The sequence below is a fragment of the Pleurodeles waltl genome, chromosome 3_1, assembly GCF_031143425.1.
Source record: "Pleurodeles waltl isolate 20211129_DDA chromosome 3_1, aPleWal1.hap1.20221129, whole genome shotgun sequence".
NCBI lineage: Eukaryota > Metazoa > Chordata > Amphibia > Caudata > Salamandridae > Pleurodeles > Pleurodeles waltl.
In genome coordinates, this window is record NC_090440.1 from 64,779,213 (window position 1) to 64,851,301 (window position 72,089).

The window sequence follows — 72,089 nt, forward strand, 5'->3', positions numbered from 1 at the left end:
CGCTGTGTGCGAGTCCGCAGATTGCGAGGTCGCTGTTTGCGAGTGTGCAAAAAACGAACTCGCAATTAGCGAGTTGGTGTCGCAAATTGCGAGTTCCCTCAAAATTGCTTGCAGGTGCAGCAGAACACTCCAGAAAGCACACCAAAACACTCTGGAAACACTTCCTGGCACATGATGATGACATCACAGCCAGGAAGTTAACAAATACACCTGGGAGGAGGCTGGACCACACCCTTTTACAACTGCCAGTCTACACACTGAGCTAGCTGCAGCAGCCATGGAGGGAACCCCCCGAAAAAGGAAAATTAAATTCTCAGAGAGGGAGCTTGAGGTGCTGACCGAAGAATGTTGTCAGCACCATGATGAGCTCTTTGGGAGAGCTGCCCTCACTGTTCCAGAGGCCACCCAAAAAAAAATCTGGCAGGAAATGCAGGAGAAAATCAATGCCCTGGGGGTGAGCCACAGGACAATTGAGGACATAAGGAAGAGGTGGTATGACCTCCGCTCCTGGACCAAGGAGAGGGTGGCAGAAAGGCTCCGGGAGATGAGAGGCACTGGAGGGGGACCATCATCTGTGCCACCACCCACACCCCTTGAAGACAGGATTGAGCAAACCTTTGAGCCGGAGGCAGTGTGTGGATTTGGGGACCTGGACACTTCAGAGCCCAGCACATCAACCGGTGAGTACCATGTGATAAGCCTGTACCCCTATCAATGTCATACCCCACCCACCATGTACACATGTGCATGCACAACCAAATTAGCTCCATTTCAGGGTAGAAAAAGCCAGAATGATGCATTATGGGAAATGTAGTCCAATAGGCAGTGCATAGGCAAATGTTTATTAGGAATTGTGCAAAAGATACTAGACACTGACAGTGTGTTCCCCATGTCCCACAGGTCTCCAGCAAGACACCCCCTACACCCCAAGCAACCAGGCCCAGGAGGACACCCCAGGACCCTCCAGCACCCCCACATGCACAGTCAGCAGCATTCCTGCAGTTGTAACGCCTGCTGCAACAGCAACGCCAGGAGCTGCCCCAGCAACAGCCAGGGAGGATACAGGTGCGAGGACAGGGCAGCCACCACTGAGCAGGCGTCGCAGGGCAAGAGCGTCTGATTTCCGGATTCATCCTCCAACCAGCAGTGAGGCACATCTGCTGCGGGGTCAGCGCCTGCAGAACACAACATTGGGCAGGATCAGTGGGGTGCTGCACCGCATTGAAAGACAAAACCAGGCAAGCATGCGGCACCTCAACAGGCGGATGGACCTGATGTGCCAGAACACTGGGGACATTGCCTCTGCCATCAGGGAACTGGCGGCCGGACTGCTGGGTCAGGCAGAGGCTGGGCGGCGCAGGGATAGGCAAATAATGTTAAGACTGGACAGGATGGCCACATCAATCGGCAGGCTAGCCATCAACACAACAGGCCTGTCGAGGAGGACAGTTGGCCTGCAAATTGAGATGGGCCATTTTGCTGGGGATGTTGCCAGGGGCCTGGGACGTCTCACACATATCATTGAACTAATGGAGACACGTGAGATGTCGAGGGCCACCGGGGAAACACCCCAAGATAGTGAAGAGGGCTCCACAGTGAGCAGTGTATCTGCCACTGACAGTAGGGTGCTAAGGAGTGGGAGGCAGAGCACCATAGATGCGGCTGGGACCAGCCAGGCTGGCAGGAGGGGCAGGAGAAGTTAGTCAACAGCCCGGACAAACAAATGTGGCACATGGCTTTAATGTGCCACATGAGTGGTTGGCATTTCCCTGCCCATGGACAATTGAATCTTGTATATAGTTCATCCATTACATTATTAAAACAGTTATTTTTCTTCCACTTAACAAAAGGAGTGTCTGGTTAATGGGTGAGTATGGTGGGAGTTTACACGTACCGTCCAAAATATTGCGTTGCAATGTGTCTCAGTCTGCCTTGATTAGCTAGACTCCTATCCCCATGATGGCGGTGTGGTTGTTCTTGCTCTTTCTCATCAGGATCTGGGTCTGCAGGGGTGAGAGGTAGCCCACGTCTGGTGGCTATGTTGTGGAGGATGGCGCATGCGACCACAATTTTGAAGGCGGTAATGGGGGTGTATTGGAGGGCGCCTCCGCTGCGGTGGAGGCATCGGAATCTTGCCTTCAGGAGTCCGAAGGTGCGCTCGATCAGGTTCCTGGTCCTCTTATGCGCACTGTTGTATTGCCTCTCTGAATCATTGCTGGGTGTTAAAAATGGAGTCATGATCCATGGCCTTAGAGCATATGCACTGTCACCTGTTGGGCACAAAAGTACACTGTTAGTAAGTCCAGATAGTCGTGCACAGTGACCTGTGTGTATGTCTGCAAGGTGTATGCAGCTCTACCTAGGAGGTATCCGTCTCCAAACTCCCCACGTTCCAGGCGTTGATGTATCCCACTATGTCTAAAAATGTATGAGTCATGGGTACTGCCTGGAAACTTAGCTACGATGTCCGTGATGACGTAATGGGCATCACAAACAACCTGTATGTTGAGTGAGTGGGTACACTTTCTGTTGCGGAAAATATGTTCCAGATTAGCGGGGGGCATATTTGAATGTGTGTCCCATCTACACATCCAATGACCTGGGGGAAGTGGGCAATGTGGTAAAAGTCCAGCTTCGTGCTGTTAATTTCTGCCTCATTCCTTGGTAAGTATATCAACTGAGACCTGTGCGCTACTAAGGCATCTAGGAATGCCCTGAGGAACCTTGACACTGCACTTTGGGATACCCCACCTGCCACGGCAATGACCCCCTGATAGCTCCCTGATGCCAAGAGGTGCAGTGCGCATAGTACTTGCACATGCGTAGGGATGGCGCAGCCACGCAGAGTCTTGTGTTCTAGCTGTGGTTTTAGTAAATCTATTAATTCTAGAATGGCAGCGCTGCTAAGGCGGTATTTATCATAGATCTCCTCTTCAGTTTGCTGGAAAAGGGTCTGCCTTGTTCTATATATCTTCTCCTGTCTGTGGCCCCTCCTCCTCCTCTGCTGGGCTGCGTAGACTCTCCTCCTCACTGCTATCAGGTATATGTCCGCCATCTTGAGTGACCCAGATGCCTTCTGGGTCTCCTTTTATACTTTGGTAATGGTTACCACCTGCTCTGAGTTAGTGGTAAATGCGACTCGCAAACTGGGTTTTTTGCGACTAGTCGCAATTTGCGAGTTGCAATTGCATATGGGTTGCGACTCGCAAATTGCGACACGCACATTGCGGGTCGCAAAAGGGGGTCGCAACGGGTGCGACTCGCAAACGGGGCACATCGCTTTTTGCGAGTCGGAAATGGGCTTTTTGCATCCCATTTCCGATTTTGCACTGTCCCAAATTGCGATTCGGCCCGTTTGCGAGTCGCAAACGTTTGCTACATCTGGCCCTTAGTTCTGATTGTTAAATTGCAAAATGTTAATTATGCCAGCGTATTTCGCTTAGTTTTGGGAATCTCACTTTAAGACTCTTGAGCAAAATTCCAGAAATTTCTCCATTACATCACTTTGTGAGTCATTTGTGGTAAAAATGTGCAGCAAACGTAAGGCAACAGCAGAATGCGAGCATCTAGAGTTTTAGGTACTTTTTTTGCACTATTATTTTAGCATGAAATACTTTCTTGCGTCACAAAGTTATGCTTTGATAGATTTCACTCGAAAATACAGTGGTAAATGGCAGGTTTGTATGTTGTTTAATTATGCATAACTTTGTATAATTTTGCCAAACTTTTGCACAATTACTCGAAAGCAAATTCCTTAAATTCTACACACCCCCAACGTAAATCTACTTGAACTTCCCATTCAGTTTGTAATTCAGTCTAACCGAGACATTCTTATTCTAGAAAATACAATAGTGTCAGTTGCTCAACACCATCAGTCCGTAAATTCATATGTTCAGTTTGTCTGGAATATTGTTTTGTAGTGGTCCGTAAATTCATATGTTCATATGTTCAGTTTGTCTGGAATATTGTTCTGTAGTGGTTTTAAGCTGATGGAATTTAGGTAGTTTCAAAGTTCCACAAAACATAAACAACATGTTATCAAGGGTTTCGACAAAATAATATGATTTTCTAGAACAATATGAGACACCCAATAGCAAGATGTGTTTCTCTTTGATAGGCACGGTATGTAAAAATAAATTAACTATTGGAGAGTTTCTGAACTTCAAGGCTTTATTCCCCCGGTTGCTCTTTTCTTGTATTTGTTTCTGTTGCACAAATTTAATTTTTATTTTGTCCCAATGGTGTGTTCTTCATCAATATTGATGGCTATATGGGGATTATATGGTGGTACAAGAGAACATTAGCTTTTGTTAACTTGTGTGTCTTGGTTAAACTACTCATACATATAAAAATATATGTTTATGTGTGTGTGAGACACACACACACATAGCTTTACATTAAAAAAAATCCCTAGAAATTCACTGAAAAAGGTTAAAGTTGTGTTATAGTTTGGCGTGTTAATAAGATTTTACCTTACTTTTAAAAAAACTCAGGAATTCACTGAAGAAAACAAAGGTTAAAGTGACTTACAGTTAGATAAGGTAATAAGATTTCAGCTTACATTTCAAAAAGCTCTAGTAATTCACTGAAAAATCCAAGGGATTGGAACATTTCGGGGACGTGTGGGGGTTCTTCTCAATTTCCATCCAGATATGTTAGGGTTTCCCTACATTTCCTCTTTATATCTTTTTTTCAAATTCAACTTCAGAACAACTTCAGAGCGCTATGCCAAGTTAGGGCGGTTCAGATGAAGCTTGCAGCTGTGCAGCAACGCTTTGAAGGGCTTTGCACTGGATTTGATGGAACCTTCAGTTCAGCAAAGAGGAGTTCTGTCTGATACCTTGAAAGGGTCCAGGACATGGGGAGGCACCTCTTGGGAATTAGGGACTCACTCCAGCAGAGGCCGACTGGGCTCAGGCAGGTCTAGGTTTTAGGCTGGTCCAGTGCAGCAGGACGGCTGGGCAGTTGCAGGAATGCCTCTGGAGCTGCCAGCTTCATCGCAACTACTGAAACTTGGCAGAACGCAACGCAATGCAGGACCTCGTATCTCAGCCCAAGTACAACCAGGTACACTGTCCAGCAGACCGAACTTAGGGGAATGTTGAAAAAGCCCCTACCTCCACCTTGCTCCGCTCTAGCATAATTTTTTTTTAACGCTAAGGAGGCATTAAGGAGGCCTTTCTCCCTCACCATATTTATAAAGTGGCGCAATGCTTGCATTGTACCACTTTGTAAACACTTGCGCCACATTATGCCTGCGCAGGGTATAATGTATGCAAGTGGGGCGTTCCGACGCAGGGAGGCCTGAAAATATGGCGCAGTGAAATTTACAACATTTCACTGCACCATTTTTTTCAAGATTTTTAACACCTGCTCAGAGCAGGCGTTATAATGACGCACCCATTTAATCAATGGCCTCCCTGTGCTTTGCTGCACTAGTGTCAAAATTAGGTTGGCCAGGGGTGATGGAAGACTAGTGGTGCACTGGGCCCGATTAACCACTTTCTTGTAAATATAACCCTATGTCCTGTACCTGGTGAGTGAACCTTGCAGTTTTTTGGTGCTGCTTTTAAGTAAGACTTTGAAATTGCACATCTCCAATTATACTGACTAGATTTTTGTAATTCGGGTATCAGTTTATTTCCTAAAATATGCTCTATATTTCTAGATTGGTGTGGGATTTTTCTTGTGTTGTGTTTCACTTTATTATTGTTTGTGTGCTGCATAAATACTTTTCACATTGCCTCTAAATTAAGCCTGACTGCTTTTGTGCCTAGGCTACCAGAGGTTTAAGCACAGGTTAATTTGATGACTTTTATGCTTCTCCTTGACAAGGATATTGGTTGTTGCTTAAGTAGAGTTCTCAATCAATTTCTCACAAGTGTCATTCACAGATCAGTCATCCACCACTGGCAACCATTTCCATGCTTGTTTTTTGCAGGGGCGTCTCATCCGCTAAGGAGAAGGCACGTTGTCCCACTGGACTGTGAGGAAAGGAAAAATAAAATGATAATAATGTTATGTTACATTTTATTTTTTCTGGGGGAAGGGGGGGGAAGGAATGGGCTGGAGGGAGGGGGCAGGAGGAGGGCTATGTGCACACAAAGTGTGCATGTCTGTTTGGTCGGACATGTTGGGTCGACCAAAAAGACATGCACATTTTGCATGTTCTCTACCCGGCTCTATAGCACAGTCGAGTGGAGAGCATGCCCAGACTTCCATTCCTAGTCTGAGCAGCGAAGCAGGCCGCTCAAACCAATCACTATGCTGCTGTTGCTGATAACAGCAGCATTGTGATTGGCTGGGAGCCTGCGAACAGGAAGAGGAGGAGGATGGAGGGGAGATAAACGTGTCTCCCCCACAGGTAAGCTTTTTAAAAAAACATTTTTCACCCCGTTTCCCCTCTCCCCCCTGTCCCACCACCCCTGTTGAGTGGCAGCCACCATTGGTCACTTGTCTGTAACCCTCTGCATGAAGAACAATTCTCTTATGTGAAACAGATATCCTGCTGCAGAGAAAACTGCACACAGCACAACCTTTGCACAAAAGACTATGGTGATCGCACACGGTCTCTTGCTACAAAAGGTTCAGACGGCCCACTATTCTTCTTCATCATTTTTTGTTGACTAGGGCTGTAGTGTTATCTTTTACACAATTTCCTGCTATGCAACTTAATGGTAACATGTTCTCTTTGCATATGGTTTCGAAACAAAGACGCTGACTGTCTATTTGGCCTGCACTAAACCTTTTGTTAACCAGTTTAATAGTAACATGGCCTTAGTGACTATTTATAGCTGAGGGTTCCCTATTGCACCTAACCTTTTGCTACAGCTAGCCCTGGTGCCCAGCTTTTCCAACATGTCATCTGCACAGTCTGGGTGATATGGTCTTCTTGCATATGTTTTGTTTCCTGGTGGTTTGCTGAGGCTGTATATAGGATAGGATTCCGGCTAATTGTGATCCTGATGAGGGAAACTCCTAATGAGAAGTCCCAAAGCGAGGAGTTTGACTTGGAGCTACAGTTTGGTTTTTGATCTAATTTCTGGAATTGTATATGAACAGGACTAGTGAGAAGATTATGAGGGCACTAATACTCCAGCACTTAGATAGCCTTTAGGCGTTTATTTCTGCAATGCATTGTATTACATTTACAAGCTGTGAGATTTTATCGGGTTTCTACTTTATTAAAGTGTCAGTGACACTTTTAATGGATACGTATTGCTTAATAAAGATGTTTTATTTTATTATTTTGTAATATTGTTTGTTATAGTTTTTCATCTGCTTGCTCAACTAATATGAGTACAGAAATTCATAGGCTGGGCCATCAATCAATTAAGCATATGATCAGCAAAACATGAAGAACTAAGCAACGTTCCATAGAAAACCCTGGCATAGATTTGACTTCTAAGAAAAGAAAAAGGTGAACCATACAAGAGAGTGAAGCAGATCCTTTTATAGAACTTTATCCAAAGGATTTCATACACTTACTATACAAGTACATGGTTTAAAGGATATGCACAGTGGGGGAAAAACAAAAAGAAACATCTTACTGCAAAAAACTTTTAAGATTCTCTCATAATTCTACAATATTAGACTTGGGCATTGCCTGAGCCTGTTCATGTGACATGACTAGTCACATAGCATGTTGTTTTCTCTGAGACAGTTAGGCTGTTCTTGCTTAGGTACATTACATTAATTGTTACTCGGAAGATCTCAGTTGTTTCTCAGTGTAGAGCCAACAATTCTGTATTGCAGCAAGAAACAACAACAGCAGTGGTCATGTGATATGTTGCGATGTCACATCCAAAATGGAAGGGAAGTGGAAAGTTGCTACATGTTAAACACTACAGTTCAGAAAAACAGATCCCACACTGCCATGGTAATTCACTAGAATTTGTAGAAGCGTTGAATTTATAGAATATGATCTCACTAAGGTGAGGGTAATTATGGCAGTTATTTGTGGGAAATGGACAACCCATATTAGGCCGGCTGATACATGCAGTTTCAGATAGATTAATCCACCTGGGGATTCATCTCCTTTTGAATACACCCAATGTGCCAGCATTCAATGGAAATCACTTCTTTCTAGTTCTCCCCGTCACCGAGGACGTCACAATGGAACAGCTCTGCACGCAACTCCGTCTGACATCATTGGAGCCATAAGAAGTCCTCTCCGGCGTGCTGACGTCAGTTCTCTTTTTTCTGCGCCCCGACGCTAACGGTTTTCTACCTCTCCATGTGGTTACACTGTCTCGAGGAAACTTCATTTGTTTGTGCGACAATGTCTCCACCCAATAAGTCTAGCTTCAAACCTTGTTGAGAGTGTGGAGGTCACATGTAGGTCACTGACCCGCACAAAAACTGCCTCTGTTGCCTACGTTCGGATCATGACATCGGGGATGCTCTTCATATCAGAGCATGAACCCAAAGGCACTAAAAGAAAGGGAGGCAAAGTTGTTCCTGGTGAAAGCTAAAAAGGAAAAGCGGGGCCATTGTAGATCTAGGCCTCAAGAGGAGTCGTCATCCCACAGGTCTTCAAAGTCACACAAGAAGCAGCGTCATGATAGTTCATGGCATAGTTCGTTTCGAGATGCCACCCCTCAGTCTTTTTCAATAAAGCTATGGCCCCATCTGGTGTGCCTTCAGGCCCGTGGGGTACATTGGCCTTCTCCATGGGAGGTTTCCAAGAGCCATATAGGCAAGATCCTTTCCTGCCTTTCTTGCCAATGGCCCCATATGCTTGGTCGGTAATGGCACTGAGAAAAACACCGTCGCCATCGTAAGAGATGATGGTGCCACCAGCACCAATCCCGACGTTGGATAGATCTTGTCCGGCTTCGAGTCATTCTACCCCTGCAAGTCCCAGCACTGACTCCGGCTTCGCCGGTGCAGCAACAGGCTTCATTGACGCCAGCACATTCTTTTTCAAAGCCACGGCTGGAATCCAGGCTGAGATCCAAGAGGGACCCCTTGAGGCGCTGGTCCTCCTCAACAGTATTTGGAGGAACAGCGATATCAGAACCTCAAAGAAGGGGAGATTCCGATGCCATCTCAGGAGTTTTAAGGCATAGAGTTGGCGAGTGGGCCGGACACGTCCCCTGAATGGGATTTATTACCCTCTAGGGGTAGAGCCCCTTGGGAAGCTACTTCATATCATGTGGTAATCAGGAAGGCAGCAGAACTTCTGGACTTACCACTGCACACTACAGAATTAAAAACGAACATTTTAACAGAGGTTCTCCATTCTTCCTCTGAGGCATCAGAACCCCTGCTGCAATTCAATGAGGTTTTGTCGGAACCAGTTCTAGATCTCTGGCAGAAACCTGTTTCAACTCCTGCAGTTTCAAAGTTTCGAAATCCATTGCTAGGAGATATAGGGCAGCACCAGGGATCCTCAGTTCCTGAGCCAACATCAAGTACCTGAAAGCCTGGTGGTACAAGCTTCACATTCTTCGCGGTCTGCACCTGGTTCCTTTCCCACAGCTCCTGCTGACAGGGAATCAAAGTGGATGGAGTAGTCGGTGAAAACAATCTTTTCGTCTGGAAGTATGGCGTTGAAGTCAGCCAATGGCACTTGTCTATTAGGTAGGTACATCCATGCTCTGATGGATTTGGCCAAAGAGTTCATCCCCAAACTGCTGCAGGATGTACAGAGTCATTTTACAGAACTCTTGCAGGAGAGTCTTGCGGCTGCAAAGCAGGTTATACAATCAGGCCTGGATACAATGGGCTCTGTTGCCATAGCCATGGGGAATTCAGTTGCCAACAGAAGGCATGCATGGCTGAGAGGATCGGGGATCTCTCCTGATGTGCAATCCACATTAATGGATCTTCAATTTTGATGGATCCATGTTGTTTAGAGCCAAGGCAGATTCAGCCTTACAGAGATTTAAGAAGAACAAGGCCACCACTAAGTCCTTGGGCCTTCAGACACTCTCCATGATCTACAGACCTTTGCGTAGGTTTAAGGGGTTAGGATGCAGCTCCTCCTTTCGTGGGAGGTGGCATTTTCAACAACAGCAGTCTAACAACTCCCTCTGGATGAAGAACAATTCTCATCTCTATCTCTTCTCATCTCTATCATCTCTATCTCTATAGATCCTAAAGAGGTCGTGGGAGAGCTAAGCAGCGTGGTGCACTCCACCAGCCTTCCTCCTCATCCACTACATCCTCCTCTGTTATCCTTTCGGGGAAGCAGCCCTTGTTCTCCTACTCTTCAAGATCATGAGTTACCAGCAGGGGGAAGGTTAGTTCATTTCCTTCAAGAGTGGGAGACCATAACAACAGACAGTCGGGTGTTAGGCACTGTAGGAAATGGGTATCCCCTTCGCTTTCAGGAGTTTCCCCTTCTCTTCCCTCCTCAGCACACTTTTTGTTCAGAAGAACATCTGCTGCTGCTTTAGCAGGAGGTACAAATTCTGCTTTTAAAGGGTGCAGTGGAGTTGGATCCAGAGCAGGAAAGGGGTCAGCGATGTTACTCAAGGTATTTTCTAATCCCCAAAAAGGATGGTCGTTTACTGCTAAACCTAGACCTGAGGATTTTGAATTGGTTTCTCAAACAGGAACAATTAAAAATGCTGACCCTAGCACAGGTGCTTCTGGTGCTGGATGAAGAAGACTGGATGGTTTCCATAGACTTGCAGGATGCGTATTTTCATATTCCCATCCTCCAGTAACACAGAAGTATCTCCAGTTGATGGTACGGTCGGGGCATTACCAGTTTGCAGTCCCTCCATTCTCAAAAGGAGGGGAATATCAGTATTCCCTTACCTGGATGTTTGACTGCTAAAAACCAAGTATCCAGAGTTAGAGCGGCACCATTTGCAGGTGACAATCCAGTTGTTGTGCAACCTGGGCCTTTCGTTAAACGTGCCAAAATCTCACCTGGAGTCCTCTCATACCCTCCTGTTCATAGGGGCAGTACTGGACACAACTTTGAATCATGCGTTCCCCCCCCCTTCTCAGAGGATCAGGGACATTCAAGCTATGATTCCAATGTTTCAGGATGGAGCGGTTGTTTCGGTCCTAAAGGTCCTATGCCTGCTCAGTCTGTTCACTTCCTGTGTTCTGTTGATCACTCACACACATTGGCACATGAGGGCTCTCCAGTGGTGCCTCCACAAGCTGTGGTTTCAGCACAAAGGAGATCTCAAGGAGTCAATAAGAGTCTCCAGCGACATTGCAGTGCATATTCAACAGTGGAGTGGAGACGCAACTAATCGCAGGGGAGGCCATTTTGTCTTCCACCTCCGGTGACCATAGTCATAAAGGATGCTTCCACTTTATGGTGCGGATCTCATCTGGAAGGACTTTGATCTTCAGTGGAACAGATGTTTCACATTCATCTGTTGGAGTTATGGGTGATACGCCTGGCTCTCAAAGCCTTCCTCCCTTTCATTTGCGATCAGTCGGTTCAAGTCTTAACAGACAACATTACCGCAATGTGGTACATCAACAAACAGGGAGGGGTAGGGTTGTATCTTCTCTGAAGAGAGGCTCTATGACTCTGGTCCTGGGCTCAGGACCATCGGATTTGCATAGTAGCAAACCATTTAACCGGAGTTCTCAATGTACGTGTGGACAGTCTCGGCTGGCACTTTTCAGCCGATCAAGAGTGTCATCTCCATCTGGAAGTGGTTCTTCATGTCTTCCAGCTGTGGAGGACGCATCAGATAGACCTCTTTGCCACTCACGAGAATGAATACTGCCCATCGTTCTGCAACCTCCAGTATCTCATGAAGGGAGCATTGGGGGATGGGTTTCACTTGAGCTGGGGCAACCAGCTGCTTTATGCATTTCCTCGCATTCCCTTGATTCCTCAGATTCTGAGGAAGATTCGCCAAGGCCAGGCCCAAGTTATTTCGATAGCCTCGAATTGACCAAGAAGGGTCTTGTACACAGACCTCCTTTACATCTTGCTGTGCCGTCTGCTCTGTCTCCTTCAGAGGGCAGACCTCTTCTTGCAGGGGCAGGGTCTAAACCTCCACCTCCAGAGCCTGCACATACATGCCTGGAGATTGAATGGGGCCATCTAAATTCTTTTTCTCTTCCCCCAGAAGTGGTGGATGTTATATTATCGGCCAGGCGACACAGCAACAAAACTGTCTATGCTGATAGATGGGCCAAGTTTGTTAAAGGGTGCGAGGAGATACACATTAAACCATTGCTTAGTTGCCGGTTGAGGCTCCTTATGCTTAAAACTGTCTTTCTTATAGCGATCACATCGGTAAGCATGTTAGTGAGCTGCAAGCTCTGAGTGTAAAACCCCCACTTACCACTTTCCATGCAAACAAGGTCGTTTTGAGAATCAGGGTGGCTTTCCTACCAAAGCTGGTGATTCCTTTCCATTTAGGGCAGTCCATAACCCTTCCATCCTTTTACCCTCCTCCCCATCCCTCTAAGGTGGAGGAAAACCTGCACCGTCTGAATCCAAAGAGAGCACTGACCTACTATTTGAACAGATGAGAGACTTCAGGACGAATTATCAGCTTTTTGTTGGCTATGTGGGCAAGAAGAAGAGCAAAGCCATCCATAAAAGAACGCTACCAAGGTGGGTCATTCTTTGCATTAAGTCTACTAATTTTGCTTTGGCTACAGTTGTACCTGTTGTGGATATTTGCAAAGCAGCAACTTGGGCTTCCCTCCACACTTTTGCAAAGTGAGGAGGGATAGTCATTTTGCCCTTTCAGTGCTGCAGGATTTCTTGGTATAGCCAAACAGACACCCACCTCAAAGTGCGGGACTGCTTTGGGATTCTATTCAAAAGGTGAGGAATCCACAGGTAGATGTATCCATCAGAAGAACAAGATGCTTACCTTCCATAACGGTTTTTCTGGAGGATAAAGTATCTACCTGTGGATTTCTCACTGTCCCACCGACTCCCCATTGCCTGTCTGGTTATGCCAAGAAAGATATGATTTGTAAATATTGTATATGTGTATTTCTGACACATTGTACGTACAGAATATTTAAATATAGCTGTTTATAAATTCTTGTGTTGAGTTTGCACATGTTGTAGTTGTGATGTTGGTGTTCACCCGTTTGCCTCGAAGGGGCACATGTACGTACCATTTTTCCTGTCGCAAATAGACCGATTCGCAGAAAAAAACATTTTGGTATGTACAGAGCCTATTTTGCGATTCAGTAATCTATTTACCGAATCGCAAAATAGGTTTAGGTAGGCGTGTTCCCTTCCTAATTGCGAGTCGCAGCGCGATGTAGCATTGTTTTGTGACCGTGAATGCGGTCACAAAACAATCGCAATTAGCACCAGTTTCAAACTGGTGCTAACCCATTCGCAAACGGGAAGGGGTCTGGCAGCGAAAATATTTTTTCAGAGCAGGACCACAGACCACTGCCTGCTCTGAAAAAATGAAAAGAACACTTTAATGAAAACAGGCTGCATATAAAAAAAAACCTGATTTATTTACAAGCAGTCACAGACATGGGGGTCTGCTGTCTCCAGCAGGCCACCATCCCTGTGAGGGTGGCCATTCGCAATGGGGTCGCAAATTGCAACCTACCTCATGAATATTCATGAGGTAGGTCATTTGCGACCCCATTGGGAATCGCAAGCAGTGTAAAGTACACTGTTGTACATCCGGTTTTGCGACTCGCGACCCGTGAATGCAGTCACAAAACAATCGCAATTAGCACCAGTTTCAAACTGGTGCTAACCCATTCGCAAACGGGAAGGGGTCTGGCAGCAAAAATATTTTTTCAGAGCAGGACCACAGACCACTGCCTGCTCTGAAAAAATGAAAAGAACACTTTAATGAAAACAGGCTGCATTAAAAAAAAAAAAACTGATTTATTTACAAGCAGTCACAGACATGGGGGTCTGCTGTCTCCAGCAGGCCACCATCCCTGTGAGGGTGGCCATTCGCAATGGGGTCGCAAATTGCAACCTACCTCATGAATATTCATGAGGTAGGTCATTTGCGACCCCATTGGGAATCGCAAGCAGTGTAAAGTACACTGTTGTACATCTGGTTTTGGGAGTCGCAAGTTGCGAGTCGCTAAACCGGATCTTTAAACATGTGGCCCTAAGTTCACAAATGTATGCACTCTGTGGGGCCACTGATGTTGGTTAGTAGGCCAATTTAAAGATGCATTCCATGAGCTATTTTACCAGGCTGATTGATGCATGCAGTGTGAGAACACTGATAACTGGTACTATGCCCAATGTTGCTTGACCTCTGTGATTCCAGGAAGCCCATTTCTTTGCCCTAGCGTGCATGCATATTGTAGGACCACTGATGCTTGTTACTAGGCCACCTGATGCATAGATGCAAGCAGCATGTGGTGCTTCTGACAGATGCCTCTGGCGCCCATCGATGCAGGCACTGGGTATTGCCACCGATGGCCACTACGAGGTCCATTCATGCATACATTATATTTGGACTTTGAAACTCCTTACTAGACACCTACCACAAACAGCACACCCCAAAAAACACAGACCGACTACCTTTGCCAATGGCTGGTTAGAGAAATAGCCCTGTTGTTCATTTTGTTTTGATGAGTAATCAGTCCCAAATCACTGCATCTACATAAACCTCCTCTAAAGTTACAAGCCCTAAATGTAAGGCTGGAAAACGTTGCTTGTTCCAACAAAAGCCCGTCATAACTTGCCAAGGTAATGCTGTCCTCCATTGAATCCTTGACACCTAATTTGCAAACAGAACTTTGCACAAAATAAAAGAAAATATTTGAAAAGTCTTTTTTCTGCCTCCTGGAATCACAATTTGAATAATTAATAAAACGGGCAGGATTCCATTTTCTTGTGTTTAATGTAATGTTTACTCATAAATTATTCCTATAATATGGGATGACATACCCTTTTCATACATGGGGCGAAGAGGTCTTTTGCTGACTTTCTTCATCATTTATTCATACTCTGATGGGTTATTTTGATCAAAGCGCAAAAAGGGAGCTGTAAAGGGGGCACTGGGGGAGGAGGTGATTAGATTTCGGTCCTAATTATAACTAGAATGAAAGGTCTCCTGGCTGTGCCGACTTGCTGATTTCTTCATTTCCTGCTCAATTACCCTTCTCTGAAAATTCAGCTTTTCTCTGCATTTGTTGTCTACTTCAGTTCACCTGCCTCCAAACCAAGACTACAATAACCAGAGTTTATCAAAATGACTGCATCTGCTCCCCAGTAAAGGAAGGATAAATATTGGAAACTCTCAAACTTTTTTGTGACTCGACTTCCGGTCAATTTGACCCGTAGACCTCTATCCTCAAGATTGCATGTAACTGAACTACTTTTTGTTTGGTTAGCAGCATTATTATGAAAAAAAGTTTTAGGGTTCTGTTAGACCTGACATCGTTGGCACAGTATTTCCCCAAACATTTTGTCTACACTTCTCTTGTTTTGCTCAATTAGTTCTTGTTGACCTTAGGACTCTGTGCACTTTACCACTGCTAGCCAGTGCTAAAGTTCTTTTTCTCTCTCCTTCAAGCATGGATAAAATGGACTACACCAAACTAGCATAATTAATTTACTTGTGGGTCCTAAAGTGCAGCGCCACTTTTCTTGTGCCCCTTAGTGCCCCCCTAATGCCACATTGTGTGCGCCGTATTTAAAATAAGGCGCACCATGGCGGTAGTCAGGGGGACTAGCGTCATCATTTTTTATGCTAGTCTGGTACTTTGTAGGACTAGCGTCAAAAATGTTGATGATAACCCCTTCAAAGCACCCAGAGGTCCATTGAACACAATGGAAGCCTCTGTGTAACGCCTGCACTTAGCAAACATTAAAAAAGTGCTGATAAAATGGAGCAAAGGAATCTCATAGATTTGTTTGAGCCGTTTTATGCCACCCCCCACCAGCACCGGAATGCCCCCCATGCATACATTATGCCTGGCACAGGCATAATGTGGCACAAGGTGTTACAAAGTGGCGCAATGCAAGCATTGCGCCACTTTGTAAATAGGGCGCTGGGTTTTTGCCCTTCAAACGCCACATTTGAATAAAAAAATTATGCTAATGTGGCGTTGGAATGGAGATAGGCCCACATAAATCTGGGCCTAAATGCCACTAGTGGGCCTGTAGCACTAATTGTGCCACCTACCAAAGTAGCCATTTAAAACATGTCTCAGGCTTGCCACTGCAGCCTGTAGTGCATTCGTAAACTGCCAGTTCAACCTGGCAAAATAACCCTTTTGCAAGGACTAAAACTTCTTTTTATTACGCCTGAGTGAAAAGGTCTGCAGTTGCCTCTTAAACCCAAGACCACAAGAGTAATTATGAGGGCTACTTGGCTGGCTTCCTGATAAGCAGCCTCAGGAACAGAACTGCTGTTTTTCATGTCACTCCTTGAACACCAAATTGACACAAAATCAGTTGTGATGACCCTTATTAAAATTATTTGAAGCAGTCACAGAAAGGGCCAATGTGACATGATGGAGATTGAGGACCAGAATTATCAAATTACAAGAGACTACTCAAAATCTTGACATGAGAGTGGAAGATGCCGCAGGAAGGTCTATATGAAACAACATTCAATTTTCTGAGAGAGCTGGGGACCCAGACTGGACAGGTTTCCAGACATTGAGAACCAAAGAACTCTCCAAATTAGAGATAGCCCAAAGGGTGCTGTGCCTTTTCCTAAACTAGGAATAACCCATGACTGTCGATTTATAAACTTCAGTGATAGAGATGTAATTTTACAGGACTTGTGTGAGTGCATCCATGTTTACTTTGAAGGGAAAAAACAAGTTATTTCTGGATACGCCCAGTCCATTCAACAGCAAGGAGTCCTTCTAAACTGTACAAAGACCTGATATTGCTTTCAAATAAATGAAAGCTTTTTCTGTGAAAACCAAGATACTGAAAGACGGGCAGGCACACTTATTCCTGTACCCTGAAATAGTGTGGAACTGGATTGACAAATTGGGAAATTCTGGCAAGCTATCGGGGAGGGAGACACTTCACAATGGAGAACACCCTGTGTGAAGACATACTGTATGGAGTGTGTTACAAACTCTAATCTGTTGGCTTCATCGGAACACTATGCACCCTGTATTGTTACACTAACCCCAAACAGGCATCTGAAGTTGCTTGGATCTCTTTTAACCCATCAAAGAGTGTGTGTAAAAACTCCACTCTAACAGAAGGAGTAAATTTTTTATTAAAAATAACTGTCCAAAACCTTTCCCTGCTAAGATATCTATTTGAGACATTATGGACCATATTTCTGAACATTTAACACATTACAAAGCTAAGAGCCACCTTGCTACGCTGCGCTGCATAAAGGAAGATCGAAGAATGTGCTTTATTTAACATTTTATGGCTCAATCTTGCTCTTTGCTGGCCCTGGTGCACAAACTGCTACCTAGCACCAATGCAGGCACCCTTGCACCATGGTGGAAGGGTGACTGCGCTATAGACAGGATCATTTGTGTGCAGTAAGTGACACCTTCCTACACAAAAACAATCCTCTAAGCCTTTTTCCTCTTTCCTATTGAGCTGCAGAATGCATCACATGCAGAAAGAGCAAAAAAACGAAGAAAAATTATGATTTCTCTTCATTATGCCTTGACTGTGGAGGCAGAGCATGTTCACACATTCCCAGGTACCAGCAGGGCCGTAGCTTTGTCAGTACGATTGTGGGGTGTGAGCTGCAGATTTTCCAGCAATCAGGCTGGCATAAAGGGCCTGATTACAACTTTGGCGTAGGGGGTTAATTCGTCCCAAATGTGACGGATATCCCGCCCACCGTATTACGAGTTCCATAGGATATAATGGACTCGTAATACGGCGGGCGGGATATACCTCACATTTGGGACGGATTAACCCCCTCCGCCAAAGTTGTAATCAGGCCCATAATGTTTAAATACATTATTCGACAAGCCCGGTGCATGAGAGGGTGCAAAGGGGCAGTGGAAAGTGAGAGAAATGCAGATTGGTAGAAGTGCTAAGGGGCATATTTAAGAGGCCCTAGCGCCACCGGAGCATCACTTTTCATGACGCTCCGGTGGCGCTAAGCACTGCTCTACATTTACAAGGAGCTGTAACTTTACTTTATTTAAGGTGTTCTGCCTCTTTGTAAATATGGGCCCTTCTGACACAGATTTCTGAGTCAGAGGGGCGTGCAATCAGTGTTGCGGTAGGGGTTCCATCACTACTCCCGTTGTTTTTGATGTTGCCTCAGATTTATGAGTTTTCGTAAACCTGATGCAGGCCAAAAACTAACGCCACCCCAGGGTGGTGTTAGCATGGTAAAACAAGGAGGAATGCTTTTATTCCTCTTTGTCTTTTGCTTTTTCTTATGTGTGCTGCATGGCGCAACACACATAGAAGAAGCAAAATGCCATTGTAGATTGTTTATGTGCAGGAAGGGACACCTTCCTGCACATAAACACTCATTCAAAATGATGCTTTGATACTTCTATGTGTGCTGCATTTTGTAGCAAACATCGAAGTGCCAGATCGCCATTATAGATTGTTTATGTGCAGGAAGGAACACCTTCCTGCACATAAACAATCTATCCCCTCAAAGCAGACACCCATGCACTATGGTGCAAGGATGCCTGCCTTGGCGCTATGCAGCTTAATTCAGTGCCAGCACAGGGGGAAAAATGTCTAAAGTGACGCAGCACTGCTATTTTTGGCACAGCACCGCACTGCGCCACTTTAACATAAAACTGGGCCTAGGAGAGAAAACACAGTGGGCTAATTTTAAGAAAAGTGGCTCTGCATCAAATGCATCAGCACTTTTCCTGCGCCACTTAGCATCCCCCTAATGCCACCATGTGTGTGCCGTATATAACATACAGCGCACCATGGCGGTAGCTATGGAACTCGCATCAACATTTTTGACGCTAGATTGGCGCTTTGTTGGATTAGCGTAAAAAATATTGACACTAATCCTGCAAAGCACCTAGAGGCCCATTGAAAACAATGGGAACCTCATTTTGATGCCTGCTCAGAGCAGGTATTAAAAATGCTAAAAAAATGGCGCAAAGAAATTTTTTAGATTTCTTTGCGCCATTTTTTCGTACCACCTATTGCACCACTTTGTTAATATGGCAGATGGAAAAAGCCAATTTAGTGCTGCTTTAGTGTCAAAGAAATGACGGTATGCTGGTGCTCAGGTGGCTCTAGGGGCTCTTTAATGTGTCCCAATATTTTGTAAAATAACCAATATCTTTTCAGACTTTCAAACTAGAGAGGGTGTTTCTGTATTTTTGACTGTGTGTATGTAAAAAGTGCTGGTGAAATCCGACTGACATCTCAAAATACCCAACTTAAAGCACCTGTACTCAACAATTTATCAGAAAATACATTAATTAGGGTGTGTTCCCCAAACACCCCCCTGAAGCTGCGCCACTCTCTACCAGTATTGATAAATCTGGCAATGCTTCAAAATCCATAGGTGGATGCATGGGAACACCCAATCTCCATCCATACAAAGGCTCCCGGGGCAGAGTAACACAAGGTAGCAACTTGCGTTGCCTAGAGTTAGTCCACATTTACCAAGCCACGCAGGACCATGCAAGATGGCACTGCCTGGCTTGGTAAATCTCACCTAGGTTTTGCGTCGCCCTTCAACCCCCTTGCATGGCACACGGGCCATGACAAACCTTGATAATTATGTCCCTAGCTGTTTAATTCAATACAAATTAAACATGGAACAGAGCAGTGTGTTGTGGAATAAAAATCAAGTAGAATATCTTTATTTTAAATTCAACAGACATGGTAATCTGCTCCAAATTCAAAAGAGCTGCCCATCCACCAAACGTGTGGTTTCACCACTCTACTACGGTCTGATAACTTGCCATGTTTCTGACAGCAGAGTTTCCACTGGTTCTGCCATACGAAGCCTTTGACTGACATTGGACTTCTAGTCAAAGTACTTCAGACTGTCCACCCAGTATAGGGCAGGCATTCCAGTGTGGTCTTTTCTTGTTCAGAGAAGGCTTAGGGTAGGGAAGGGCTGGTAATTCCAAAATGGAAGACAAATAAATTACCCTTACAGATTGGGAGGAATCTCAGAGCAGGTCAACCGCGGTATTCCATTGGCGGTACACACCGCTGCGCTCAAAATACACATACTCTTACAAAACACAACCACATTGGACAATTCGAAATACACACACCTGATAGACATACACACACCACACCCACACATCCAAACCAATATAAAACACACACCCACATCACCCACAAACTCCTACGACAAAAATTGAGAAAGAAGCCCAGAGAGAGACACCACCAGAAACAACACTAGCATCCACAGGCACACAACACCATCACTCACACAACATCCACGCACCTCAGACAACACAGACAAACACATCCCCTCACACATCACAACACACACCACCTCACACATTACCCACACCACACCATGGCACCGCAAAGACAACCCAGGTTCTCTGAAGAGGAGCTCAGGGACATGGTGGAGGAAAATATCTGGGTAGAGCCACAGCTATTCGGATCACAGGTGCAGCATACCTCTATAGCTAGGAAGATGGAGCTATGGCGCAGAATCGTAGACAGGGTCAACGCAGTGGGACAGCATCCAAGAACTAGGGATGACATCAGGAAGATGTGGAACGACCTACGGGGGAAGGTGTGTTCCGTGGTCTCAAGACACCAGATTGCAGTTCAGAGGACTGGCGTCGGACCCCCACCTCCTCCTCCACAACTTACAACATGGGAGGAGCAGTTCTTGGCTATACTGCATCCTGAGGGCCTCGCAGGTGTAGCAGGAGGAATGGACTCTTGTAAGTCAAATCTTAACTATGACATCCCCCACCCTACCTGCATGCTATCACATACCCCACCCTCACCCCCATCACTCCAACACCTCACATATGCCCCACTAACACAACCCACACATCCCAACACCAAGCCCTGCATGCAACACCAAAGCATGGACACCCATCACCAAAGCATGTCCACTACAGATACCCAAACCAAATATCACACAAGGTCCTAGACAAGAATGTAAGCACTGGGGTACAGGGTCACCCACCCATTGCACACAATGGCACACACAGATGCAATAATCATGCCTTTAAATCCCTGCAGGACCCCTACCCAACGTCACCAGACAGGAGGTTCCAGACATGTTCACTCCCCCCACAGAAGAGGCCCACAGTGATGACACAAGCTCTGTCCAACTGGATCTAGATGACCAGCCCGGGCCATCTGGGACCTCAGGACAGTCGGTTCCCCTCACACTGGAAGATGCCACCACAGAGCCTCCCCCCTCAGGAAACACCAGCACAGCACCCACCCAGCGGGCTCATCCCTCTGTCCCCAGGACACGTCAAACAGCAGTGTGTCCACCACTACAGGGAACCCAGGTAAACCCACCACCCCAAGAACATCAGGGACCTGGGGGCAGTGGCAGTGGGCACACGGTTCAGGGGACAGAGAAACAGGAAAACCAGAGAACTTGGAGGACTGCTGTGCGACAGGGAGAGGACAGGCCCTGGGAACCCACTCTCCATGAGGCCCTCTCCAACATCATGGGAGCATACCATGATTCCCAGGATGCGATGGCAACGGTACTGGCCAAGTTTCAGGAGACCCAGCGGCTGCAGGAGGAACAGTATTTGTCTATCAGGGAGGAGCTCAAGTCTATCAACACCACCCTGGTCACCATTGTAGGGGTGCTGAAGGACCTTGTCAACACCAGGAGGGACAATGTGGCACAACAAGGGGCCCCTGACACTAGCCTGGATGATGAACAGCCCACCACCTCCGCCGGCACTAGTGGACAGGAGGCACCACCACAGGACCACCACATCAGCACCCCACCCCCTGCAGATGGAGATCCACCCCGCAAACAGTCCCTGAGATCCAGGACAAAGACAGAGAACAATGCCAAGACCCCCGCCAAGAAATGAGACCACCCTGAATGTCATCCTTCTGTCCCACTTCGTCACCCTGTCCATCCATCAACTGCCCTAGCTCCACTTCCTATGCCCCTTTGGACAAAGCACCTGTGAAACAAATAGACTGGACTCTGCCATGGACATTCCTCCACCATCACCCCTGCCCATTGTACAACACCCTCCACTAATTTGCACTTAAATAAACACCCTTGAATCACAAAACAATCTGGAGTCAGTATGTGCTTTCACAAATGTGTATTTGCTATAACTAAGGAAAATAGCAATGTCGATTGTATTGTCAACATACCTATGTCACACAGCTCTAGTCCATGAGGTAGTATAGCAGAGTTCACACAGTAGGACCCACTGTGAAATGGAAATGCAAAGTGACAAGTCAGGGTCCATACACTGGGTGAAAGTGACAGACATATGATAGGTCTAACAATTGTATGAGATAGGGGAGGCAGTGATGTCTTCTTACCTGTGTCTCACTGGAAGTATTGCTGGATAACGTTGTTTCTGTTGTCGATATACTCTTCTTCTGCCTCCTCTTCTTCACTGTACACAGGCTCCACAGCTGCCACAAGACCTTCTTCTGGACCATCCTCCTGCAGAAAAGGCACCTGTCGTTGCAAAGCCAGGTTGTGCAGCATACAGCAGGCCACGATGATCTGGCACACCTTCTTTGGTGAGTATTAGAGAGAACCACCTGTCATATGGAGGCACCGGAACCTGGCCTTTAGGAGGCCGAAGGTCCTTTCGATCACTCTCCTAGTTCGCCCATGTGCCTCATTGTAGCGTTCCTCTGCCCTTGTCCTGGCATTTCTCACTGGGGTCAGTAGCCATGACAGGTTGGGGTACCCAGAGTCACCTGCAAATGACGAGGGACAACTGTTAGACACACACTAACCCTTAGGGACAACCCCAGACAATCATTCACATGGTATAGGGTCTCTGGAGTTGCCCCATCACATAAGGGATGCTGCTATTCCTCAAAATGTAAGCGTCATGCACTGAGTCTGGAAACTTGGCATTCACATGGGAGATGTACTGGTCGGCCAAACACACCATCTGCACATTCATTGAATGGTAGCTCTTCCGGTTTCTGTACACCTGTTCACTCCTGCGGGGGGTACCAAGGCCACATGTGTCCCATCAATGGCACCTATAATGTTGGGGATATGTCCCAGGGCATAGAAGTCACCTTTCACTGTGAGCAAATCCTCCACTCTGGACAACACGTTTGAGAACATAGGCTGGGACATCCCTGATGCAATGGCCACTGTTGTCTGAAAAGACCCACTTGCCAGGAAATGGAGTACTGACAGGACCTGCACTAGAGGGGGGATTCCTGTGGGATGGCGGATAGCTGACATCAGGTCTGGCTCCAACTGGGCACACAGTCCCTGGATTCTGGCACGATCAAGTCTGTAAGTGATGATGTGTCTGTCTTCCATTGTCGACAGGTCCACCAGCGGTCTGTACACAGGAGGATGACGCCATCTCCTCACCTGCCCCAGCGGACGTGCCCTATGGACGAGAACAGTGAGCACAGAGTCAGCCAACACTGAGGTATTAACAAAATATTTATTGCACACATTTGTCAATCCGCAATGTGCCTGCCACTGTGTGTATGCAAGGCCTAGGTAGGTGTGACGCAGTTAAAATTAATGCCATGTGGCCCCCTGAAATGGCGGCTGCCTGACCTGTAATGTGGGACAAGGGGATATGAGGTAACTGCGCTGGTGTTGCACACCGTCGCGGTAGGCGGTCGAAGACCGCGGTGCAATCCTGCATTGGTTAACATTGGACCTTATGGGTCCCCGGAGCCAATCACGATGTAAGCCGGCGGTGACGGTACGCACCGCCGGGGACGTGACCGCCATTTTCTGTCTGTTCACTCACTTGATACCTTACCTTCGACAGGAGAGGACCTACACTGCAAGTGCTGCTGTGACCTCAGTCTGGAAGCGAAGATGGGTCATGTGTCTTGGGAAAGGGCCCCTGCCTTCTCTTCGGAGGAGTTAGAGAAGTTAGTGGATGGGGTCCTCCCCCAGTACACGCTACTCTACGGTCCCCCAGACAAACAGGTGAGTACACTGAGAGCATGCTGAATGGGCAATGCCTGTTTGGAGTGGAGTGGATGGAAGATACGGGGGGGACTGAGGCCTGCATGAGCGGACGGTGAGTGTATGTGCATCAGGGCAAGGGTGGGAACGTGGGTCAATGACTGTGACGATCCAGACGGTTAAAGATTATCCTTTTCCCCTGTACTATTCCTGTAGGTCAGCACCCACCAGAAGAAGGATATTTGGCGTCCCATCGCCAAGGACGTCAGGACTCTGGGGGTCCACCACTGCTGGAAAAGATGGGAGGACATTCGCCGCTGGAGCAAGAAAACGGTGGAGGCCCAGCTGGGGATGGCCTCCCAACGGGGGAGGGGTGCCTGTCGCACCATGACCACCCTGATGTTCCGGGTCCTGGTGGTGGCGTATCCGGAGTTGGATGGGCACTTGAGGGCATCACAGCAGCCACAAGGGGGTGAGTACAGTCACATCCATCTGACTCTGTGTGCATTACGAGGTGTCTGGGTGGGGGAGGTGGCACTCACACAAGCATCATACCCATGCACACATGCCAACATCCACTGCCTCCACTGTGTCCCCCTCCTCCACGTCTCCCTCCTCCCTCCCTGTCTCGTCTCCACTCACACCTGCATGCACTACATCTTCAGCCACTACCTTCATCACCAGCACACCCATCACCACACACCGCTCACGTGCACTCACCACCCCCACTACCATTCACACATCCCCAGTGTCCTCTACCAGTGTGTCTGTGAGCCCTCCTCCCAGAGTACACAAACGCAGCCACACACCCACCCAACAGCCATCCACCTCACAACAGCCTCCAGCCCATGCACCTTTACTCAAAGTCAGCAAACGTACACCTCCTACATCCACTACCTCTTCCTCCACTCCCAAACCCCCTCCATCTACCTGTCCCAGTGTGTCTAAAAAGCTTTTCCTATCTAATGTTGACCTCTTCCCTACACCTCCCCTCCCGTCCGTCCCCTAGGGCCCCCCTTTCCAGGTCCCAACCCAGCATCTCAGCCACCACATCACCAGGCACAGTGGTGCCAGCAATTGCGGGCTTTTGGAGTGCGCCAAGCAACAGGGCTGCCAGTGTTCCACGGAGCAAGGGCAAGGACATTCCGCCACCTCCAAAAGTCAAAAAGTTGCCCACATCCCAGAGGGAGAAGGCGAAAATACCTGCCACCAAGGGCTCAGGCAAAACAAAAGTGGATAGTGGCAAGACAGCTGCGCCACCATCCAAGGTGGGGAAGGGCCAGAAGATCAAGGGCAGGTCCACGTCGACGCCAACCTGCACGGCGGACAAGATCGCCACCAGCACCGCCACCTGCACTGCCACATGCACCGCCACCAGCACCGCAGTCACTGAGCCCGCCGCCAGCACCGCAGTCACTGAGCCCGCCACCAGCACCGCAGTCACTGAGCCCGCCACCAGCACCGCAGTCACTGAGCCCGCCGCCTCAAAGACCGCCGCCAGCACCAATTCCACAGAGGCCGCCGCCAGCACCGATGCCGGAGAGCCCGCCGCCAGCACCGTTGCCACAGAGTCCGCCGCAAGCACCGCCGCTACTGACACCGCCGCCAGCACCGATGCCACAGAGTCCGCTGCAAGCACCACCGCTACTGACACCGCCGTCAGCACCGATGCCACTGAGGCAGCCGCAAGCACCGCCGCTACTGACACCGCCGCCAGCACCGCCAGTGGCCCCGTGACATCCTGAGCCAGTGGCGCCACCGCAGGCATGGCTGCCATCCCCAGTGGTCAGTCGTCCGAGGCTGGTGGTCAGTTCCAGGAGCCTGGGCAGCTTGCATGTTGCATCACCGTCAGTGGAGTGTCACATCCACTACCTCAGTCCTTGGCAGGATGAAGCACTCTGGGCACAAAGCCCCCTCCAAAACCAGTGGAGAAAGACATCCACTACCTCAGTCCTTGGCAGGATGAAGCACTCTGGGCACAAAGCCCCCTCCAGAACCAGTGGAGAAAGACATCCACTACCTCAGTCCTTGGCAGGATGAACCACTCTGGGCACATAGCCCCCTCCAGAACCAGTGGAGAAAGACATCCACTAGCTCAGAACCAGTGGAGAAAGACATCCACTACCTCAGTCCTTGGCAGGATGAAGCACTCTGGGCACAAAGCCCCCTCCAGAACCAGTGGAGACTGTTATCCATTTGAGAAACTGTGGCTTTGCACTCCCCAGGATAAAGCAGTGGGCAACCCACTCACTGGAGAGACTTGAGAGACTGTGGCTTTGCACTCCCCAGGATAAAGCAGTGGGCAACCCACCCACTGGAGAGACTTGAGAGACTGTGGCTTTGCACTCCCCAGGATAAAGCAGGGGGCAAACCACCCACTGGAGAGACTTGAGAGACTGTGGCTTTACACTCCCCAGGATAGAGCAGTGGGCACACCACCCACTGGAGAGACTTGAGAGACTGTGGCTTTGCACTCCCCAGGATACATCAATGGACATGGAGCCCCCTCGTGGAGCTGGCGTTGTGCACTCATCCGGCTGAGGTGCCCCCCCTTCCCTTCCCCCTGAGGTGCCTGTTTCATTTCGATCTGATGCCCCAGCAGTGTGCTCTCCGTTTGGAGTCTGGTATCGAGTGTGGGCCTTGCCCCTGCATTTTGGGCCCAGTGGTCCACGGACTATGAATGGTGCACTATCCGGACTTGTATAGTTGGTGTACATAATTGTTTATACTGTATTTAAAGTTTTGACTAATGGATTTTTATTTATTACAATCGTTCAACTCATTTCCTTTTGTCCTTGCGTTCTTCCAGAGGGGGTGGGGGGTGTAAATGTAATGTTGCAGCATGTATTTGTATGTATGTTGTTGTGAGTGAGGGTGGGGGAGGGGGTTTTGCGTGTTGCGTGTGTGTGTCACTATCTTTTCCCTCCCACCTCCCCTGTGTTGTAGGTGCAGTACTCACTGTGGTCGGGTTTTTGTTTGCGTTGGTTCCGTCCCGGAAAAGGTGGCGGATTGGCCTCTCATAATAGTGTGGGCGGTACATTGTATTCCGCCTGTCTGTTGGCGGTGACCGCCATGCTGTTTGTTTCTACTGCCGTGGCGGTCAGAGTGCTAAAGTGGCTGTCTATGTTAGCGGTTTCCGCCATGGTCGTCATTCCATTTTTTTTACCGACGAACTGTTGGCGGTCTTACCGCCGCTTTAACACCGACTGCCAGGGTTGCAATGAGGGCCTATGTCACATAGAATTTCTTTTAGTGAGAATTCTCAGATGCTTTGAACATGAATTTCTTTCTATTGCTGGACAGTACTGAATACACAGATTTTTTTTTTTGTAGATTTCTGAAACCTTATTTGTTGTTTACAAAAATAAAGTCACTTCTTTCAGCCCTGATTCATCGGAAAGTACAGCAATGATTTGAACATCTTGTTCTTTCCATTGGTGATCAAATTCCCAGATGAAGTGAAAATAGTTTGTTACAATGAGCACTTTTATTAGATAGTCTTATCACCTATGCGTAGAACTTTGTTCTGATGCCACATTTTATAGGTTATGGTCATTGCTTGCAATGAATAACATCCCATGGCATGGCCATAAACAATGCAAGGAAACACAACATATTTATTCCATCTTCAATTTAGAAGGCCAAGTCGAGCTGGGCATTTGGATTCACACAATCATTATTGCTATGATAAATGTGTAGGAAGTGTAATTGCATATTTATTAGTTGTACTGAAGACCTGTGTCACTTCCTCCCTCATGGACCTTCTGTGCAAAGGATTGAAGATATGAAACATGAAGAGGCACCAGCAATTATGGTTATGGTGTTTTCACTATTTCCAAGTGGTGCATCTTTAAAGTGCTGCTCTACATAAAGTATGTATCTATTGTTTGCCATGTTGCCATGTATCCAATTTATATTCCCATGTTTTTAATTTCAAATGAGTATCCTCATGGCCATAAAATCCGGAATGAGTCGAAGCAAGACCTAGAGCCTCATATATCCTCCAAGTTTCTTCCAATTGTCACCACGACCTTGAGCCCCTGTTACATAGGAATTTTACTTATTCGTTTTTTTTGGTGAATAATGCATTCATGGTTTAATATCCCACACACGTCACAACATATTGTGATCTGAACAGAGTCATTTTACATATTTGTTAGTCAACTGCAACTTGATTTGTTTTGAAGACGATAAAATGTAGTATTCTCTGTGGATATATGTAAGATAAGGTAAGTTTATTGTCTGATTAATAAAAATCATTACAACGTATGTAAAACATTAATACAGAATTTGCACAACAGTACTTTAGGCAAAAGTAAAATAAGTATAACAGTAGGCTAAAAACCATTTGCAATTCAATAAAGTTTATCTCTAAAATCGTTATTAGTAGTAGGAAGGGATACCTTTAATCACCATATTAAAAGTGACAGTTGTCCCGCCCCGGAAATGACGTCATATCCGGTGGCTGGGACTTCCGGTGTCCCAGAAAGCCCTCCCCGGAAGTGACGTGCATGGGGGTGTCACGTGGTTTGTGAACACGTGTTGTTGGCTGGTAGAGCCACCCTTTTTTTTTTTTTTGAAATGCTGCATATAAGGAGCTGGTTAGAACCGGCTGTCAAACCGCAAACCAGGGCTGAATCAGTTTGCCAAGGCGCTATGAAGAGATACAATCCGATCGCCAGAAAAGCCGTCTCCTCAGGGGCCCTGAACACTATTGGTAGATATTACCGGACCCTCGCCCCTCGTACGATGGATGAGAATGCACAACAGGGTGTCCCAGACACCCGGGATACCGATGTTACAGGTTTTCAAGAGGAACTTTGCCATCGGCTTGAAAAGCTTGACCTCAAGGATGTGTCGCCCTTGATATCCCCTATTAAGGGGTCCGGCAGTGACAGCGATGTCTCGAAAGATGGATTAAGCGGGGCATCTAACGTCGTAGACATTGAAGTTGAAGAATGTGTACCACCCCCGAATTCGCCCGTCTATGAAGACATGGGCTTCCAGGAGGACCCCGAGGCAGAGGCCTTTATTTTACAACCATCAGGTGTGAGTTCAGGCGCTGTTTCTGTCCCAATGGACCTCTGCGACTCCCAAGATTTCAGAGGAGCCGCTGAGTGTGAAGCGAATGCTGAGGTTAGTAAAGACATTTTTTTATTTTATTTTTTTATGCCTGTATACTCTAATGTCATACTTTTAACTAATAATGTGTCTTGTGCTTTCTGTTTGAACCCTAGAACATAACAGAAGAAAGAGAGCCTCTAGAAGGGTCAGCTCCAAAGGTTAACACCGTAAATTTTTTCTGCTTATGCTGTTCCAGACAGTCTGAAAGTATTACAAGCCAGAACAAAGAGCCTCGTAAGAAATGTGTTTGCACCTACACTAGCCACGATCTTGAAAAGGAAGCTCCGGGCGTCCCCTGTGACACCATATGGCCGGTTAAAGGCTTTGCAGCTGCCGTTGTGAACGCGTGTGTTAAAAGGGATTATTATGACCTTTGCTACGGGCATAAAATTAATGACCCTCAACAGGAGGCTCACGAATGTCTATACGATGCATACACTGCAAGAACAATTCGTCACGTTTGTAACCGGATAGACACTTATCGGGTATATAAGCTGTTAAGGGTTGTGTATGGGCTGTCTGCTGTGAAGAAAAGTGTCCATTGTGACATGATGAAGGTCTTGGCTGCGGCTGTCCTTGAGATCCGATACGCTGCAGAGCCATGCTCAAAACTCGACCGCATGCACGGGTTGTGTCCCCCCTTTGACAAACGTATGGTAGAACGGGTTATAGAAAGACGAATGTGTGACATTTATTATAAAAACAGAAGAATGTTGTCTTTAGCCCCTCGAAAACTGTTTTAAATAAATAAATAAAGAAATAAATAAAAAATAAATTTAAAAAAAAAAAAAAAAAAAAAAAAAGTAGACCATAAATATGTTACTTAACGCTCCATACTTACTCACTTTTAGGAGGGGATTCCGGGTATCGAGGTGCAAGATGTCTATGAGTTACAACCGGGCTACATCTGTATCGGGAGATTGATTTTTGTGCTGGTTAAAGAAAGAATAGCTGAAATACAGCCTGTGACTCTGCGATGTCTGAACATTTCGGAACCTTCTGCCTTGTTGCAATGTAACTGCCATGAGTGTATCGCCAAGTGGTGTATCAATGGCCGGCTAAACGCATCTGTTAAATGCTGGGCCTTGGACAAAGACCACAAGCGCAAGTTAAGACTTTCACCTGAGACGGGGGTGCATGAGGCTTTGGAGAACATGACTGTAGATTATCTCACAAATAAAGGTTCTGCATTGTCCTATCTAGAACTGTATGAACTGTTGAATTATATCAGTATCCTGAGCGTTCAGAGTTATAGACGTGGGGAACGGGAAGTCATGTCTAGAGCTATTGAGAGTATAGCTATAAAAATATCAATGTTTGTGTCGCTTAGGGTTTGTAAAGGAACATGCTCTGAGTAACATGTGTAGTGGATGTTGTACTATGTATACGTTTGTAAAAAAAAAAGCCACATTGGATCCGGGTTTTGACATTTATAAGATATGTAGCACAAAATGTCAAATACACGCTGGTTGTATACCCCAGCCGCACATGTATGTTTTTTATGTTTAATAAAATGACCTTACACAAAACAGGTGTCTTTCATTTCGGGGTGTTGATGTGAGACAGCATGACGGATGCTGATTTAAGGAAGCTTTATTACGATAAACAGGGGGTTGGAAGTTTCGGAGGCTCCGAAGCTCTATTTAGAAGGGCTCGAGCTGAAAATGAATCTGTAAAACGTGCCAGTGTGAAGACTTGGTTAGCTGGGGAAGAGGCTTATTCGCTGCACAAACCTGCCAGGAGGCGCTTTAAGAGGCGGGCCACCGTTGTTAACGCACAGCTCGATTATCAGTGGCAGGCCGACATAATCAGTCTTCAAGATCTAGCAAAACATAACGATGGCGCCATGTATATATTAACCGTCATAGACGTCTTGTCCAAATACGCATATGCAGAGGCGTTAAACGATAAAAGTGGTACCAGCGTTACAGCTGCTTTTAAAGACATCTTCGCTAGCGGGCGTGTGCCCCAGAAACTACAAACAGACGCCGGAAAGGAATTTTTAAACAAACATTTCCAAAAATTATTAGACCTGCACGCTGTTCAACATTTTGTAACGCACACAGAGGTAAAGGCTGCTGTTGTAGAGCGTTTTAACCGTACTTTAAAGTCGAAGATGTGGCGATATTTCACCGCCAACAACACCTACAGATACGTGGATGTTCTAAAGGCTTTTATAGATGTTTATAACGCCACCTACCACAGGACAATCAAAATGGCCCCTGTTAAGGTAACAAGGGATAATTCGTTAATGGTGTGGAGAACGGTGTACGGTAGGCGTCTCACACAGAAGGTCAATAAACCGGATTTAAAAGAAGGGGCTCATGTCAGGGTTTCAAAGTTGAAGGGGGTCTTCACCAAAGGCTACCAACAAACATTCAGCGATGAGATATTCATAGTGGAAAGTGTGCAGCTTAAAGAAGGGGTATATATTTACAGGTTAAAGGACTACGCTGGGGAAGAGGTATCGGGTGTCTTTTACACAGAAGAGTTACAAGAGGTGCCCTACGACCCGAACAGGGTGTACAGGGTTGAAAAGGTTCTGAAAAGAAAAGGGAGCGGAGCCCGGCGACAGGCGTTGGTCAAATGGCGCGGGTGGCCCGAGAAATTTAACAGTTGGGTTCTGGCCAGCTCGTTGCACGGTGTGTGAGGTATAGCTGTAAACGCTATGATGGAGAACTCCCCTTTTTATATCACGCTGCCATCCAACGCTTCGAAGGACATGTTCCCAGACAATCAGATTTCGAGTTATACGGTGAAACTTGCAAAGCCAGTGGATTTGAAAGGCCCGTGGGAGGTGGCACTAACGGAAATACAGTACCCTAGAACTTGGAATACCTTTACAAAGGCCGATGTTAAATTTCATATAAAGCGACCTCAGGATGCACTGACCTATAACTTGTCTTTCCCGCACGGCTATTACCCTACCGTCGCAACGGTGGTCGATGCCATCAACAAGTCTATAGCCAGCACTGAAGCGTATGCTAATATATATCTGGTACTGGATCACGTTAGAAGAAAGGTGGTTCTTAAAGCCCCAGAGTTCAGTACAGTGTTTAAATGTAGTGGTAAATTACAAAGGGTTTTAGGGACCGTACAGCATCACCAAAGGCAGATGGATCCAGACCCTACATGCCCCGATATTAACGGCGGTTTTTATACACTCTACGTTTATAGCGACATTGTAGAGCCGCAGAGGGTCGGGGATAGTTATTCCCCTTTGTTGAGGTGGGTCCCGGTGCAGGGTGAAAATAACGCAATGGTTAATATACAACATCACAAACTCGACTATGTTGCAATTTCTAAAAACCATTTTGACACTATAACCATCATGGTGTACAACGATCAGTCGGAGCCGGTCGCCTTTAAATACGGGAAAGTTATTGTTAAGCTTCATTTAAGGCCACGGCGCGAAGGTGACTATTAGACAGCTGCAATGGTCACCATGAAAACCTACGGGGATCCCTCGATGTACAGGGACTATTATAGAGTTCAGGCCGGGTATGGCGGTCCCCAACCCTACTTTCAAGGGGCTCCGGTTATGTATGGGGCGGGATTGGGGGGTTTCTTCCGGAGCATGTTTAGACGTGCCATGCCCTTTTTGAGAAGAGGGTTCGAAATTGCAAAACCTCATGTTAAAGCGGCAGCTACAAACATAGCCCAGGACGTTGTGGGCAGTGTAACGTCTGCGGTAGCAGAGCGCATGAATAGACAGCCCCAAGAAGGAGCGGGGTTGCTGTATAAAGCGCATGGTTTTGTTAAAAGGAAGCGAAGGGCATCGCTGCGTAGGGGGCCGCCAAGGCCCTATAAGAAGCGCCGGACTACTTCAAAAGGCCCTCACAAAAGAAGAGTCATAAGACGGAAGAGATCAACCAAGAAGAAGAGAACTCGTTCTAGTGCGAATATTTTTTAAAACATCGATCATGGCCTTCGTACACTGTGCATCGGGTGAATGCGCCAAATCTGAGTTAGATCTGTTTTCTCTCAAACCCACACAGACAAGCATTGAAAACAGTTTTTTCATGGAAGTGTCACCGATGGCCGCTCTGACACCCCTTGCACCGATAGAGTTTTATGTGTCGGGATCCACGGATATGTACCTTGATCTCAACAATACTCTCCTGCACCTCGTCTGTAAAATAACCAAAGCGAACGGTGACAACATCGAGGATGATGCTAGAGTGGCCCCTATAGCCTATCCCATCGCAACAATGTTTAATCAAGTGGACATTAACCTAGGCGATCGCCTCGTCACACAGAGTGATAACATGTATGCCTACAGGGCATACATAGAGAGTATTCTAAATTATAGTCGTGATGCGCTGGACACACATCTTTCAGCGGGGCTCTTCTACCGAGATACCGAAGCGCATTTGGAGAACACAGCTTTGGACGGAGAGGGTTTTAAAAAAAGAGCCAGCTTCGTCGCCGGCAGTAGGCAGTTTGACCTCCTGGGGCGCGTACATTCAGACCTTTTCTTCCAAGACAAACTGTTAGTCAACGGTATTGATCTTAAGATCAAACTCAATCGTAACAAGGACTCTTTCTGTCTCATCAGCGGTGATGCAGAGCAGTATAAACTGGTTATATTGTCAGCGAGCCTGTTTGTAAAGAGAGTGAAAGTGTCCCCAAGTGTCAGACTAGCCCATGCTGAAGCTTTACAATTATCGAACGCCAAGTATGCCATTGAAAGAGTTGCTCTGAAGATATTCAGCATCCCCGCCGGAACCCGATTAACGCAGCAGCAGAATCTATTTCTGGGGCAGTTACCGAAACTCATCATCATAGGGTTTGTGGACAATACCGCTTTTAGTGGCGCCTACAACTCAAACCCTTTCAACTTCAAACACTATGATATCAACTATGCCGCTCTGGTTCACGAGGGTGCTGTGATCCCCGCAAAACCTTTCACGCCGAATTTTGGAACATCAAATTTTGTCCGGGAATATCTAGGGCTGGTCTCGATAACGGGGAAACAGCTGCGGGACTCAGGAGTAGTTGTTTCAAGGGAAGGGTATGCTGCAGGCTACACGCTGTTTGCGTTCGACCTGACGCCGGACATGGAAGATGGCGACCATTACAACCTGATCAAAAACGGAAATCTAAAAGCGGAAATACGTTTTACACAGGCACTGGCGGCCAATGTGAACATGGTTGTGTTCTCTGTATTCGACAGTGTTATTCAGATCAACCACGCCCGTCAGCTCATGTTTGACTACCATTGAAAAAGTGTAAAATAAAAATTAATTTTTTTTTTTTTATTTTTTAAAAAAATATATAAAATGGACACTACTGAGATACGTGACTTCTTAAGTAGACATAAATATGCTAAGAAATACTTTCTAGGGGTATACCCTAGCGATGGACTACCTGAAAAGATAGGTCCGGAAAGGCCCCGTACCCTCGTCTTTAACACCGATCCCCATTACAAGGGTGGGGCACATTGGGCGGCACTGTTTCTGGATGTGGACAAGGTTATAGTGTTTGATAGTTTAGCTGAATTCCCTAAGCATAGTATTTATACAAAGCCGATATTCAAATATGTAAAAAAAGCATCACCCACTGTTGTGTATAATAAACTGCGGGTACAGGATCCTATGGCCATCACATGTGGGGAACATTGTATATACTTTATTAGTAAAATGTCTGAAGGTATAACGTTTAGAAATTTTTTAAATCTATACTCAGATGATTTAGTAAACAACGATGATGTTGTTATGAAATATGTGAATGAAAACTACAGGACAATGTCACACGTTGTTAAAACAGACTCGGGTCTCTGTCAAAAGTGTAAGGTCTTGTAAAGCTGTTATTTGTACTTGTGAGTGTCTAAAATAAAAAACATCTTAAACAAGCTTTCATCCTAGGCATTTTTTTTTAATCCGTACTGTGTACATTTTCAAACCATTCATAAATAAAAAGATGGCATACTCCGGCTGAAAATTTAAAAGTGTTTATTACAAGCATGTTTCAACACGAACATTTACATGGTTAAACATATAAAATGAAGCACATTTTTTCGAACCGTAAAAACTTTTAACAAAAAAAACTATACATGTGTGCAAAATTAGATCGGTAGCCATGTGTTCATTTTGAATAGTCTCTTTTTAGGCCCCATAGGAAGATCAGCACGGTCCCGAGCGGGTGTTAGTTGTGGAAAGAAAGGCGATGTCGATATAGCGGGGCTCCTTGTAAAAATAGCGGGGGCCGGGTCTTTTAAACTTTCAAGCTTACGGCGATTCTCGGCATTTCCGATGATCGTGGAGGGAATGTTGAGTTCCGCAGCTGCATTTAGGAACTGTTCCCAGCCTCTAGGAGCTTCTCGTGTTGTTAGGGTTTTACCGTGTGTGAGACCCCGGACCAGATCATACATATGGGAACCAGCAACCGGCTGCCCTTTGTAAACGAATTCACCCCGGGCGTTCCAAGTGGTCAAATCTTTAGTAGTACTCATTTTACTGAGTAACATTTGCGCAGCCCCTCTATATTTCTGACTGATATTTTTTAAAAGGTCTAAGACAAAGGCATCAGTTGTGGGTGTGGGACCTATGTCATGAGCCTGCGTAGAGGGTCCAGGCGGCTGTTCAGCATCTGGGGTGTACAGCGTCAGTTTGGTTTTTTCAGAGGTGAGTTGCTTGTAGTATTGTAGAAAGTTTTGAAGGGCTCCTGAGTAAAGCCCTGCCTTGTCGTGGGGTTTTAAATCAGTCCGGTTCAAAATGGCTTTGATTTCCGCATCGAGACGATGTGTTTCGTTTTTGCGTATGTCCCAGACGTCCGTGTTAGAAGGGGACAGATGATCCACCTGTTGCCGGGGCACGAGGTACATTTTGTGGGCGTGCTCCATCAGGATCTCGACAGTAGCCCTGTGATTAGGGGTATAGCTATACCTAACAACGACCCTATAAAGCCTCTTGACTGTTTGAACAGTTTTCTTTTGGAAAGGAGTGAAGCCCTCTTATTGCTGAGCTTCTTAATAATGTGGCGTTTCTTCTTCAGAACCCGGAACTGGCGCGTTGATATAGGGACATTACCTTTTAGGGTGTTTAGGGCTATTTCTGAAATGGCGGCCACTAAATCATCCGTGGCAGCGCAGAGGATGGCTTTTCTTCTCGCGGGGCTGGCCGTGATCAACATTTTTAGAAGTCCTAAATTACGTCGTAACCGAGCCGACATTGTGGGGACCTTATATTACAAGGTTTAGAGTGTAAATGTTATAAGCAGCTTTTTACTTGTTCTTTTTATAGTTTTTGGACACTGTTTTAGGCGTGTAGGCGACTGGTAAGTCCGGGGGTATTATGCCGGATCGTAGTCTGTAGTCTTCAAAAGTGTTGGGTTTCAAATCCACCAGTAAGTAGCCGTGGGGTTTTGCTGTAGCATCGTTAAAGGCATCCATGAAAAACTGGGTGTTGCCGGGGTACATTTGTTTAGCTATAATTGAGATTTGAAGTTTGTCTCTAGGGTTTTTAAATAAGACCAGGTATGAGGCGTTGAGAGTTATGGACCGGCTGCTCTTGCCCTTGTAAAACAGGTTCTGCACTATATAGCATATGCTCAGATTGCGGTGGTGTGAATATTGCGTAAAAGCCCGCTCAAGCTCGGGGTGGTCCCCTCCTTCACGCATGAGGTCATCCACCACGACCATGTTTACAAGGTGTTTTGGTAGCAAGTCATCGTCGTTGAGATTATCGGGGATACCCTCTATAAATCGAATGTGGGGAAATTTTAGGGTGAGCTCAGTGTAAAGATCCTGCCAGCATGAATAAAGCCACACGATGTTGTTAGGGGTCTGAGATAAAACACCGGGAGCGTTTTCTAACAGTTTCTTTATAAAAAAACTTTTACCGCTATTGGAGGGCCCCGCTAAAACGCAGGAGAATGGGTGCTGCAGTCTGGTGTCCATATCTGGGCGATGTTCAAACCTCTAATGGCTTTTAGTAACCGTAAGGCAGTGTTTTGTAGTCCGTTGTGAGGACCCGTTTGTCAAACACTACTCTTAAGGTTTTAAACATAGGCTGTGTTGTAATTTCCCATTTTTTCTTGGACCTGACTATGCTCGGATGGTTTACAACAATGGCTTTGCTATTTTTGTGATCGCTCAATGCAGAGTATTCGTGCACCAGGCCCTTCAGACTGTCAAAGTTTATTTTAATCGTATTGTTGACGTTTAAAGTGATACCTTTGACTTTCATGCAAACCTTGTTGCTTGAGGTCTTATAACTGTACGTCTTAGGGCCTGATGAGGTAAATTCCTGTATATACTCCCCCTTTTCGAGCTCGCTGGTCAAATCCCCTAGATAATCACCCAGCGGAGGATCTTCATCACCCTCTTTACTCACAAAGATAACAGAGTCTGTGTCATGGTACAAACACCGTTCCTGAAGCTGGTCCAACAACCTGTAAAGCTCTAACCTGGCGTGAGCGGTTGTGAAGCATGCTATAAAGATGTTTATATTGTTACACGTTGTGGGGTACTCTTTGGCGTATTTCCAGCATAGAACGGCCGTCTCGTCGTCAATAAATTCACAACTGGATACGTCATAAACAGGTGTGAATATGTACTTAAAAAGCTCATCCGGATCTGTGACGATGGATGTGTTTGACAAATTGGTCCGCTGTGCGAACTTTCCCCACAAGGAGTTGAGACAGAGCTTAGCTAACTGCCGGCGGGCGGGGTTAACCTTAATGAACGCAGGTCTCAGTTTAATACCCTCGCGCGCTTTGTAATCAGCGATATACTTTTTCTTTGAGGGCTCATCGACACACCATTCTGGATACCCCGAGGCCTCCTGCTTGTCTCTAAGAAACAAGTTTATGTACTCAGAAAAGAGCTGTGTTGTTGTATTTGGAAAGTGCCAGACTTCCAGGATTTTACCAAGCCGATACCCTTTCTCTAGGGCCGTCTGCACCTCAATGGTACACCACGTCCCTTCCAGCAGCCTCTGCTCATCACTATGCCGACATTCGCTAAGCTGTTTACTTTCAGCGCAGGTACGGCATAGGGGGAACATTAGCTTACCGTCGACTCTATAAGGGAGCACCGGAAAGTAAAGTTTCCGCGGAGGGTGAATCTGACACTTAATGATTCCAAAGTACTCTTTGAGAGGTTTAAAGTTCCTGTATACAATTGTAGGGTGGCCCACAGGGTACAACTTCACCTTGTTCACAAATGGATACAGACTAGTGAAGTCGTAGTAATGCATTTTCTCACCAGGGCCAGCTACACGGTACAATTGAATGGCGTTTGTACGGCCGCCGAATAAGGCGTCACGGGGCTCCAGCGGTGAAGGTAGCTGCTGGCTCTTAATAAAAGTGCTCAGTGCGCCATCTTTCGATAGCTCAGTTACCCAATCATGTTCCCAGAGAGTTCTCAGAACAAACCCACAACTCTCAATATACTGCGCCTTTGCCAGAGTCCGGCGGTACAGATGTTCAAACGTGGTGCCCTGCAGTCTATTAAATTCATGGGGTTTGTAACACTGAGGGCAACCATGGTAAAAACACCCGTTGAACTCAAAGGCCGTTGGAACACCGTTAATTAATGCATACCCGTCTAGATAGTAGCGGCCTAGACGGTATTCGCCGCCCTGCAAAGCGTGCTGAATGAAGATGCTCTCATTCACAGAGACGTACATGAGCCACTGAATAGAAGGTGTGGAGTAACGTTTCTGCTTGCCGTTATAGAGGTCAGGTGGTATTAAGGCGATAGTTTCAGACCTTAAAAACATGTGTTTATAAATAGACATGCACATTGAAGCCAGAGTAATGTTTTGAAATGGGTCCAGGTATACAGTTATTTTTTTTTCACGCTCGCACGGATCTGTTTCAATAAACACGACCCGCTTCGTCATAGCCACCACAACATCTCTGAATAGGTTGCATGCTTTTCGCAATATCATAACGTCCGCCTGACAGTATGCTCTCAATTCAGTTTGGAAATGAAACCGTTTTTCACGGTTTTCATCGTACCACTGTAGAAAACTCTCTTTTTCAGAGGGCATCATATAATCGCAACCATAACTGTCGGGCGGAGGCATAGGCCCGAAGTAATTCTGATTAGCCCATGTGTTAAAAAAGTGTGGGAAATAACCTTTACAGCCTTCAAACCCAAAGGCTTTTGGCAGTTTGCTCAACTTCATGGGCAGAAAATTCAAGGTGTCTATGAACCTAATGTCAAAAGGCACAACCTTAAGCAGCATTAGTTTGGAACCTTGGGTTATGAGACTAACGGGAAGCTTTTCATGTATCAGGTCCCTGATAATGAAAAAAGAATCATATGCTTTGGAGTTGTGAGCCAGAAATGTATAATCCTGGTATCGGGGTTGCATAAATGTGAGGAGGAAATCATTCACGCAAGCCCGACCTTCAAACTCCCAGCTCCCATCACCGGTTAGATGGTGGGCGTAAATATAGTTTGGTTGGTGCACCCCCGTCTCTTGCGTACACTCTATGTCAAATACGATATAGTCTTCTGTTTTTTTCTGGTAGTGACTTCTGAGCATGTAACACTCATGGGTTGTTCCGGCTATAAAAGGAGCTGTACACCTAGGGCACTGCATACCTTCACATTTGTGATCGACAGGTTTATAACGGCCGCAAGTCCCACAGTCGGCTTTAAGAACACATTGGGCGAGGCCTATGTGCGTGTTTAAGCAGTCTTGCGACCGACAAAACAGCTTGCACGTTGGACAGTTCACTTTCAGAGCATTGTCATTGACACAACCGTCCCTCTGACACATTTTACAGTGTAATTCACACTGGTGTTTGGTCCGGTTGTTGTATATGTGATCGCAATGCTCACACACATACTTGGCGCCTAGAAAACCCTTCAGGTTCAAGACACCGTAAAAGTGGTTTTCATGGTGTAGCACATACACGGTCTTGTTTTTCACACCTTCATTGGTAGTGAAGTACTTCCAAGAACCTGCATGGTATAGAACTTTAACCGTCACGGCGAAGTGATTCTCAAAAAGTCCCAGATCCCCAAAACCGACCATTTTGTCAGTCGGTATCTGAAGCGCCTCATGTGCTGCTACAGCCATCGCCATAATGACGGCGTCTGGGGTAGAGCGGTCCATCAATAAGCCTGCAATGCTTGCGGCCAGACACATGTTGGTAGCTCCGGTATTAAAATCGAGCAGCCATCGTGATTTCTTGTCAATGATTTTACTGTACATAACGCTCTTTAAGGCTCTGGAAGCACCCCCCTCGTGCCCCCTAACAACGAGGGAGATGATTCTAAAGGACCCGTACGCCAGTAATTCAGCCTTGCTCTGTAAAAGTTTAGATAGGTTTTCTAAAAACGTTACAGCGTCAAACACATCCCGAGATGACCGTCTGGTGAACAGGGGACTATTGAGACCCTGTCCCTGAAAACGCATCTGAAAGAAATCATTAGGACCCACATCGTGTAACAATCGTTCGATCAGCGTTTGCACAGCCTGATGTATAGCTATGATGCCATGATCTGAGGAGTGTAGGCGATCTAGGTTAACGAACCTAAACTCCTCATAGTGTTCTGTAGCGTTAAACCGCTCTACAACACGACTATACCGTCTCACACTTTCCATAAAAACTGGTTCTGAAGCCTCAGTTTGAGAATTACTGGTTGTTGGAGAGCTCCCAGGGGTGTGGTTAGATGTAGGTGTGTTTTTAGACCTTCTGGTAACGCAGAGTCTGGCTTTCTTTAACTTTTTTATTACCAGCTTGCGTTTTCTAGAGCTACCAAGCCACTCTGGCTTCTTATGGGCCCATCTGGTTTTTGGTAAACGACCCCCGCCGATCTGAACAATGTCTGGCTTGTTTACAAATGGTGACACTGACACTACACCGACTTCGGACGGGGCTCCTCCAGACTGCTTAAGGCTGAGACGGCTCGGACCGCCACCCCCAGACGGCCTGTAAAGACCAGCAGCACCTCCTAACTCTATATTTTGAGGTCTTATGGGTGCAGGGCTTGGGGGTTGACATGACCTCTGACTATTGAGTGCTCGTAAAACTCTTAGAGCTCTACTAAGCAGGTGCTGGGGCTTCTTTTCATATTTAGACCTATGGCCCCCTGTACTGGTAAATGTAGTTCTAACATTCCCCGGGTATGTACGCTCACCTAGTCATGATGGGATGTTACCCATGGCCACAATTGTTGAAGCGCAAGTTTGGGCCATTGTGTTTCTACACCGAGCCATCAGCTGTTTTAAAGCCTTTATGCTAGCTCTGGATGCCCCTCTATTACCGTCGTTCTTACATAGTTTTAAAGTTTTTAGACGGAGTTGGCATTTTAACTGTCTGAACGAATGATGGATTTCTTTAACGTAGCTGTCTAGAACTCTAGCCCGGCTTGAAAGGTTTGTTTCAAGGCCAGTACTTGTGACACTAGAGGGGTGATTGCCAACTCCCTGAGCATCCCCAGTTATAGGACAGCGGCCGTTGTTATCACCCCCAATCACGGCTGAGGGATCAGAGCGGGACGTAAAAACAGGATTCCAGTGTGAACATCCAGGAGTTTGAGAGCCCTGATCATCGCTCGAGGGTGTTCCAAAACTCTGATTTTGCGTTCCGCTACACCCTATACTGCTGTCGGGGTATATTGATGATGATGGTGAAGACCATTGCGCACGGGCACTTGGCGCAGGACTGGTGGGGTCGTATGCCCCCGGGGGTGTATCGGGGGACATCAGACATGGGGATGCCGGGGCTTCAGAACTTTGGGTAGTACCAGCTAGAGCCTTAAGAAGCTCTATACAGTGGGAGTAGGGATCCTCTGCAGGGTGATCATTTTCCATGGAGGGGTCACATAACACAGCGGGGATAGTTGTACACCCTGGAGAGGTTAGGTCGAGGCCAGACACGCCGGTATTAGAACTCTGGACCCTAGGGGGAGCCGGTTGTACCTCAACAAAATTTTTAAAAGACAGGTCTAGAGGCCCAGATTGTTGCTCAGGGTTCTGGAACTTCTTCCTACGATTCTTTAAGGACAGCCGATTTATTTTAGGGTTGCTGCACTGTTTTGGGGACCCTCCAGAGGCTTCACAAGGTGCAATCAGTTGGGCGCTTGGCGTTGTAAGAACGATAATGTCCGGATGGTCACACCCCAAACCCTGGATAGTTGTTGCAGAAGTGCCCGCTGTACTAGGTATTCCCTTTATGATGGATGATGTGGTGTCGTTATGAGTTGTACCTGGTCCAGGAGCGACGGATGTGGAGATGTTGCAGGGCGGGTCTCGGTGCTCGGGTTGGCTCACGAGTACCGATGACTTTGTGGGGTTTTGAACAGTCCCAGTGTAGACCTTTAAAGATGACATCCGCGGCTTAGGCTGAGGGCAGGCGTCTCCGGAGCTCTGGTGTGATGATTCTAGGACGTAAAGATAGCAAAATATAGATTAGGGCTAGTTAGAGCGGCTATACCTATGGGTCGGAAAGACGTTTAGACACACGCTGCACTGTATACACCAAACTCTACATTTTCTTAAACTCACCATGGTTTTTCCGGCTTGAGGGTCCCTTCTTAATGGGCGGGCCGTCCTTAGAACCAGGGGACTTCCTTTTGCGGGGCTGCTTTTTAAGCTTTCCATCCATATCCCGGCTCGCTTCATCCATAGGAGCCCCTCGGGATAAAAAACATAAAAAAATAATGTTACACATACAATATAATACATAGACTATACGAACTCACTGAGATGACCAAATATAGGTCTGATTGTTAGACCCTGTTAGGTTTTCAATGGGGGTACAAAAAGACCCCTAATATATACCTGCAGAAACGTTATCCTGTGACAAGGTGCTTGACCCCTCTTGAACATGGAGGATTTGTTGGAGAGAGGCAATCGCGCACCTGAGTTCTGCATCATAACCTATGCAAACACATGGGTGCCCATTAGAAGTAAAATAAAAAAATAACATTCCTGACAACGTCGTTCAGAACGACCAAGGTCCTGTAACTCACCTTGCTGCACGGTCTCCATTTGCACAGGGGGTTCCCCAGACTCTTGACAGTCCTGTGTACAAGAGAGACAGATTTACCTTTAAACATACCACAATTCATCTTCTACGTCCGAACCCTTCATAAAAGCACAACAAGGGTAGGACAAAAAGAAGAAAAAAAAAAAAAAAATTTAAAAATAAATTTAAAAAAAATAAAAAAAATAATAATAAATAAAAAAAAAAAAATTATAAATAAATTTTTTTTTTTTTTTTTTTTTTAAATGTATCTCTCAAGATTCAAATTGTTGAATCCCTATGTTCTGTAAGTATAAATACATATTGACAACTGTAAAACTTTTCTCAAAAACTATACACGGTTTAATAAACAAATTCCACATGGTGGCGCTCTTGCATAATACTACCTCTAGGACTGTCTCTATAAGACATAGACTGGAAAGTGGATCCTAGGATCCAGGCCTGGTTTTCACCTTAGCTGAACAAGGCTGTGAACCATGTGTGGGGGCGGAGCTCAGTCTAAACTCCTAGCTGAGCCAATTCCAACACCACACAGTCTTTGTTTTAAAAGAAAAAGAAAATGGCCGGATGTGGATGCAACATGTGTGAGGTCCTGGTTTTTTTTCAAGGCAACAAAATCAGATCCAAAGCCATCCTGAACTAAGGTGAGTGGGCTGTGGTACTTGAGGGGTCTGAAAAGCTTTTAGCAGGGATAGTTATTTTTTAATCATTATTATTTTAATTTATTTCAATATTTTTTTTTATTTATATGCTTTTAAAAAAACGACCTTGTAGGCCCCTAAACCCCTGTCCACACTTGCCACACAAACACACACAGATATATATATATATATATATATAAATAAATAAATATATATATGTATATATATATTTTTTTTTTTTAAAGGCTGTCACATGATGGCCTGGGGGTCTCTGAGCCCTGTGCTCAGGGACCTCATATTTGTATTTGTATTTTTTTTTTTTAAATGCTGCCCTATGGGGCCTTGGGGGCCCCAATCCCAAGGCCCCCAAAACGCTATTCATTTTTATTTCTTTTTTTTTATATTTGTATGGGCCCTAGGGCCCTAGCGCGCGAGGTCAGGACCCCACAGACCCGGGCCTCGCGCCATTACTATATATTTTTTTTTTTTAAACAAGCAAATGCCGCACTCTGGCGGCAAGCGATCGGATCCCCGAGACCTTGGGAACCCCACGAGGTCTTGGGGATCCGATCGGATGGTTTAATTAGAGAGAATACCGCGCTGAAACACGCACGGCATTCTCTCTAATTAAACTTTCAACGCGGCTCTCAGAAGCCGCTGGGGTGTTCCCCAGCGGCTTCTGAGAGCCGCGTTGTTAATAAGCCCATTTTTTAAAAAAAAACTGCCGGCAGAGGTCTCCGAGGCTGTAAACGCTCGGAGACCTCGTTATCAAGTTAGGAGATCTCTTCACGGAGGCATCGCGACCTCCGAGAAGAGATCTCCTAACTTGATAACGCTGTCTCCGGGCTTTTACAGCCTCTGGAGACACGCGCTATTAACTTAACAAAGCGGCTTTCAGAGACCTGCAGGTCTCTGGGAGCCGTTTTGTTAAGTTAATAACGCGGGTCCCCAGAGCCCAGGACGGCTTTGGGGACCCGCGTTATTAACTTAACAAAGCGGCTCTCAGAGACCTGCAGGTCTCTGGGAGCCGCTTTGTTAAGTTAATAACGCGGGTCCCCAGAGCCCAGGACGGCTTTGGGGACCCGCGTTATTAACTTAACAAAGCGGCTCTCAGAGACCTGCAGGTCTCTGGGAGCCGTTTTGTTAAGTTAATAACGCGGGTCCCCAGAGCCCAGGACGGCTTTGGGGACCCGCGTTATTAACTTAACAAAGCGGCTCTCAGAGACCTGCAGGTCTCTGGGAGCCGTTTTGTTAAGTTAATAACGCGGGTCCCCAGAGCCCAGGACGGCTTTGGGGACCCGCGTTATTAACTTAACAAAGCGGCTCTCAGAGACCTGCAGGTCTCCGGGACCAGTTTTGCTAAGTTAATAACAACGGTCCCCAGAGCCCAGGACGGGTTTGGGGACCTACGTTATTAGCCTAGCACAGCTGCTTTCAGAGACCAGCAGGTCTCTGAAAGCAGTTGTGCTAGGTTAATAACACCGGTCCCCAGAGCACAGACCGGCTCTGGGGACCACGAGTTATTAACCTAGCAAAGCTGCTTTCAGAGACCTGCAGAGACCTGCAGGTCTCTGGGAGCAGTTTTGCTGTGTTAATTACTCGAGCCCCAGAGCGCAGTATGGCTCTGGGAACCTAGTGATTAACTTAACAAAACAGCTTTCAGAGACCTAGTGGCCTCTGAGATCAGTTTTGCTAAGTTAATCACAAGGGCCCCAGAGCTCAGGCCGGCTCTGGGGGGGCCCTTGCTATGAACATTTTGGCGCGGCTCTCAAAAGGCCACGCGGTCTCTTGAGAGCCACGCCGCAAAAGTTCATAACCTGGGCACCCCAGAGCTATGGTTGACCCCTTGGAGCGTAGTTATTAATTTTAGAGCTCTGCACCCCGGAACTCATTGCGCTGAGCTCTAAAATTAACAACTAGGCCACCCCCAAAAGCTCACCACTTAAACACACTATTGCGGTCATATAATACTGGCCCATACCATAAAATACACATAAAAAAATACATAAAGAGCCCCATAACATTTCCTGTACAAATTAAATACAGCCCCACCACTAATACCATTAGCTACACAACCCCCTGAACCATGACGTACACAATAAGCCCACCAAACTGCCATCAAAATAAGTGCAACCCCACAAAAATACAGGCCCCTACATAGTCCCAGAACCAATATGTACATATTAAGCAGTCCAAATACACCCCACATCGTAAGTGCACTCGCCCTGAAATACATGCCTATACATTGCACATTAACCCACAAGTACCAATTAAACAACCCCTAGCCCCACAAAACAAGTGCAGACTTTAAAAAATACCGACAGATACACAGCCCCAGAATCAGCAAGTACACATTAAAAGAACACCATCCCACAAAATGAGTGCAGATTTTCAAAAATACATGTCCATACACAGGTCCAGAACCAGCAGGTACAAGTTAAGCAGTACCAATACAATCCCCAAAATAATTGCACCCCCATAAAAATACAGACAAATACATAGCACAAGACCCTACTAGGACCATTTAAACAAAATCACCCCACAAAGTAATTACAGTATCTCAAAAATACACTAATAGCAGCTTTTACATTTTTTATTTTTTATTTATTTTTTAAAAGCAGGCATTTTACATATCTATGTATAGTTAAACAGATTGGTGCTAATGTCATTGTTAAACTTTAGTAAAACACATACACACATCACACTGTTACAGACCTTAAGTAGAAGATGTTCAGCATCACCAGTCTGAGCTCTGCCCTTCATGTTTCCAGCCATTATGTCCTGATGCGTCCCTGCTTGCCACAAATGTCAGTATGTAGTTCAGAAAAAAAGAGGCCTGTGAAGTTGGGGGGTTCTTATACTAGGATCACAGTGGTAATTATGCCTGGGCTCTGTGATTGGTGGGACCTGGAAATAGGCATCTGTTATAGGTTAGCAATATTTGGCCTTTGTTGTGTTTCAACTTTTAATTACTGTGTCTGTTTTCTAATTTAACCCCACCTCTGTCACCCCTGGAAAGAATGTAAGCCCATCTCTGTTTTAGATTAGCCATGCCACAACAACCTCTGTTGTGTTTCAAACTTTTAATTACAGGGTCAGTTCTGGGAACCCCTGAAAGAATGTAGGCCCATCTCTGTTTTAGATTAGCCATGCCACAACAACCTCTGTTGTGTTTCAAACTTTTAATTACAGGGTCAGTTCTGGGAACCCCTGAAAGAATGTAGGCCCATCTCTGTTTTAGATTAGCCATGCCACAACAACCTCTGTTGTGTTTCAAACTTTTAATTACAGGGTCAGTTCTGGGAACCCCTGAAAGAATGTAGGCCCATCTCTGTTTTAAATCAGCCATGCCCCTCAACCTCTGTTGTGTTTCAAACTTTTAATTACCGTGTCAGTTCTGGGAACCCCTGAAAGAATGTAGGCCCATCTCTGTTTTAAATCAGCCATGCCCCTCAACCTCTGTTGTGTTTCAAACTTTTAATTACCGTGTCAGTTTCTAATTTAACCCCACCTCTGTCACCCCTGGAAAGAATGTAGGCCCATCTCTGTTTTAGATCAGCCATGCCCCTCAACCTCTGTGGTGTTTCAAACTTTTAATTACTGGGCCAGTTCTGGGAACCCCTGAAAGAATGCAGACATGTCTCTGTTTTAGATTAGCCATGCCACAACAACCTCTGGGGTGTTTCAAACTTTTAATTACAGGGTCAGTTTTCTAATTTAAACCATCTGGGAACCCATGAAAGAATGCAGGCCCACCTCTGTTTTAGATTTACCTCTCTACATTGATAGGCTGGCTCTAACATAAGCAACATTTGACCATTCCCACTTTATTTATTTTTTGGATTAGCCAACAGTGTGGAGGTTTGACCAGACCGCCCACTTTGCAGCCCTGTGCAGAGGCCCCCTAACTGGCACTTGGGCATGAATGTCTGACATGTCCAGACCTGTCCCTCTCAGGCTCTGAAACCACTTGCACAGCACTAAGTCATACTTTTTTTACACAACTCATAGGCCAAAACCCAGGGGCTAGGACCCAGACACAGGGCTAACACGTGACACCACGTGTTCACAAACCACGTGACACCCCCATGCACGTCACTTCCGGGGAGGGCTTTCTGGGACACCGGAAGTCCCAGCCACCGGATATGACGTCATTTCCGGGGCGGGACAACTGTCACTTTTAATATGGTGATTAAAGGTATCCCTTCCTACTACTGTTATTTATCATTGTGCGAAGGTTGATGTGAGAAATACTAACCTTCTTCAAGAGTTACGAGTCATACTAAATTGTTTTCCTTCCTTGTAGAGAATTGGTGCAAAGATAATGCTAAAGTATTTTTCTAATTAAAAAACATACTAAAATGATTTTAAAAAGATCAGATTTACTTGTTTGTTTTAACCAGTGCAGTTTGTTACAGAATGCAACCATTCTTTGTTACTTTCATCAGCTGTGCTTGTACTATGGCAGTTTCTTACAGATTACTGATGCAACCATTATTTTGTATTGTTTTCGAGCTACAAGTTTATTCACGACTCAACAATTCCTAAATTTTTCCATGGTTTGCTCCAAGTAAAACTATTATACATTATTGCATTAGGAGTGGCACCTTTACTCCGTGATCATCTATAAGGCTTTTGAGATTGAATTCAACATATCGTCCACAAAAAGCAAGAATTTAGTAAATCCACTAATCTGAGGGATTGATATACCATATAAAGTGAGTATTTCAGCTTGAGACCATGTTCTCACATCACATTCAATAAACAGAGGTTTCAACAAAGTGTGTCATGCTTGGAGTAAGCAAGGACAGAGGCACACTTTATGCAATAAAGATTAATTTGAAAAACCACAAAGTCTGCAATGGTTTGTTGGCCATTTTTGCACCCACCTTGGAGTCCCATCCTTTGTTGAATACATGCCAATTCTTAACTTAAGAAAAAATCCCTTGTGCTCAGTTGGAGATGTGCACGTAGATACTGTTGGACCTCAAGTTTTTCAAACAAATTAATAGCAGTCCAAGCATGTTTATTTTCCATTCAGTCCTCTTTATCCATTACAAAACTCAAATAATTTGTTGAACGATTTAAAGCGATCTTAATAGTGACTTTGTTTACTTCCAAAAGCCCAGAAGGCTGAAGGTTAAAGGTACGAGGACACTCTGATAAACAGGATCTCCAAACACTTGTAAAATTGTTAATTGCTAACACAAATTGGCTAAAGAGCCAGGTCCAGATGTAAACAGGGGATGTAAACATTTTAAAAAGGCAGACTGTCTCAATAAAGTTTGGCTTAAAAGGCCAAACTCTGTCGAATTTCCACATGACTAATGTTTCTCAGGATCTTGAAGATATATTTAAATGCTTTAATTGGTAAGTTGTCCAATAAATTGGACTTGAGACCTCGAAAAATTATTGATCCGTTAGCCAATGAAGTAATCAACTTAACCTTCTTGATTTGTTATAAATTCCTGTGGCTGGGTCATGATAGCTTGTCAGGCAATGTTCTAAAAACAAAGATAAGTGAGGCAGGTTTAGTCCTGTGGACATACGAATTCTTAGTCTCTTGACTGATAATTTAAGCTGATATGAAAGGGAACAAAAAGGGAAGAATTTTGAAAGCAATGCAGGAGAGGAAAATTACAACAATTTGGGCAGGCACCATTACAATATCTGAGCATTTGATTTAACAGGAGAGAACTTCAAAAGTTAAGAGAACAAGTTAAAACTTTTCATGGAATGATTTCACTCATTTATTTAGGAACCAACACAGTTTTGGGAGCTGATGAGGCTGTCAGATTACTGCATCTCTGCTAGAAAAGAAAGAAAAATCAAACACAGCAGAGGTATTGAACCTGGTTCCACTTCCAGGCAATACACAGCATTGGAGTGAAAAAGGTCTTAACTGGATGGATGCTCACAACAGCCGACTTTTCTTTTGCAAAGTAGGAATGTAGAAAATTCAGTAAAGTATCTAAGTTATCATGGTGGGCCCCATGAGGATTGCGGGTTGACGAGCTTCCGTGAAGTATAGTGCAGTCCTTCCTAATTCTAGCTCCTTAGAAACATTTGTCATTTCCATTAATGCTGGGGTCTGCTTGCATGCTTTGCAATTTGGATGTGCCTGGCAGTAGCTTTTTCAGCAGATTTATTTTATCTCTATTAACTGCTTAGTACCCTAGAGGATCTTTAGTGGACAGGATATATGGAAAGGTACTTTATTGCTTTTACACATCCTGCTCTTATTTACTCAGCACTGCCTTTCCGGAACATCTGATGGATTCACCTTGATTTATTACCTGATGTGGTTTAGTTTTGTGTCCTCTTTTTCCTTTTCCTCTCTTTTGTCTGAATTGAGACTCCAACTCCTTCTGCCTAGCACATATGTGTATTACCTAACTTAAGTATTCTGAACAGGTGAAAATTTGAAAATTACAGAATATGTGTCTGATCATTATTTGGAGTAAGCCTTTACCTTTACAACCCATAGAGAAGGCATGGTCGGACTACAGTCAATGTTATTTTTTAATTTTCATACTAAAGCATGTTCAAAAATAAATTTTTGATTTACATTTTTTTGAAAGTGTTCCTATTTTCCTGTAAGTGGTGTTACTATGTTACTGTTTTTCTCTGTCTCCGTCGACTTCTATGACAGTGCATTACAGCATCAGTGATTGACCATGTGTGGTGCTTGACTTATTCCAGTGCTTGGTTGGAGTAGATTTGAGCCTGTTTTGTCAATAGTGCTATTGGAGTGCATGTAGGTCTAACTTGTGTGCATAGCAAATGGTTACTCATTTGTGGGTCTATTCCAGCCTTTGTATGCACCTCACTAACCCCCTCCCACACTTTCCTGTAGCTCTAACCACTTAGTAGAAGATATACTCCATTTCCCACCTCTCCCCACCCCCCCTCCTATTATTTACATATAAATGTAGAACTCCCCTGCAGATTTCTCCACAAACCTAGGTGAAGATCTTCTGTCAGAGGTTTCTGAATAGCTTTTGTGAGTACATACTTAGAAATGTTTTTGTGGATTTTTTCTCCTGTCTGATATGCTTTATCTCATGCACTGTGGATACCATCTTTCTAATAACAGACAGTGAGCCATTTCCACGTTATCTGTTTCTAGTTTACTCAGATCTTTGGGTCTGATTTAGAATATAGATGGGTGGAATATTCCGTTCCGCTCATGGAATTGGCAGAATTGTGGTGACTCCACCTTACTCCTATAATGAGGATTTCCAGCCAAATCTGTGAGTCATTATGTGGTGGAAATGTTTTTGATGCGTGGCTCCAGAACAGTGAGTTGGTGAGTGCAAGCAAGATTTGGTATCCCCTTGAGCGATTTACAGTCGCTATGAGGATATCCAGGAGGATTTTTCCATCCCAGGCGGTCTCAAACATTTACAATCAGAAGGCTGCCCCTATAGTAGAAAATCTACTTGAGCTGAAGCAAAATCAACTCAAGTAGCTGCACTCGCTGGTGCACCATGTGGTGCCATTTGTGCTGATTTATTCAACATCGATAGCACTTCCAGTGCTAAATCACAGTGCAATCAGCATGATGTGCCTATTTCCACCCGCTGGTGGAACTCAATGGAATCTGGTGGAGTTTATCTGTAACTCCATAGAATTCCACAGAGTTAACTTCAATAAGTTCCGCCCGCCCCTAATTTAGAGTTTTGCAGATGCGTCACTCCACCACAAACATGACACATATCTCATCTGCCTAATACAAGTGTCATAGGATATAATGCACTTGTAATATAGCTGTACAAATGTGACAAAGCTATACTTTCGCCAATCAGGCTATTTATTGAGATTTTATTATTAATGCCAGAGGTAAGTTTTGTTTTTGTAAGCTTTGCAATGGGAGAAGCTTTCAAATGAAAAATAAAAAATTCAACTTTGGTGGCCCTTCATAGTAGCAGAAACTGCTCCTGCTGCTGCTTAGTGCTGCAAGTGGCAGAGCAGAGACAACCGCTGCCATTCAACAGTCATGTTTAGTGATTCTTTGTACCTGATGACTTGCCCTCAGGAGTCATAGACAATGTGTGTTGGAAAATGGGTTATTGGTAGGGCAGGTAGGTACCTACACCTAGCAACAAGCCACTAACCTCCACATAGGTACAGTTAGGTCTCAGTAAATTAATCCCAGCTCAACCCTTGGTAGCTTGGCAACGAGCGTCAAGGCTTAACTTAGGAGACAAAGTGTAAAGCATTCAAATATCACAAAACAGTAATTAAATAAAACACAGGAAACAGTTTAAAAATCCAAAACCAATTTATAAAAATAGTTTATATTTTTATCTTTAAAATGACACAAAAACGATTAAAATCGGTTCAGGGGAACCGGAGATATGAATTTTTAAAGAATTATTACTTTTCTAGCGCTTAGAAACAAAAAGCGCCAATCGGGTCATCTGGTTGCACCTCGACCGGGGCAAAGTCAAACTTTCAGGCCGACCGCGATGGAGCCCTGCTCGGCTACAGGTCGCGGGAGGCCTCGGTTAAAAAGTTACCTTCTGACTTAGTCTTTATTTTGAAGTTTTTCTTCACCGGGACGAACCTGCCAGTTGAATCCGACCTCCTGGAGCCCTTGTCCGGATACGCGATGTGGGTTTCCTCGGTGGAGACTTTTACCTTCGGACTTAGTCGTTTTTTCGAGATGAAAATCCTTTGACCGGGGTAAACCTGGATCTTGATCCGACGTCCATGGAGCCCTTCTCGGATACGATGGCTGGGAGGTCCCGGTCAACTTTTTACGTTCGGACTTAGTCTCTTTTTTGGATATTTTTCTTTACCGGGACGAACCACGAAGTCAGGCCGGGTCGCGGTTGAGGCAAGCCGGCTAGAATTTCCGCGGCGGGTCGGTCCCTCTCTGGAGCTTTTTTCCAAAAATTCTCAAATCTTTTCCAAACTTCTGGGGCTTCACCCAGATGTTCTTTTAAGGTTCTTTTGGGGTCCACAGCTCACCCCAAGGGTCCAGAAGTTCTGTGATGGTCCTTGGGGGGTGCGGACTTCAACTCCCAGAATGCACCTGGCGCAAACTCCTTTTTGGCCACTGGACAGTGGTCAGCTGGTCGCTTTCTTCAGGAGTTGGTGCAGGGGACTCTGGTTAGCAATTTTTCACCTGTAGCAAACAGGGAGTCCCTCCTTGAACCAGTTGAAGCCAGGCAAAGTCCTTCTTGTGGTGAAGCCCAAGTGTGCAGCTGGTGCAGTCCTTCTGAGTGCAGGTTCCAGGTGCAGGCCAGGGGTCCAGCAGGGCAGTCCTTCTTCTTCTTTAGTTCCTTTCTTGTTGAATTCTGGAGGGGATCTGAGGCGTGGGTGCAGGTCTGCCAGTTTTATCCTTGCTCCTGGGTGAAAAGCAGGGGGGCCCTGGTTCTCCAATCAGGGACAGGGTCGTCCCCCTGTGATGACCACTTCCTGGGAAGTGTGCAAAAATCCATCCCAGAAGGCAACAGTCTCTAAAAATCCAACATGGATGAATCTGATTTTTGGAGGTTACATCTGGCTGAGCCCACCCACTGGTGTGGCTAAAAATCATAAACACACCCCTCTCCTGCCCTCTCCTAATCTAATCAAGGGGGCACCTAATTGTCTGGGGTTGCAGGATGTGGGGGTGTTGCTGGGTGCTCCAAATGTCCTTCTCTGCCTTTGAAGACCAGTTTGGCAGCCCTCCCCCTTCCTGCCTCACCATCTGCTGAGGGGAGATTCTCTCCCCAAGCACATTCCTTTGTGTGAAGTCAGGCCACTTCACACCTCATCAAGGTAGCATGGCAGAAGCTGCTGCAGGCTGGCCAATCAGAGCACAGCAGCAAAAACAATGCAGAGCTGAAATTGGCAACTTTTTAGGTAAAGTCTAAACTTTTTACCTGCACTAGTTATATTAAATCCAACAACTGGAAGATGTGGGATTTATTACAACAATCAATTTGATACCAAATTCTTGGTATGTAACATTTAAGGAGACTTTAAAATTTAAAATAGAGTCTGCCCATTCTAGCCTATGAAGGCCATTTACTTCAATGAGGGAAAAACGAATTTGGCTGTTTTTACCTCACCAGGGCTTATAAATCTATTTTTATAAAATCCCTGCTTATAGTTACATGGCACCCAGCCCTAGGGGCACAGAGGGCACACCTTAGGGGTGACTTATATGTAAAAATAAGGTAGTTTAAGACTTTGGAAGTACCTTTAATTCCAAAGTCGAATTTGCATATAACTTTAATTTAAAAGCAGCCAGCAAGGCAGGCATGCTTTTAAAATGACACTGGGCACCTCAGCAATGCACCTAGGTGTGCACCACCTATGCTGTGGTCCCTAAACCTACATGCCCTACCATATACTAGGGACTTATAGGTAGGTTAACTTAGCCAATTATAATTAGCCTAATTTGCATATCCATTTTACACAGAGCACAGGCCCTGGGACTGGTTAGCAGTACCCAGGGCACCATCAGAGTCAGGAAAACACCAGCATAAAGTGGAAAATGGGGGCAAAAAGTTATGGGGCCTCTGCAATCAGCCCTAGTTTCTCACACAACCCCCCCCCCAGCCCACAGGCCCAGGAGACTCAGCCCAACCCTGGGAGAGTCTTCCTGGCTTGTTAGGCGAGGAAGACAGTGAAGAAAACTGGCTGTCCTTTGCAGGGCCTACTCTTCCTTATATCCTCCTGTCAGGGTCACTCCCTCTGGGTAGTGAAGCCATCCCAACAGTAAAAGGACCCAACTCAAACTGAAACTTCCCTCTAGGGGGTTTTCCTCCTCTCTCTCTGCCAACTTGGGTAGTGAGGTGCCCACCTCCCCTACTCCTAACTTTGCTAGGGCAACACCTAGCTTACCCAAAGAGGTCACCCAACACTTGAGCAACCCCACCATGAGCAATAGGGTCAGGAGGCCTACTTTGCTATTGGCCCTGGGGTCTGCCTCCCAGGCCAAGTACAGTGCTGCCAGGAAGGCTAGCACCCAGCAGAGGCTACTGACAGCTGTCAGTACCCAGAACCACACCCTAAGCTCTCCACTGACAGGTGGCTGAGCTGCTTTAGGGGCAACTTTGGGGTCCTGGCACCCCTCTTGCTGTCTAGAGTGGGGGGCTACCACCTCCTGTGGCAGACACCCTCCTTCCACTCTCCCTTCTGTCAGTGCAGGGGCAACACCTTGCATCTGGACAGCTGCCTGACTACTCAGGACTTCCTTGGGGTCAGGTAAGGCCTCACCAGTGCCAACTCTGGGCTCCCCCCTTACTGGGGCAGAGGGCCCTTGGCTCCCTGGAACTCTCTTTCAGAGTGGCCTACCCTTCCTTTTCTTCTTTCCTTTTCTTGGGGACCCCTGTCTCCTAACTGTAGGGACTGACTCCCCAGGACTTTGGGTTGGGGGGGTGCCCTGGGCGACCACCCCATCTGTGACCAGACTCACCTCTGGGAGGTCATTGCCCAGGATACAATCTAGGGGAAGGTCAGCACTGACTACCACCCTAATCCAGTCAAGGATACCCTCCCTCTCTAGGGGCACTATGGCTACAGGTTTGGAGGTGACCTCCCCTGTGGCTATCCTGACTTTCTTTGTCTTTCCTGGGACATACATGTCTGGGGTCCCTAACCGGTCACTCACTATAGTGTGACTGGCACAGGTGTCCCTCAGGCCAGTGGTAGGGATCCCATTCACTTGAATGTGGTGGAAGTGCCTACTCCCACCCTCAGGGATCACCAGCTTACCATCTGGTCCTGTCTCCCAGCACAATGCTAGGAGGACTTCATCATCTGAGGAATCCTCCTCTATGGCTACACTGGACAGCCCAGTGCTAACCACCTTCCTTGGACAGGCTGCATCTCCTCTGAAGTGACCTGTCTGCTGACAGTCAAAGCAAGCCCTACTGTCCAAGAGTTTTTTTAACCCTGGGTCTCCCTGTCTCTGCTTGTCAGAGTGGGAGTGGGATTTACTCTCCTCCTTCTTAGGGTTCTGGGGTACAGAGGGAGTCTCTGTGGTGGGCTTACCACCTCCCTCCTTAGGTTTTTGGGGACCTGTCCCCCCCTTCTTGGAGTCTCCCCCCTGGGACTTGACAACCACCCTGGTTCTCAACCACTCATCAGCTACCTCCCCTAGCTCTCTAGGGTTGGTCTGCTTAGAGTCCACTAGATGCTGGCGTAACCTTTCTTGGGTACAATTGGTCAAGATGTGCTCTCTCATGATCAGACTGTATAACCCCTCATAAGTATCTACTTTGTTACCAATAATCCAGCCCTCTAGTGCCTTTAGTGAAATGTCCACAAAGTCAACCCAAGACTGGGTACTGACCTTCTGGGTGTCCCTGAACTTCATTCTATATTGCTCTGGGGTCAGACCAAACTTCTTGGCTAAGCACCTCTTCATACAAGGGTATGAATCTGCCTCCTCCCCCCTTAAGGTCAGAAGCCTATCCCTCCCTGAGTTGGGGACCAACTCCCACAAAAGGGAACCCCAGTATTGAGGCCTAACCCTTCTCATTTGGAGTGCCCTCTCAAAGGCCCCCAGCCACTTATCTATGTCATCCCCCTCTACATAAGCAGGAACCACCCCCTTGGGTAATCTGGGGCAAACTCCCCCACCCATGGACACCTCAGCTTCTTTATCGCTGCTTCCATCTCTTTTCTCTTTGTATGCCCACTTTTTCTTTTCTAGGGCCAGCTTCTCTGCTTCCAAAGCTATGTATGCTAGCTGGGCCTCCAGCTCTCTTTCTCTGATGGATGGGTTCTCTCCTCCTGAAAGGACCCCCTTCCCACCACTAGCTTTGGATCTGCCCCTAGTGACTGTGTTTACTGAGGACCGTTCTTCCTCATCCTCACTTGGGCTCAGATGCCTTCCCTCCCCTGAGTGGTTAGAGCTTGCATCCTCCCTTCTTTCTCCCTCCTCTGGAGCTTCTTCTGTCTCTACCTCTTGGGCCTCAGCCCATGCTGTCAGGGATGTGATCAGGATTTGCTTCCTGAGATCAGTGGTTGCAGGCAACCCTCTTTCAATACACAACCCCCTAAGCTGGACTACTGTCAGTGTGGGTAGGGTAGCCAGATCAAGCTCCATGGTTCCCTAGTTTTGTGTCAACAAAAACTTTTTGCAAAAATTGGAAACAAGAATTTAGAAAAATTACAAAAATTCAATAATTGAAATTAATCCAAATTAAAAATTAATTTTTTTTTTGCACTAGGACAATTTAAAGGATTTTTAATTTGTTTTACCTAAAAGTGTAATGTGATATTGAACACAAGTACAGGATCCCGTCGCTGCTTCCAATTATGTTGGAAAATGGGTTATTGGTAGGGCAGGTAGGTACCTACACCTAGCAACAAGCCACTAACCTCCACATAGGTACAGTTAGGTCTCAGTAAATTAATCCCAGCTCAACCCTTGGTAGCTTGGCAACGAGCGTCAAGGCTTAACTTAGGAGACAAAGTGTAAAGCATTCAAATATCACAAAACAGTAATTAAATAAAACACAGGAAACAGTTTAAAAATCCAAAACCAATTTATAAAAATAGTTTATATTTTTATCTTTAAAATGACACAAAAACAATTAAAATCGGTTCAGGGGAACCGGAGATATGAATTTTTAAAGAATTATTACTTTTCTAGCGCTTAGAAACAAAAAGCGCCAATCGGGTCATCTGGTTGCACCTCGACCGGGGCAAAGTCAAACTTTCAGGCCGACCGCGATGGAGCCCTGCTCGGCTACAGGTCGCGGGAGGCCTCGGTTAAAAAGTTACCTTCTGACTTAGTCTTTATTTTGAAGTTTTTCTTCACCGGGACGAACCTGACAGTTGAATCCGACCTCCTGGAGCCCTTGTCCGGATACGCGATGTGGGTTTCCTCGGTGGAGACTTTTACCTTCGGACTTAGTCGTTTTTTCGAGATGAAAATCCTTCGACCGGGGTAAACCTGGATCTTGATCCGACGTCCATGGAGCCCTTCTCGGATACGATGGCTGGGAGGTCCCGGTCAACTTTTTACGTTCGGACTTAGTCTCTTTTTTGGATGTTTTTCTTTACCGGGACGAACCACGAAGTCAGGCCGGGTCGCGGTTGAGGCAAGCCGGCTAGAATTTCCGCGGCGGGTCGGTCCCTCTCTGGAGCTTTTTTCCAAAAATTCTCAAATCTTTTCCAAACTTCTGGGGCTTCACCCAGATGTTCTTTTAAGGTTCTTTTGGGGTCCACAGCTCACCCCAAGGGTCCAGAAGTTCTGTGATGGTCCTTGGGGGGTGCGGACTTCAACTCCCAGAATGCACCTGGCGCAAACTCCTTTTTGGCCACTGGACAGTGGTCAGCTGGTCGCTTTCTTCAGGAGTTGGTGCAGGGGACTCTGGTTAGCAATTTTTCACCTGTAGCAAACAGGGAGTCCCTCCTTGAACCAGTTGAAGCCAGGCAAAGTCCTTCTTGTGGTGAAGCCCAAGTGTGCAGCTGGTGCAGTCCTTCTGAGTGCAGGTTCCAGGTGCAGGCCAGGGGTCCAGCAGGGCAGTCCTTCTTCTTCTTTAGTTCCTTTCTTGTTGAATTCTCGAGGGGATCTGAGGCGTGGGTGCAGGTCTGCCAGTTTTATCCTTGCTCATGGGTGAAAAGCAGGGGGGCCCTGGTTCTCCAATCAGGGACAGGGTCGTCCCCCTGTGATGACCACTTCCTGGGAAGTGTGGCAAAAATCCATCCCAGAAGGCAACAGTCTCTAAAAATCCAACATGGATGAATTTGATTTTTGGAGGTTACATCTGGCTGAGCCCACCCACTGGTGTGGCTAAAAATCATAAACACACCCCTCTCCTGCCCTCTCCTAATCTAATCAAGGGGGCACCTAATTGTCTGGGGTTGCAGGATGTGGGGGTGTTGCTGGGTGCTCCAAATGTCCTTCTCTGCCTTTGAAGATCAGTTTGGCAGCCCTCCCCCTTCCTGCCTCACCATCTGCTGAGGGGAGATTCTCTCCCCAAGCACATTCCTTTGTGTGAAGTCAGGCCACTTCACACCTCATCAAGGTAGCCTGGCAGAAGCTGCTGCAGGCTGGCCAATCAGAGCACAGCAGCAAAAACAATGCAGAGCTGAAATTGGCAACTTTTTAGGTAAAGTCTAAACTTTTTACCTGCACTAGTTATATTAAATCCAACAACTGGAAGTTGTGGGATTTATTACAACAATCAATTTGATACCAAATTCTTGGTATGTAACATTTAAGGAGACTTTAAAATTTAAAATAGAGTCTGCCCATTCTAGCCTATGAAGGCCATTTACTTCAATGAGGGAAAAACGAATTTGGCTGTTTTTACCTCACCAGGGCTTATAAATCTATTTTTATAAAATCCCTGCTTATAGTTACATGGCACCCAGCCCTAGGGGCACATAGGGCACACCTTAGGGGTGACTTATATGTAAAAATAAGGTAGTTTAAGACTTTGGAAGTACCTTTAATTCCAAAGTCGAATTTGCATATAACTTTAATTTAAAAGCAGCCAGCAAGGCAGGCTTGCTTTTAAAATGACACTGGGCACCTCAGCAATGCACCTAGGTGTGCACCACCTATGCTGTGGTCCCTAAACCTACATGCCCTACCATATACTAGGGACTTATAGGTAGGTTAACTTAGCCAATTATAATTAGCCTAATTTGCATATCCATTTTACACAGAGCACAGGCCCTGGGACTGGTTAGCAGTACCCAGGGCACCATCAGAGTCAGGAAAACACCAGCATAAAGTGGAAAATGGGGGCAAAAAGTTATGGGGCCTCTGCAATCAGCCCTAGTTTCTCACAATGTGTATTTCTATTCTGTCATTCAGAACTGAAAGAAGAGCATGATACATTAAATCTTGATGTTCAGAGCCCATGACCTTTGAGACTTCTTCACCATGAGCAATTTCTAATTGTGCTTAATTTCATCTTAGGCAAAGTTGAGCAAAGAGCAACATTTCTTGGCTCCCGTCGAGTTTGTAGAGAAATATGTGCCTTCGCCCACCCCTCTGGAAATCATGGCTACCTGAAGAGCCACCTTCCTGAACCAAAACTCAATCCAGAGATGCGTTTACCCTTTCTATGTGTTTTGCAGAATGCAGCACACGTGGAAAGAGGAAAAAAACAAGGAGAAATTAAAAATATTTCTCCTTGTTATGCCTGCTCTGGGGAGGTGTAAGATTTTGGCGCTGCCCCAGGTTTACGATATTAAGTAAATCCGGAGCAGTGATAAATTCCACTGGTGTTGCATGGGAAAACCCACTGAAATGCCCATGGAATGCTTCCCTGGTGCAGAGTAAGGCAACGCAGCGAGTTGTGGTGCTTTTTCTTGAAGTGGCTGTGCATGGCCACATAGTTTGCGTTGGTTGAGAGGCTTACGCTGCCAGAGCTTCAGAAAAAGAGATGCTCTGGTGGCTCAAGCCTCTCATAAATGTGCCCTTTTAGTCGGACAGGTGATCCTCTTTGTGCGTACACCTGACCTTTTCACATCTCAAACAATAAAAATAAGTGCCACTGGAAGAGGGCCAAGAACAGTTCTTAATTTGAGCCGATTCCTGCAGGTGGGGCTACTGCCACTTATCTTTGGAGACCACCACTAATTCTTCCAGCATCAGATATTTCCCGACAACAAGAGGGTGAAAACACACCATGACACCAGCACTGTTTCCTTTACAACTAAAGCACTAAAGTTATTGTTTTTCGAGCCCAGTTTCCCATGTTTGGCTCATGGATGTCAATTCACTAAAATGCCTGGGGTAACGAAAGTGACATGACATAACATTCCATATTTACTCTCACTCACACACACATGCTTACACATACACACATTCACACATAGACAAACTCTCTCACTTAAACACACACTCTACCGCAAGCATGCACACAACATACATTTAAAAGTGTTTTTTACTTACCTAAAAACCAAGGATGTTCGTATTCCAGGTAACTGTACTCCATTTTTTATTACACCATTTTGAATAATTTATTATTCACTATTAAAGTAATAAAAAACTGATTGAAAGCAAGGAAGAGGAGCCCCAAGCAACTAGCTGCTCATGTGTTCCAGTTGTTGCAGAGGCAGTGCCAGGGGTTGCAAGGGTCAAGCTGGGGGTCGCAGCTGTGGACCCTGGTGACCATGAGCATCAATTCACCAAAATGCCTGGGGTAGCGGAAGTGACTTCACACACCCATTTGGACCTTCAATTCCACCCACAAACACATGCTTACACATACATGCATTCACACTTGCACACACACTCACCCTCAGGAATGCGCACAACATACATTTAAAAGCACTTTTTTTGTTTACCTCAGGTGTGAGGGAGGGTCTACTCCAGCTAATTGTACTCCATATGTATAATTAAACATTATACATTATCAGTATAATAAAAAGTGAGAGAAATCAAAGAGAAAGGAGCCCCAACCATAGTCCATAAAGACGTGCTGCCACTGTGTTTCTGGCACTGCTTTTGCCACCTCCAAAGCAGGGGTTGCAAAGACAGTGCCAGGGGTCGCAAGGGGCAAGCTAGGGGTCAAAGCTGCGACGGCTGGTGACCCCTAAATGATGTCCGTGCTGGCGACCCCTAAATGACATCCATGGTTTGGCTACAGTCCTTTTTCAAGCCTTGTTGTTGAGACCTAGACCAGTCTGGAACAGGTAATCTGATGTCTGTGTGAGGTACATTTTTCCTGACTACAAGTATTCAGATTCCTTGGAAAGATGCAATTGGAAAGGATAGATTCACTGCCTTCCCTTGCCTATCTGCAAAATCATGCACAGCTCACTGTACCTTTACAGTCACAGCAAGTAACTGCGAGTGCTTCATATCAATATAGACTGTTGTCGCTCAGCACAGAACTGTGGTACACATTTATAATGTTTTATGAGCTACATTTTAGGGCAGTGCTGATGCAGAATTATTTTCTAGGCACACAGCACTGTGATTTGCTTGCAAAGCCTGGTATTTGTCTTATTGCGTATCTCACGTGTTCAGTGGTAAACCTTCAGATTAAATGATGGACTGTAACCTGCTTTATATTGACACTAAAAAAAGTTTCCTATTGGAAAACGGAAAAAATAATGAAAAAGCTAAATCAATGAATGTTCATTTCCATAGTTTCAAGGAAGAGAAAAACCAGTAGCAGAAAGCAGCCCACCTTTACAAACACACAGGGCATATTTACAAGTCCTTGGTGCCACCTTAGGGCCTCCATAGCTACGTTTTTTTTACGCTGAGGTGGCTCTAAGGTGGCTTTTCCCCCATGCCGTATTTACAAAGTGGCACAATGCTTGCATTGAGTCACTTTGCAACCTCTTGCGCCACATTATGACTGCGTCAGGCATAATGTATGCAAGGGGGGCGTTCCCTCTCAGGAAGACCCGAAAAATGGCACAGTGAAATTTACATTTAACTGCTCATTTTTTTCATCCTTTTTAACACCTGTTCAGAGCAGGTGCTAAAATGACGCACGCATTTTAATCAATGGGCCTCCTTGTGCTTTGCTGCACTAGCATCAACATTTTTGACACTAGTGCAGCAAAGCACCACAATAGCGTTAAAAAGTATTATTGTATTGAATTGTAAATACGGCGCTACCATGATGTCATTAGATGGGGCAAGAAAAGTGGCACATGGGAACCAATGTGCCTCTTTCTTGCAAATATGTCCCACATGTGTTTTAAACTATGCCTAGGAATAGTATTTAGTACTGCTAGGGGGCCCTGCCTGGATATAAGCTACTCCAGTCACCCTACTTGAGATGATGCTGTTCTCCTCTTTCCCTTGGATGCAACCAAGCACAGCAACTTTGGTTGTTGCACGGATCACTTCTTTGTAAATCTGCCCTTCAGACTGATTTCTGGAGGGCAGTCTAACAGAAAGCTTCGTCATGTCCTTGTTGATTTAATCTGGATGCTGTGTGTAGGCAACAGCAAGGTTTCTACTTTTAATCCTGTCCAGCTGACTCACAAGGCTTATATAAAAAAATCACAATAAAAAATGCATAGATAGTTTTAAAAAAAAAAAGTGGGCTTTGGGTCAGGTCTCTACATGCATTGGTCTGTTCAACTGTCATTCACAGTTCCTTCTACCTACCACAGCACGGCAGCCACTATTGCCCCTCTTGCACTGTGAATGATAACATTTTGCTTTCAGCCTAAAATGAAGTGTGGTCTAGTGCCAGGTTGGGGCTGGGCAATGCTTTAGACGGCCAATGTTTTTTGTCTTCCTATTCTGTATCATGATGTTATTATTATTAATCATTGTTGTGTGCTTAAACTTTATCTTCAAGCTACAGTAGTAGTTCAAAGACAATAGTACATTGTTTTGCACCAATCAGGTTTACTGTGGTGTGCATAAAAACTAAGAAAATAATTCCATATAATTTTTAGGTACACCTGCCTGCACCCACACTGGGACTGTTTTAATAAAATTAAATGTGACACTTTTTTAAATATATTTTTCACTTCAAGCAGATGACACAATGTTTAGGTAAAATCGGGTCTTCTTTTTTAGGCCAACTTTCACTAATTCATCAGCCTTCCTTTAATACAAAAAAAATAAAAAGATACAAGCCTGTATCCCCAAATGGCTCTGATGCGTCTGATTTCTTGTGCTGCTCTGCGACCCTCTAACAACGCCATGGATGCGCTGTATTAACAATACAGAGCTCCATGGCGCACGTTTTCATAGATGCCTCAGAAATTCTGACACATTTGAGGCGCTAACATCATGCATTGATGGACTAGCATAAAAAAATGCAACTCCAGCAATTCGGGGAGACCCCCATTGAGAAAAGCCCTGCGCCAGTTTAACGCCTGCTCTGCACAAACAGTAAAATTCTAATACATTGAAGTTGCAGAATGATACAGTAAAATGTTACAAATTTCATTGTGTTAGTTCTGTGTGGCTTTTCCCATGGGAACGCCTACCTTGTATCTATTTTACCTAGCGCAGGTATAATGTGTGCAAAGCTTTAGAAAATGACACATTGGGCCCAATGCGTCAGTTCCTAAATGTAGTACAGTGCAGAGCACAGCTTGCGCCGGCATATTGTCCAATAAAAATGATGCAACTGTGGCGCATAGACCTTGTAAATAAGGCCCATTGTCTATCTTCTACAGTGAGTGCGGTTTACTTGATCCCCTGCAATTCTGTCTTAAAAATAAATGCACTTTAGTGCCAGGGAGAGTCTGTCCCTGCTTTATTATCCCAATGCGTTTTTCTGACCATTCTTTATTATGTTTATTTTTTAGTCACCTGTGTTTTTAAAGTATGTTGTCTGGTTACTGTAGTTGAAACACACAGGTTACAGGAGTAATGCTTGTAAGTAGTCAGACCCCTTGCAATCACTCGTTCTTTGCCCACCTTCTGCAACATTTCCTCCCATCACCTTCTGTGTGCTTACAGCAATACAAGACCAAGAACACCTTTTTCTGTGCACTAATAGAAATCATCATTTATTTTTGTTACAACTAAAGAAGGTTGAACACCATTATTAGGTAGCAAAGTGCTTTCTCTTTATGTTTTCATATTGCAAGCTTATTTTTGCATAAAAAGTAAAAGTTGCATATCTATAAATAACCACCAAACCAGCATGCCAAGGTGAGGACTATTGGCTTTGCAAGTGCTTGTTTTCATCTTCGTATATTTTTTGCAAAAGCTGCAAAAAAAAAGGCACCAAATCAGTCGCACCAGCTTGCCAAGGCCAGGGATGCAGGCTTTACCCTTGCTCCTTATGTTTTCTTTAGAAACTGACTTGATCCTAACATGCACCTCACGCGCTGTCTTGATTTCCTTTGTGTATTTTGAATCATCGCAGATATATTCTTTGCTTCCTGCACGAATTACACATTGAGGCCTTCCAGACTGAAATCAAATGCACGACATGACTATCGAGGGTCAAAGTTCAACAGAACTACAAGTATTTTGACAACTCTACAGCACAACTTTCTACTCAGAAGGTTTTGTGTTTATTGGACCGGCAGCTGAGCTTGGAGTCCCTTGTTCCTTGTATCATACTGAAAATGCTTAAAGAAGTGTGTTTCAATTTTCCGAGGCTGTGTTTGAGCAGCTCCTGGAATTCCTTGAGGAAGAAGATGTTGTGTAAAAGATCTTCAACCTCCGAAAATGGCATCCTTGCACTGCAAAACATAAAAAATATCTCCTGTGTGTCATGGCACTTATACATTCAAATTTTTAAAAAATCTAATATTTTCCCCAAAACGTATCTATTAATTTACTTCTGTGGAGAAACTAGTTCTCCAAACCGCTGAGTTAAAATAATGCAAATCAATGTGAACTGTTTGGCAAGGCTCTGTGCTTCTTTGCGCTATAGATATCGTGCTCCTCTGAGAGCAGGCTCCTCACACCCCTCCCTTACACTGAGGCTACATAATTAATTGCTTTCTGTTGCAGTGGAGCTGGTGTGAGTTCCTGTCCCCTCATCTGCCAATAACATCTTGGTCTTTCTTCAGTGCCATCATGGTAAATGCCTAGAAAGAAACCTTCAAAGGAATAAGACTAGAAATGAAGGGTGGATTAAACCCAGATTTGTGACTGGGGGTGAGTGTTTGCGTTGTTCAGCACTCCGTCCATCATCCTTTTGTGTTGCTAAAGTTGACCTAAGTGGGAAGGGTATGCCCATACGTGGGCCCCGTGCTCACTGTGCCACTTGATTCAAGCCAGTCTGGCTGATGAAGGGTGATACCCTGAAACCGGTCCCAGGATGCTTGTTTCCGGTCCAGGGAGGACTTGGCCTGGCAGTTCGGGCTGGACTGTTCCCATGAGGAACCGGGTCAAGACTGATTTGCATATGTGTGGGTTCAAACTGGGGTGGCATGGTGAGCAAAAGAACAATGGATTAAACCAGATCTGTGACTGGGGGTGAGTGTTTGCATTGTTCTCTACTCCGTTCATCATCCTTTTGAGTTGCTAGAAATGAAGGTGCTCATTTATGGGCATTTGGCATAGGGCAGGAATGCACCATATTTATGCAATATGGTGCATCCCTGTCTTTTCTTCCTGTGTTGGCACCGTTTCGGCAGCCTAGCACCAACACAAACACCCTTGTATCATGATGCAAGTGTGCCTGTGTTATTGGTAGGATTGTTTTTGTGCAGGAAGGTGCACTTTCCTGCACAAAAGCAATCCTGAGAGGCATTTTCCTCTTTCTATCTGTGCTGCAGAATGTAGCACACATAGAAAGAGGAAAAATTAGGAGAAATAACAATATTTCTCACCTTTACACCTAAGGTTTTGATGCCTCCCCAGGCTTCAATTGTTTTTTAAATGTGGAGCAGTGGGAACAACCACCACAACGCCCATGGAATGGCTCCTGAGCGCAAAGTAATGAAACACAGCGATTTGCACTGCCTTGCCTTATTCTGTATCTATGCAAATTGGCTTTGCGTGACCTCATAGATATGAATTTGTAATCTGCACTGATGGAGAGTCATAAAAAGTGATGCTGCACCAGCACACGGGCTCCTAAATATGCCCCTAAGTATTTATTTCCAGAAAGATTTGTGTGGTGCCTCTTCTGTATCATCTTGCCTATGTGCGTCTAAGTGCCGCCAACTCCTACCCCCAGAGATGGGACCAAGATTCTAGCACTGGGAGGTTAGAATCCGGCCATGAACTAGGAGCATATATTAGTAAAACAATAGATCCCTGCTTGAACCATACTCTGATGCATTATGGGATTATTTCAAGGCTTGACAAGCTGTTATGCCACCCCAACAAAACAATCAAGCAACATCTAGAGGAATGTCCAGCTCAGGACACTTGTCATGGCAGAGCTGCTCACCTGTGAGGACCAGTCCTTGTCAGGGCCTATCATTCCTCAAATATCCTACTTGCACAAACTTCTAATCAATTGTGGATCCTTCTACCCTTCTTCTTCACCATGATTTTGCATTTCTGATGTTTGTATTTGCTCATTTAGAGGGATCTCCATGATCAGGAATCACTGTGGTGATATGACAATAATTGCCAAACACTGGGGCTTACTGATATATTATCGCTATCAGGACGTCCTTTAAAGAATACCTTATGCATGATCGCACGCAACATAGAACACCAGTAACTATAAACCGTTTATAAACCTGGGTAGCTGAGGGCCGAAGTATAATTCCCTAACATAATCCTTATGTCCTCCATAAGGAGGAAAACCAAGTGGGAATACTAAAGTATTCACATAGGGTCTTGGAGGTGTAGCTCATTTAAAGTGTTCCACCATGGCATCTGCGGAGGCAGTAGCCCCAGCAGTCCACCAATGGCATAGCAGGAAGGCACATGCGAGATTCTCAGGACTAGCAGTTCCACAGCTAAAATATAAGTACATATTCCCTCGCACTGCTTGCCTCCTGTCTTATTGTTTAAGTAATAACTTCAACCTTATCTTGCAGGTGGAATATGTATACATCTCACATGACGCCTTTTCCCTATCTCCCACTAATGTATGGATCGCGGGTAATAGCATCTGCTTCCACAGTCGTCCATTGGAGCACTGTCCCAAGTCAACAACCAGTCAAGGGCAGCTAGGTCTGCAAATTTCAGAAAGTGGTGCATTTCATGCACTTTTCGATCCCCAAAAGACAGTTTAGGGGGTCAAGTAAGATCTGGACATTTATTACTTCTGAGATATGTAACATGACATGACCACATGTTTGTAGAAGCGGGGACAGTTCCATACCATGTGAAGAAAAGTGGCATAGTGGGGCCCACACCTAGGGCATGCCAAGGTCACCACAGGAATATTTTGTGGAGGAGATGAGGCGTTAAGTAATTATGGTGCAAGTAGCTGAACTGGGTAAATTTCAGGTGGGCATTGTGTGACACCTGCTTCACCTGCTCTGGTGCCATCCCCCACTTTTTAACCAGCAGTTCCATCACAGGACATGTATCCCACCTAGCTTTGGTGCAGAGTGCAAGATCTCTTCCAGCCATCTGTGGGGCCGCACACAGCACGGTAAACACTCTGCGGCCTATTCCATATGTCAAAATTCACTGTAGTCCCTGGTGAACAGCCGGAGCATCACCCTCCACCCTCCAAGTGGCCCTGATTGCCAGTACAAGGCACCGTAGGCCAAGAATTGACCAGCACCCAGTTCAATGCCATCTTATAGGTCTTGAAAGGTGTGAAGCATCTCGTCAGTGTGTAAGTCCCCCTAGTGGATTCCCTCCACGGCCCTAACTAATATGACTCTAAAAGTACCCACATTGTGGCCATGTTTCAGACCCGCAGTTGCGGTGCATATGGGGGTGCATTCCAATGTGGCTGTATAAACATAATTTTGATATTCTTGCCAGCCTTCTGGTATCTTTCGGTGGGGTTCCTGCTTAAGGAGCCAATTCAATCTATTTATCACATCCAGTTCGTCCCTGATGAGGTGGCTCTTACTAGATGCGCCCCCTGCTAACCAGCGCATAGGCCGCTGCAACGGTGCAGCTGTGAAACAAAGTTCAAGATCTGGCACCCCTAAACCGCCTTCCAGGAGTGGGCACTGGAGTATGTTAATAGATAGTCACTTGCGAGCTCCCCCCATGTATGGTCAGATAATAATTCCTGTAAATTTCTAAAGAAGGCCCCAACTGAGATCACTAATATTGTCGCAAAAAATAAAGCAGGTGCTATGTAGGTAGTAGTAGCATCTTTGCTATGGAGGCCCTGCCCATAGGTGACGAAGGCAAACCTGTTCAGCAACCCACATACCGCTGCTTTGATGTCAAGTTTCTACCATGATTACCGACGAGAAGGTCTATATCTATGTGATAGACGTTTACTCCCAGGTAATGGAACCTCTCCAATCTCCATGGTAGGCGGTCTGATTCCAAGTCCATCACCTCAGCCTGCTCTGTAGGCCTGAGCTTGAAAATGCACGATTTACCTCAATTAACTAGAAGGCCTGACGGCTTAAAAGTGATGAAGAAGGGTGTATAATGCTGGGAGGTCTCTCCTTGGGTCACCCAGGTAGGCCAGAACACCGTCGCTGTATATGCTATTGGGGGCCTACTTGTATACCCGAGCCTTGGCCCTTTGCTCTTAGCAGGGCCATCAATGTTTCCATGGCTAGGGTGAAAATCACAGGTAAGAGGGAACCTCATTGCCGGGTGCCCCCACCAATATCAAATGGCCATGAGATTTGGCGACCTGTCCAAACTCTGGCTTGTGGCGCCACAGACAGCAACCTGATCCACTTCAGGAAAGTAGGGCCCACTCCCATGGCCTCCAAAAACAGCCTCAGGTACAATCACCCAAGGGTGTTGAATTTGTTTTCAAAATCAAGCGAGATGGCCACTGGGAACTTCCTGGATTGGGCAACCACATCAATGGTGTAGCACAAACAATGTGTGTTAGTCGATGTAGTCCTGTGTGGTATGAATCCACATTGATTGGGATGGACCAGGTTGTGGGGCAACAGGAGTAAGTGATTGCCCAAAGCATTACTGAGAATTTTAGAATTGATACTGAGCATTGATAAAGGGCGATAGAAGCTCACCTCAAAATGGTCTCTGCTTGCCTTGGGTAGACCACTATCAGAGCCTCGTTGAGGAAGGGAGGGAGCTTGCCCTTTTGGTGCACCTCCTGATAAACTGCAAGCAATTTAGGAGCAAAAGTCACGCTGAAAGCTGCATAATATTCTATGGGAAACCCCTGTCTAGAGTTTTGTTATGCTCCATATGATGTAGAGCAGTGCACACTTCCTCAAGAGGTAACAGTGGTTCAAGGTTCTGAGCTTGGAGGCAGCTAAGTCAGGACAAAAACACCTCCTAAAGATATCGCCTGATGAGTTCAGCAGATGGACCCAAGAAATTTGTAATGCCCCGCAAAGGTCTTGCAGATTACTGCTTAAGATACAACAGTACCTTCCACAGTTTGGATTGTCCCTATAATGGTCCTGGGAATTGCCGTGTGCAGCAGCCATGCCAATGTGTGGCCCGGTTTATCATCGTCCACATGTTGACGGGCCAGGGACGCCTTATAGTCAATATTAGTAAGCCGTCGCAATTCATCCCTATATTGATTTCTCAGTTCCCGTAGTTGTATCCCAGCACCATTCACAATTACCGCTTTTCGATCAACAGTACAGATGTGTCCCTTCAGCTGTAGCAAACTGTGGAGGAGGGAAGCCTGTTCCTCCCAAGTCATCTTAATGCAGTGTCCCCTCATTACCACCTTCATGGCATCCCATTCCATCCACAGAGATCGTGCGGTGCCCTCATTTTCTCAAAATAGTGGAGCAAGTGTGTGCTAATGGTGTCTATATATGTCGAGCCAAGTAAAGCCTCAGTCCACAGGCGTTGAGTTGGTATATGTTCTTTGGAAGGTGACTTTGAGGGAACCGTGACAGGACAATGTGCAACCTAAGTATTACTAGCTCTGGATCTGAGGTCATTGATCTACACTGCAAAATAAATATTCAAGTCTGCTGTGTACCTGGTGTCCTGGGGCATAGCAGGAGTATTCGGCGTCATCGGGATGCCCTAGATGCCAGATGTCAGAGAGTTGTGTTGCTGTTGCCTATTCCCTGAAATGTTTCATTGATCGACCCTGAGACCCAGGGAGTAGGGCACTGACCTAGCTAAGGAGGTACAGTGTACACAATTAAAGACCCCCCATATGCTAGGGGACGTGGAGTTAAGAAGTCATGTAGGTAATAAAGTACATAGGAAATCTCCTTGAAGTGTATTAGGGGCACAGAGTGAGGCAATTGCCAGTGGACACCCATCCAACGTGCCCTCTAGGAGCACAAATCGACCCTCTGGATCTATCACAGTTCAACTTTTGACAAATGGGACCACCGGGGCAATCCAGGACAGTACCCCCCCTTGAAAATACCGAGTACCCAGTGGCAAAGACCTGTCCACTCCAGCAGTGGTTCACTTTGTCCAGCTCAGTGGCAGTCAAATGTGTCTCCTGTATGTATGCTATGTGGATATGTCTCCGCCTAAGATAAACGTATACCCTATGATGGTGTACTGGGGTTGCCATCTCCCGGATGTTCCATGTCAACATGCTGTATGTCGTAGCCAAGATGTTCATTTATATAATCCCCTGCTGGGAGGCTTAAGAACATTTGACATGAACATTTGCTTTGTGTCTACAATCCCACTTGTTTCCCCACCCGCATCAGCACCCATTACAACCCACAATAAACAGAACCATAACACTAAGGTCCAGGTTTACAAGGCCCTTGCACCTCCTTGCGCCACACTAGTGTAATTTTTTTATGCTAATGTGACTCAAGAAGGCAATTTACGCAACAACATATTTACAAAGTGGCGCAATGCGTGCATTATGACACTTTGTGAACCCTTGCACCACATTATGCCTGCGTCAGGCATAATTTATGCAAGGGGGACATTCCAGCATTAGAGCCCCACTAAAATGTTCCAGTGAAATCTTCAAAATTTCACTGCACCATTTTTGGCGTAATTTTTTATGCCTGCTCAAAGCAGGCATTAAAATGACACACTCATTTTAATCAATGGGCCTCCTTGCATTTTGCTGCACCAATGTCAACATTTTTGCACCCCCCACTTAAACTCAATACCTCCACAAATGTGGCCACTTCTTGACCAAAACTCTGAAAAAGGAGAGCGGTTGATGAGAAACAGACAGAAAGTGAGTGGAACTGGCACAGGAGGTGAGAAGTGAAATGCATGTTGTTGACATAACAGAATTTTAAAAAAGTGTAATGATTTAGTATCCAAACTGAGTTTCAGGTGTGGAAGTCTGTTACTCTTTTGGTTTTCCATAGAGTCCGTGGGAACACAAGCAATCTAGAAGCTATATGGAGGGGAGACTGAACAAAGGGGGTCATTCTGACCCTGGCGGCCGGTGGCCTCCAGGGCCACCGACCACGGGAGCACCGCCAACAGGCTGGCGGTGCTCCCACGAGCATTCTGACCGCGGCGGTTCAGCCGCGGTCAGAAGCGGAAAGTCGGCGGTCTCCCGCCGACTTCCCGCTGCTCGGGGGAATCCTCCATGGCTGCGGAGCGCGCTCCGCAGCCATGGGGATTCTGACACCCCCTACCGCCATCCTGTTCCTGGCGGGTCTCCCGCCAGGAACAGGATGGCGGTAGGGGGTGCCGCGGGGCCCCTGGGGGCCCCTGCAGTGCCCATGCCAATGGCATGGGCACTGCAGGGGCCCCCGTAAGAGGGCCCCACTGTGTATTTCAGTGTCTGCAATGCAGACACTGAAATACGCGACGGGTGCAAACTGCACCCGTCGCACCCCTGCAACTACGCCGGCTCAATTCTGAGCCGGCGTCCTCGTTGCAGGGGCATTTCCTCTGGGCCGGCGGGCGCTCTTTTGGAGAGCGCCCGCCGGCCCAGAGGAAATGTCTGAATGGCCGCCGCGGTCTTTTGACCGCGGTGCGGTCATTTGGCGGCTCCCTCCAGGCGGGCGGCTCCCGCCGCCCGCCGGGCTCAGAATGAGCCCCAAAATGTCATTTATCAGCAGAGAATTGACGTAAAAGATGGCTATG

General features: G+C 45.9%; 1 protein-coding gene across 1 annotated transcript; it reads right to left on the reverse strand.

The window, feature by feature from the left end:
- Nucleotides 1-11,600: 11,600 nt before the first annotated feature.
- On the reverse strand, nt 11,601-46,740 carry LOC138283308 (uncharacterized). The gene is made up of 6 exons (XM_069221322.1): nt 46,358-46,740; nt 42,988-43,039; nt 42,797-42,895; nt 42,521-42,649; nt 41,404-42,396; nt 11,601-11,869 (listed from the first exon to the last, which is right to left on the reverse strand). Exons 1-6 carry the CDS (start codon nt 46,415-46,417, stop codon nt 11,601-11,603), a joined length of 1,602 nt encoding a protein of 533 aa, XP_069077423.1. The 5' UTR covers nt 46,418-46,740.
- Nucleotides 46,741-72,089: the final 25,349 nt, after the last annotated feature.

What these genes read in the sequence shown, in the direction of transcription:
- LOC138283308 (XM_069221322.1), bottom strand. Translation starts at nt 46,417, where the DNA reads ATGGCTGGAAACATGAAGGGCAGAGCTCAGACTGGTGATGCTGAACAT. An exon ending in CTGAACATCTTCTACTTAAG is followed by an intron (nt 43,040 to 46,357) that starts GTCTGTAACAGT and finishes TCTTGTACACAG; the next exon opens with GACTGTCAAGAGTCTGGGGA. An exon ending in CTCTAGTGTCACAAGTACTG is followed by an intron (nt 11,870 to 41,403) that starts GCCTTGAAACAA and finishes GGTCAATTCGAG; the next exon opens with GCTATCGAAATAACTTGGGC.